General features: G+C 38.1%; 1 pseudogene; it reads right to left on the bottom strand.

The window, feature by feature from the left end:
* Positions 1-14,034: 14,034 nt before the first annotated feature.
* LOC136312080 (ADP-ribosylation factor-like protein 6 pseudogene) lies at positions 14,035-14,556 on the bottom strand (annotated as a pseudogene).
* Positions 14,557-60,948: the final 46,392 nt, after the last annotated feature.

The raw sequence follows: 60,948 nt of genomic DNA, 5'->3' as shown, positions 1-60,948 counted from the left end.
GTGTGTATTATATATATCTATGTACCTATATATAATTACATTCTACAAAAGGATATAATTTTAAGTGCCAAATAAATATACAAAGTATGTAAACTAACATGCAAAATGCTTGGCACTTGGTAAATGATAAATGCCAATGCTTACATTTTCTGTGTGCATGTGTGTGTATATATATATATATTATTGTTAAAATATGTATATAATTTATATTTATGTAAATATGTATCTATATATTTATATACTTTTATACATCTATAAATATAATATATAAAGAAATAAATACATACATGTATATGTATAGTATATTAGGGATCAGCAAACTTTTCTGTAAGGAGCCAGATAGTAAATAGTTTAGTTTGAGAGCCATAACTTCTGTATTACATCTACTCATCTTTTGCACTACAAAAGAAATCATAGACAACACATAAACAAAGAAGCTTTGCTGTGTTCCAATAACACTTTATTTAGCAAAATAGGTGGAGGACACTTAGGAGAGGCCTGCCAGAGGGCTAGGGCATCTCTGCTGCCAACGATGTGTAAGCTGTCCACACACTGGTGGCTTGATGCTGCACTTCGAATGCAGCAATGTTGATGTGTTATGATGCCTATCTTTCACCACCCTGGCTACTGCAATCCCCAGCAGTACAGTGAAATATTCAAGGCTTTCCAGCACATAGGATGGATATATTAACTTTCAGTTTAAGAAAAGCCCTCCTGAGACCCATATAAGGCCACTGCACTTGTTAGAGAGCTCTTTTTTTTTTTTTTTTTTTTTTTTTGACAGAGACAGAGTCAGAGAGAGCAACAGATAGGGACAGACAGAAAAGGAGAGAGATGAGAAGCATCAATTCTTTGTTATGGCACTTTAGTTGATCAATAATTGCTTTCTTATATGTGCTTTGATGGGGTTGGGGGGGCCTATAGCAGAGTGGTGACCCCTTGCTCAAGCAAGCAACCTTGGGCTCAAGCCAGTGACCTTGGGCTTTAAGCCAGCGACCTTTGGGTTCAAGCCAGCAACCATGGAGTCATGTCTGTGATCCCATGCTCAAGCCAGTGACCCCTGCACTCAAGCTGGAAGAGCCTTACCTCAGGGTTTCGAACCTGGATCCTCTGAGTCCCAGTCCGATGCTCTATCCACTGCGCCACTGCCTGGTCAGGCTCTACAGAGCTTTTTGGTTGGCACCTCTCTCATCTTTATGGGCGCCCTCCTGCCGGTGGGCTATATGAGCAAAAGGAGTGGTGGGAAGACAGGGTCATCCCATTCAGGTCATTGGCACACTACTGTTCTGCCATGATTTTACTACTGCCTGCACAGCACCTACCATGCATCCAAAGGCTACCAGGGTTACTCCTGCAATGACATTTCAAACTGATCACTAGCACCCACCACATATCTAAGAAGAGTCTGATGAAACTGAGCCCAGCTTTAAGGCACTGAGCAGGAACTATGGCTAAGGGCCAAGGAATTCTTCAGTTTGCAGATATTTAACAAAACAACGGCCAGGTTCTATGGATCTAACTTAAAGACGTTAACTGAGCTTACAATTAGCTAATTTTGGGACATGCTCCATTTTTGTTTCCTGGCCCTGGCAAAAAGCTCCTGACAAGTTTTTCCACAAAAACCTATAACATGTAAGAACATCAATGTTAATTGTATGGAAAAACTGGAGGTCACTCTGTAGTGGAGAGAGTTGCTGCCATCACCCCTTTTAGACCTGAGCGTTTCATTAAACAGTTCTCATTGTCAGTTTGTTCTTGTGGCAAATGAAAGAATACAGTATGTTGAATTTCTTATTACTGAGTAATTTATTTTGAAAATATCTAAGTATCTTATACCCTATACTCATCTCTTAACTTTATGTTCTAATGGAAGACCTTGTCAAAATCAAATAGCAGTGTGGTGAATCTATATTTTTCACTTGCCTTCTTGTTAACAGCAACCAGGAATTTTTTTAATCCTCAGAGCAAGCTTTCAAAACGTAAACACTTTCTCTTGACCAATTACTGGCTGTCTCTGGTTTGTTTCATGATTAGGTTGACCAGCATATAATTTGGGTTATTCTGTCTTTTACAGGCCAGATTTTCTATATACCCTGCCCTTAAGGTCTGAACTTTTGACAGTTTCCTAAGGAAATTAGTATCAATAAGTGGTTGTTATTTTGAATTTATAACCCTATTGTCAGCACCTTGTGCTATGATGTCATTTTGCTAAGGATTGCAAGACTAAGCTTGGATCCCAAGAGTATTAGACAGCCTTAGTGTGATTCTGTTTCCTAGCGCACAAAAAGTGACTATATGCAAAAGAAATTAAAATGCCAAAGTTCCAATTCTAGACTTAATTTGAATTAACTTTAAACATATTTCAAAAGACATTTTAACGATTATATGACATCTTTGATCTCTCCCCCTACAAAAAAAAAATCACAGGTGGAGATTGGATTTGATCAGAAATTTGTAAACCCTTGTATATATAGTAAATGTAGTCTAGATATTTAAATAAATATATATATACAGCATATGTACAATTTTTTTAAAGTTCAATTTGGTATATTTTTATAGGCCTGTTGAATATCTCTCTGTATGTTTGTGTGAATGAAACTTGTGAATATTCACCCAGATGAAACTTGGAGAAATGTATCTGAGAATTTTACATATAATGAAAATAGTTTTCACAAAAGACAGCTCCTTCCTTATTTCTACATAATTTACAAAATGCAAATGTTTTTATAATCCTCTGAAGATGCAAAGGTTTCCCCCATTGATAATGATAATAAAATGTGAATAATTGTCATAATTTTTTAGCACATACTATATGCTAGATGCTAAATTAAGACTTTGATATACATTACAGAGATGTTAGTGCCTACAATACAAATAGATATTGTCCCAATTTTACAAATAGGAAATGTTAGTTTGACTAATAGGTACTCAAATGAAGAATTGATAAAGGAGTCATTTTATTTTCTCTTTATTCAGTTAAGGGTTGAGCTATAAAATGATTAATTTACTCTTTAGATCCAAATTTGCTCTCTTCTCTCCTCCCCATTACTCCATTTTGCATATGAGAAAATGCAGCCAAGAGAAGTAATGTGATTTGTCCATCATTCTTAGCTAGTGGAAAAGCTGAAACAAATTTACTGCAAGTTGTACATGTAGCAGCAATAGATTGAACTCTTAGTCAAATAAAATATATGAGAATTATTCATTTCATATCAAAACTACGAGGTTCAGTGTCCAGCCTAATTTCAGTTATTCAACGTTACCGTATTTCCCCATGTATAAGACACACCCTTTTCAAAAAATTTGGAGTCTAAAAACTGGGTGCATCTTATACAGTGGTTGTAGATTTTTTAATTTGCATTTCTTGCTTTTTTGTGCTTGTTTTTGCACTCATTGTTGAAGACAGTGGTTTGTCATCAGACACAGATGAGGACAAGCTAATGGATGGGAGTTTTGACAGTTATGAGGAGTTGTACGAACTTTATGATGAATAAAACTTGAGTTCAATAACTTTATGTAATTTTTTTTAAAATTTCAGGCCCCAAAATTAAAGATGCATCTTACACATGGGAACACCTTATACATGGAGAAATACAGTATACTGTATAATACTGTACAAACACATATGGGGAAAACATCAGATTTTAAGACTTCTTTGGGAGACACAGCATACATTGAAAGAATATTCCCCTAAACTCACTTTTAAATTCTTGCTGTATTTATTTCCTTTTGTTCATTCAAATAGCTGATCTCCAAATAATTGCAACCTTGTATAGAATTCATTCAGCTTTTTGGTCTGACCTGAGACACTGATCCCTCTACTCTGGCCTCAGGATCCTTTTGAAGTCATTACTGTGATTTCATAGCAGCCCTAGACCCCACCCACTCTCTGACAGAATATTGACCCCAGACTTACTTAAACCCAGGTCTCTGCTCTTTGTGGCAAGGCAGCACTGGACTGAACAGCATTTCCCAAGAATTAGCATGCATCCCCTTAAAAATCTGTTTTTAGAAAATACCAATATACAAAGAGAAAAATCACTGTGTGGTGGAAGTAATTAGAATATTGAATTTGTTGCCTCTATCTAGTGATTGAGAGTTATTCATTTCCTTAATATTGTTGTGCTATTATTAAATCAAACTATCAAAAGTAGTTTAATTAAAACTAAGAGAGCCCATATGATACAATGAATGAACTAATACATTATTAATTAATGAGAAGTAAATACTCCCATAAGAATTCCAGTGTGTTTAGATATTAATTGTACCACTGCATGAAGAAACACATAAAAATACTAAATAGTCTTTGAACTTTATAATAGTATTTAAAATTATACTTAATAGTTTTTATATGCTTTATGCTTCACATTTATTTTTTCTTTTCTCTAGGAGGAAGAGACATCTGTGTGTTTTTTTAATTTATTTATAAAATTATATTTAAGAGGGTGACATTAATCAATAAGAGTACATAGGTTTCAGGTAAACATTTCTATAGTATTTGAACTGTTGATTATGTTGTGTACCATCACCCTCTTTACTCCCTACTCCTCATAGATTAAATTCAGTTTCTTTTCAAATGTTGAAAAGTTAGATAGTGTAGGATTACCCAATGGAAAGGAAAAGAAGTATGAAAAAAGAAGAAAAGTCAGGGATTACCTCCATATATTTGACCTGAGCAATAAAAAGAATGAAGTCACTAAGATGTGAAGAGTTGAAGGTGGTAAAGGAGAAGGAAAGGAAATAGTTCAGTAGCCATGTTAAGGTGACTGTTTGATAGCTAAGTTGCAAATTACATGCAATATTAAATATCAGTATCTATAATTTGGAGCACAGGAGCTTTTCAGGAATGGTGTGTGTGTGTTTGTGTGTGTGTGTGTGTGTGTGAAGATGAAAGTGTTTTATGCTGAAGGGAATGATGTAGTACAGATGGAAATTTTTCATGAAAATTGTCCTTCTGCTATGTGAATTCATACTAAATACTCACGTTTCAAATTGGTGAAATGAAAGGTTCAAGAAATAATGTCTAGATGGGATATAAAACTGAGATTCATGGACATAGAAAAAAGTGAAGTGATTACCAGGGGGAGGGGGACATCGAGGGAGGGGGATATAAGGGAAGAGGGGTGGGGGAAGGGAATAAAGAATGACAAATGCACAGTGATGGAAAATGAATTGACTTTGGGTAATGGATATACAACATAATCAATAGTTCAAATGCTATAGAAACATTTACTTGAAACCTATGTACTCTTATTGATCAATGTCATCCTGTTAAATTTGATTTTCTAAATAAATTTTTTAAAAGAAATAATATCTAAGATCTAATGGTTCATGTTCTATGAATCAAAAGAATTATGTTCTCCATTGCCCAAGTGGCCTATATGTGGATCATTTAATTTGGAAAAGGAGTTTCTCCTAGACCATAGTGGATGGTACAGTTTTGTGAACAGAACTTTATCCCTTATTTTTAGTACATATCACTGAAGCTTTCCCTTCACTCTTTACTTTATTCACTATTTCTTCCTTGGAATCAACCCCAAAAGGAAATCAATGCTATGTTTCTGCTATATTCATTATACTGCATTAAATCACCTATGAAAGTAACTGGGTATTATTCTCAGTTTACACATCTTTGATTATACTGACATTTTCCCTGAAGTTCTATTTATGACAGACACCATTTTAGCATTTTTATATGCAGAATTATTAGTTCTAGGTTATCATTTTTTATTTCCTCTAAATCCACTCTATTCTTTTTTTTAAGTGAGAGGAGAGGAGATAGTGACACAGACTCCTGCTTGAGTCCAAACTGGGGTCCATCCAGTAACCCCTATGTAGGGCTAATGCTTGAATCAACTGAGCTATCCTCAGCGCCTTGTGCTAACACTCAAACCAGTGGAACCTTGTGCTAACACTGGCTGTGGGAGAGGAAAAGGGAAAGAAGGGGAAGAGCAATGGGGAGAAAAGCAGATGGTCACTTCTCTTGTGCACTCTGACTGGGAATGAACCCAAGATATCCATACTCTGGGCCAACAGTCTACTCACTTTTTGAGTAGTAGCCATACAACACTAGTCTATTCTTAAAGCCCAGAGTAGTTCATTATTGCCATCACTGAACAAGTTAGATAACATAATAATAAAAAATGAAAATGCATTGATTAAAACACTTGAAAAGTGCTCACTTCAGCAGCATATGTACTAAAATATGTGAATATATAAAAACACATAGTTCTTTTTTTTTTTATTAAATAATTTTATTTTTTTAATGGGGTGACATCAATAAATCAGGATACATATATTCAAAGATAACAAGACCAGGGTATCTTGTCGTTCAATTATGATGCATACCCGTCACCCAAAGTCAGATTGTCCTCTGTCACCTTCTATCTTGTTTTCTTTGTGCCCCTCCCCCTCCCCCTTTCCCTCTCCCATTCCCCCCTCCCCCCCGTAACCACCACACTCTTATCAATGTCTCTTAGTTTCACTTTTATGTCCCACCTACGTATGGAATAATGCAGTTCCTGGTTTTTTCTGATTTACTTATTTCGCTTCGTATCATGTTATCTAGATCCCACCATTTTGCTGTAAATGTTCCGATGTCATCATTTCTTATGGCTGAGTAGTATTCCATAGTGTATATGTGCCACATCTTCTTTATCCAGTCATCTATTGACGGGCTTTTTGGTTAAAACACATAGTTCTTAATGCCAGAAATAAAGGTTGTGTATGAGAGAAAACAGGGAGAGAGATTGATCGACACTAATATTAATTAAGACACTGAATAACTGAGATATAATTTTAAAAAAAGGAATTAAATAATTATCCAGGTTTTCTTTGTTAACTATGATTGAAATAACCAAAGAAGTTATAACTAATGACTGAAACTTCATTAGAAAATACTGTATTTAAATCTTAAAATGTGGAAATTATCAAAAAGCCTTTGCAACAAGTTGACAAACAAATTAAATGAATGATGGATGGGCAACTAATATATAAAGGAAACAGACTGTCACCATGTGAATTTCAATGATGAATCATTAAAGTGTGAAAAATAGAAAATATAAGCTTTCTGACATAAAACATATGGAGAATCCAATACCACTTGTAAAGTCTCCTTTCCAAAACTGATGAACTTAAATCTAATTAAGACCTTAATGATAACTCCAGTTTACAATAAATACCAGGGATAGAATAATAATTTAAATGTCAGATCAGATAAGCTCAGAATGTAAATCTTTCACAAGCATCAGATCCAGTTTTTTCAACAAGTTTAATGACAAAAGACATTTTTAAAAGACTAAAGACAAAACAGCCAAATGCAGCAGGTAGACTCATCAAATAGTCATTTGAATAAATCAACTAATTAAAAGAATTGTTTGAGACATCTGTGAAATTTGAATAGGGGTTGGCTATTGGAAATAGTAATAATTTTTTTTAATTTTTTAATTTTTAATTGATATTGTTAAAGAAAAACGAAAGGAGAGAGACACACAGAGAAACATTGACTTGTTGTTCTACTTATTTATACATTTATTGGTTGATTCTTAGAGTCAGAGAGAGGGACAGATAGACAGAAACAGAGAAAGATGAGAAGCATCAATCATTAGTTTTTCATTGCGACAGCTTAGTTGTTCATTGATTGCTTTCTCATATGTGCCTTGACCGCGGGCCTTCAGCAGACCAAGTTACACCTTGCTCGAGCCAGCGACCTTGGGTCCAAGCTGGTGAGCAAGCTCAAACCAGATGAACCCGCAGGTTTCAAACCTGGGTCCTCCGCATCCCAGTCCAACACTCTATCCACTGTGCCACCACCTGGTCAGGGTATTGGTTGATTCTTGCATGTGCCTTTACCAAGGATCAAATCTGCAACACTGGCATATAGGGATGACACTAACAAACTGAACTAACTGGCCAAGGCTTTTGAATTTGTTATTATGATAATAACACTGTGGTTACTACATATTTAGAAATGTATTCTATACCCATTATGGGTACACCTAAAATGAATAGAAAATAATATTTAATGTAACTGTAATTTAATTTTTTTTAATTTTAAAAGAAATATATCATAAATTGTATAGGAGAAATAACATGATGTCTGGGATTTGCTTTAAAAAACTAGCTAGAAAAGAGGAGGTGAAGGGACACAGAAAACGTGTGGCAAATTCTTTTTTTTTTCATTACTTTTTAGACTTTATTTATTTTTAGAGAGAAAGAAGAGGGAAAGAGAAAGAGAGAGAGAGAAGGAGGGTGAAAGCAGGAAGCATCAACTCTCATATATTCCTTGACTAGACAAGCCGGGGGTTTCAAATCCGAGACCTCAGCGTTCTAGGTCAACTCTATCCACTGCGCCACCATAGGTCAGGCGGCAAATCGGCAAAATCTTTCTTTTCTTTTCCTTTTTTTTTTTTTTTTATAGAGAGAGAGTCGGAGAGAGGGATAGATAAGGTCAGACAGGAAGGGAAAGAGGAAAGAGATGAGACACATCGATTTTTCGTTGCAACATTTTAGTTGCTCATTTTTTGCTTTCTCATAAGTTCCTTGTCCCTGGGGCTACAGCAGATCAAGTAACCCTTTGCTCAGTGGAGCCAGCGACCTTGGGCCCAAGCTGGTGAGCTTTGCTCAAACCAAATGAACCGGCGCTTACGCTGGTGACCTACGGGTCTCGAACCGGGGTCCTCCGCGTCCCAGTCCGATGCTCTATCCACTGCGCCACCCCCTGACCAGGCAAATTCTTGATAATTATGGAAACGAGGTGATGAAAATATGAGTTCATTATAGTATTTCCTCTACTTTGTTGCATGAGTGAAGATTTCTCTAACAAAAAAATCATGCTGTACTTCATCTACCTTTTCATCCCATTCTTCCTCCCAGTTTCCATATATCCCATTTGCCCTTTCCATATATCCCAGACATCAGGCACATGTTTTTTGATACTTCATGCCTCCACATGATATTTCTCCTGCCAGTATTCCCTATAACTACCTCAAAAATTTTGATGCATCTCCCAGCTCACCCAGCAGCTTATTATTCCCCAAATATGTCCAGTGGCTCCTACCTCAGGCTTTTCTACTTCTAGCTCCCTTTTACCAGTGTCATTTCTCTAAATAGAACATTACCCTTCTTCACTGGTGGATCTGTTCAAATCTCGTCTCATCAAAAAGTGTTTCTCGGCCCTGGCCGGTTGGCTCAGCGGTAGAGCGTCGGCCTGGTGTGCGGGAGACCTAGGTTCGATTCCCGGCCAGGGCACATAGGAGAAGCGCCCATTTGCTTCTCCATCCCCCCTCCTTCCTCTCTGTCTCTCTTTTCCCCTCCCGCAGCCAAGGCTCCATTGGAGCAAAGATGGCCCGGGCGCTGGGGATGGCTCCTTGGCCTCTGCCCCAGGTGCTGGAGTGGCTCTGGTCTCGGCAGAGCGACACCCCGGAGGGGTACAGCATCGACCCCTGGTGGGCAGAGCATCGCCCCTGGTGGGCATGCCGGGTGGATCCCGGTCGGGCGCATGCGGGAGTCTGACTGTCTCTCCCCATTTCCAGCTTCAGAAGAATACAAAAAAAAAAAAAAAAAGAAAGAAAAAAAAAGTGTTTCTCTGCCCTCCTCCTTCCACGAAACTCTCTATAACCTCCTATTCTGCCTTATTATAACCAACAAACATAAAATATATTTATGTTTGCTGGTGTTGGTCACCCTCCCCTAGAATATCAGCTCCATGATAGTGTGACTGCTCTGTTGACTGGTGGTCAGTCTCAAAATAGTGCCAGGAGCAACAGACTGAACTGGGGTTGGGTTGCATTTTTCAGGGATTTGGCATGGTGTTGGGGCCAACTTGGACTTGGTGAACATGTTAAGGACACTACTCTTTTATGGATTCTTGCTGTATTGGCCAAGAGTTTGCTTAAAGGCTTTAATCACTGTAAAAAAAAATAGAAGACTAAATAAAGAAGATGTGGCACATATACACCACGGTATACTATTCAGCCATAAGAAATGATGACATCGGATCACTTACAACAAAATGGTGGGATCTTGATAACATTATACGGAGTGAAATAAGTAAATCAGAAAAAAACAAGAACTGCAGGATTCCATACATTGGTGGGACATAAAAACAAGACTAAGAGACATGGACAAGAGTGTGGTGGTTACGGGGGGTGGGGGGAGAGAAGGAGGGAGAGGGGGAGGGGGAAGGGGAGGGGCACAAAGAAAACTAGATAGAAGGTGACGGACGACAATCTGACTTTGGGTGATGGGTATGCAACAGAATTGAATGACAAGATAACCTGGACATGTTTTCTTTGAATATATGTACCCTGGTTTATTGATGTCACCTTATTAAAATTAATAAAAATTAAAAAAAAAATAGTGCCGGGAGCATGGGAAGGACACAGTGATTATTGAATTGATGAATTGATAAAATGCCATTCTTCTGTGGAGTTTCCCTAGGTCTCTAAGATGACTTAGATACTTCTCTTTGTGCTCTCTTGGTGCTTGTATTTATCAACTACCGTATTACAGCATTTTGAATTTAATTGTTAATATATTTCTACCTGATCACTGTAAGGTTCTTGGGGGAGGGGTAGTGTTTTATTCATCTTAATGACTCTAACGGTGCCAGGCATATAGTACTGAATAAAAAGAAAAATTTCAGAGATTTGCAATATTTTCTTTAATCATAAACATTCTTTCTCAAGACACCAGAGTTTGTGTGAAAACTGGAGGAGAGATTTTAAGTTTTAAAAACACTACACAAACTAATTACTTTCTAGTACCAAGAAACATTGACTTTACCATTATGTTTTTCCATGGCTGCACCCATGCTACTGTCCTATATTATAATACTTAAGAAATAAGATATGAAAGGATGTATGTGTTTCTAACTGTCAGTAAAATGAGAAGGGAGAAAGTTAAAAATTATTTTGTTTTTAACTTTGAAGTTGAAGATGTGCACACCTCATAAGCCAGTGTTTCTACATATATATCCACCCCTAGAGCAATTACAGCACACATGCGCAAATATAATCATGGTGGCATGGTTCGTAATAGCAAAAACTTGGGAAAATGCAAATTCTATCAACAGGAAAACCAAAAGTAGCAGAATCAGGCAATAAAATAGTCTATATGAGTGAATCTGAATGAACATCTGCTATGCACAGTAGCACAGACTAGTGGTTAACTAGGGGAGATTTGGTCCTCCAGGGGACAATTGGTAATATCTGGAGACATCTGTGATTATCATGACTAGGAACAGCAGTGGTAGAGACCAGGGATGCTGCTAAATATTTTATGATACACAGGACAGTTTCTCATAACAAATAATTATTCTGTCCCAAATGTCAATGGTGTTGAGGTTGATAAACTCTGACATATATGAATGACAAAGCCATTCTGGGCAGAAATACACTGAGAGAAAAAGGTCACAAAAGAAGTATATTTTATGTATTTTACATCACATATTATACCATTTACATAAAGCTTTAGTAAATAGACATAATTAAAAATAAATGTTTTAGAGACTCATATTGATATAAAATTGTGAATAAAAGCAAAGGAATAATAAATAAATACCTGGAACGGAATTTAAAAAGATGAGAATAGGGAGGGCTACACAGGAACATCAAAGATATTGGTGACACTAGTTCTTTGGCTGGAAGATAAGCATACAGGGGCCTGTTTCACTGTTCTTCCATAGAGTTTACTATATAATATGGGTATTCTTTTTTATATTTAATTATTACATAGTTTTTTAGAAGAGAGCAACATCAAGAGGAGGGATTTAGAATAAACAAAAAATGGTTAGAGATAAGAAACATTTCCGAGATCTACTGGTGCAGGCTATATCTACTTGGGGATAAATGTATTTATACTTTAAGTAGAATGATCATTACATACTTTTATATAATATATTTTTCCTTAAAAATGTTTCCTGCTTTTAGCAAGAGTAAAGTACCTACATTTTTTTTGCTATGTCTATATTATAATCTTGTCAAAAAAATCAATAAACTGAAATTGTTCTAATAACTAATATAAAGAAAATATATGTCAAATGTGTGATACAATCCACAAAATTTTATCTGCAAGAATCTCTACAGCACAAATTTCTAGTTGCTACTATAAATAATTTGAAGAAAATAAATTAATGAAAGAAAAAAAATGAGATGAAGATAAAAGAAAGAGATTTATTGATTAAGAAAGACTTAAGAAGCAGTTTAACTAAGGCATATCAACATTATTGGTTTAAAAAATATTTTAAAAAGAGAGAAGAGGAAAACTTAATATTCATTGAGAAACTATTACTTTGAGAAAATATTTTCAATTGTTTTAATAATGATATTTTTAATGAATGCTTACTTTTATGATAAAATTTTTGTCTGTAATTTTTTTAATTATTTAGAATAAAACAAAATGGTCATAAGTTGATTAACTGATAATGTGTCTAGCATATGGGTTTGCGTATGCATAACTATAAGTATCTCTGCACACCCCTCTCTCAATCAAAGAAAAGTGAAAGGGTTAGCTAATCTGATCTTGTGAAAGAATTTAAAGAAATTGGTATCAGCTTTACCCAGGTAAAAAATGAAAGTTAATTTGATGAAGTATCTGGAGTTTTTGTATATTAAACAAACTTTGTCTTCTTTTTCACTCTCCAAGTAATTGAAGTAAAAAAACTTTTCTTCCCTGCTGAAATATAACATATGGAATGGGAGGGGAGGGGAGGGGAGGGGAGGGGAGGGGAGGGGAGGGGAGAGGAGGGGAGGGGAGGGGAGGGGAGGGGAGGGGAGGGGAGGGGAGGGGAGGGGAGGGGAGGGGAGGGGAGGGGAGGGGATGAACTGCAATGGGATGGAGTGCAATCGATGGAATGCAAAGTAGCAATGGATGGAATGCACATGTAATACAATAAGGTATACTTCTATTTAGGATAAAAATCCTGTCAAATCTTACAGCTTTCAAAGCAATCTACATATAACTTAATCTAAATGTTCAGACCATGCTTGAAATAAAACTTAGCTGATACCTCAGGAATTAGGAAGGGGGACAAGATAAAAAGAGGTCTATTAAAGTTTAGCCTTATGTTTTCTTTATAATATATCTGTTTGTATACTTATAGAGGAAGTTATATAGAGAATGTGTTTTTTGTTACTGTGAATAAAAATAAATCTTTTTTTAAAGTAACCCTATTCTTTTTGAGGAACATTTCTTTATAGACAATCCTACTTTAAAGTTTCCCCCAAGTTTGGCCACTCTCCACACTACTGATCAGGGGAATGACAGAGTACCTGAATCATGTGGACACCTGATAATGGGATAATGAATTAGTGCCTTTCCCTTCAGAAGCATCATTAACTTTATGACAAGCTATGATGGCCCAAGTCATACTGAGACCTTCCAGAGACATTAGATCAACTTTGTGAGCTTGAAAATAAACAGTTTCCTTGAAGTGTTCTGTGAATTGTAAATGATTTAAAGAAAAAGACTCTTACATTTTAAAGGGTATATGATGAATTAATATTAGTTTTTTAACCCAGTAATTATTCTCCCTTCTTTTTTTTACATTTATGTTTTATTGATGGTGATATACATTAAAATCTAATATACATTAATTACCCATGGTCCCTTATAAATATTTAAAGTCTTTTTTACAAGCATAATCAGACTACAGTCATACTAGGAACTATATCTTTAGAAGACAATTTTAAAAATAAAATACATTAAAGATATCATAATTCATGATGCAATATTGAGATGGATTTTAACTCTGACTTTAAACATTCTTATTACAGTCGAGTGTAACCTTCTAACAAGAAGTTGATAATTTTGGAGAACCCTTCTGAGGATTTAGGTTTTGTATAATTAATAGCCACATTAGCATATCTGAAGTCCTATGTTCTTATAAAGCTCATTGAGCATCCACAAATGCAGGCAGATTATGAAGCGTTCTTAGACACACAAACATCTTCAAAAAATTTAATATGTTCAGTTTGCCTTAAGATATGTATATTCCTTTAACTGACAATTGTTGCAGTTCCAAATATTATCTTTTCATGACTTCCTAGCCTGGATCTGATCTTTAAGCCAGTCTACACCTTCTCGCAACCCTTCTCCTTTTGTGGCATCAGCAACATGGCTTATCTTTGATCTTCTCTATTGAGACAATTTTACAGATGTGATTGAACCTCTAAGATCCCTTTTGTTTGCAAAGAATAGGATTGGTGAGTTCAGTAGGGCTTAACATTTAGCTGATTCAGAAGAGTATCAAGTTCTTCTTTAGCTACTACCATTTTTAATCTATCACTACTATCAATGATAAAAATAATAATTTGTCTATTCTTAAAAGAATGTTCCCAGAGACTTCTGCACCTTCCTTTACCTGAGATGTCACACACTGTAAACAAGCTGGGTGGTATGAATTTCTCTATGCTGAAATTTCCTATCGATTGTGTATTTGAAGTCTTAAGTTTATTAATGATTGTGGGGGGAGGGTTTTGTCACCATTGCATGGTCCTCCTTCTCCTTCAGACCAACAGACCTTGACACTCTGTCTAGCAAACCCATAATGTGATTCATATACATAGTTACAAACAAGCTGGTCTTTGAAGTCAGTTCTGCAGGCCCAGGAGCTGCTGAGGAACAGGAAGGGTGAGGGCATCCTCGCTTGTTTCTGTCTCTGATATAGGAACCTGATACTGGCATCTCCCAGTCTTTCTTCTCTATGCCTCCATAGAAAAGACTCTGGTCCTGAGCAAAGCTGCCTCTACAACTTGGGTGAACTGGGAGCCTTCATCTCAGCCAGAACATTAGTCCCTGGACAAGCCTGAAGGTGCATGGCCTTCCCCTGGCAAACAGAGGTTCTTCAGTTGGGTCCAGAGCCAGGCTTCCTCTGAGGTGAAAGAGAGTCAGCTGCAATTCTCTTGGACATTGGATTGAAGAGGTCTTGGGAATGCCACACGGAGGAGTATTAAAAAAGGTGTAAGCCCCTCCTTTCTTCTGACAAAAGCAGCACAATTTTTGCTTGGCAAACCTGCCCCCCACTTTTTATTTATTGATTTTAGAGAGAGAAAGGGAGAGAGAAACATTAAATTGCTATTCCACCCATTTACGCATTTATTGGTTCATTCCTATATGTGCTCTGACCAGGATTGAACCAACAACCTTGGCTTATCAGGAAGAAGCTCTTAAACAATTGAGTTAACCAGCCAGGTCCCCTTTTATATGAGGTGCCAAAAAGGTCCAGTATTTACTGATGATTCCAACCTTTTTAGAGCTTTAGCCATGTCCCAACAAACCAGGTCAGAACCCAGAGATAAACCACCCCTTTTTAATACAGACTCTATTTTAAGTTATTTACTGATTTGAGAGAGAGAAATAGGAACTTATTTTTCCACTTATTTATGCATTCATTGGTTGATTCTTGTATGTGCCCTAAACAGATTTCAGCTGCAACCTTGGGGTATCAGTCCCTGCTCTAACCAATGACGTATCAGTCCAGGGCCAAAATATCACTTCCTTTTTTCTTTAAATAATTTTTGAATTTTTAAATTACATTTCTTATCATTTGGTTATGTTTATTTTTTATTTTACTTTTAATTACAGTTTACATTCAATTAATTTTTTTCCTTTTTAATATTATTTAGAAAATTAAATTTAATGGAGTTACATTGATCAATAAGAGTACATAGGTTTCAGGTAAATATTTCTATAGAATTTGCACTGTTGATTCTGTTGCATGCCCATCACCCAAAGTCAAATCATTTTCTGTCACTGTATATTTGCCCTCTGTACTTCCCTCTCCTACCATAATGGCTGTACCAGTTTACATTCCTACCAGCAGTTAGATAGGCTATTATCAACAAGACAGGTAATAACAAGTATTGAAAAGACTGTGGAGAAAAAGATACCCTCATTCACTGCTGTTGGGAATGTAAACTGGTAAAATCATTATGGAAGAGAGTATGGTGGTTTTTCAAAAAATTAAGAATAAAATTACCATATGACCCAGCAATCCCTTTACTGGGTATCTACTCCCAAAACTCAAAAATATTGGTACATAAAGACACATGCACCCCCATGTTCATTGCAGTATAATATATAGTGGCAAGACATGGAAACAACCAAAGTATTCTTCAATAGAGGATTGGATAAAGAAGATGTGGTACATATATACAGTGGAATACTACTCAGCCATAAGAAATGATGACATAGTGCCATTTATGACAACATGGATAGACCTTGAGAACATTACACTGAGTGAAATAAGTAAGTCAGAAAAAAGCTAAAAAACATATGATGTTACATATAAGTGGGATATAAAACTGAGACTCATGGACATAGATAAAAATGAAATGGTTACAAGAGGAAGGGAGACGTGGAGGAAGGGTGGAGAGAAGGGAGTAAAGAGAGACAAATATACAGTGACAGAAAATGATTTGACTTTGCCTGATGGGTATACAATATAACCAACAGTTCAAATACTATAGAAACATTTACCTGAAACCTATGTACTTTTATTGATCAATGTACTCTGTTAAATTTAATTTTCTAATAAAATTTTAAATAAATAAAATTTATATTCCCCAAAAACTTACTACTAATAGCCTACCATTAACAGGAAGCTTTACCAATAATATAAACAGTCAATTAGTCAATTGACACATATTTTGTACATTGTAGGTATTATATATGGTATTCTTATACTAAAAGTACGCTAGATAAAAAGAAAATGTTATTTTAAAAATCATAAAGAGGAGAAAATATATTTACAGTATTTACTGAAAAAAATCATGCATTTAAGTGGACCTGTGCAATTCAAACCTATGTTGTTCAAGTGTTAACTGTAGTTGCATATCCTCTTTGCCTTAATTAACTTATCCTTATGGTGGTACTAGTGAATCCCCTCTTCTTGATAAGAATTATATAGAACTACTTGACAGGTGGTGGCACAGTGGATAAAGCATTGACCTGGGGACCCATGTTCAAAACCCCAAGGTCGCTGGCTTGAGCACAGGCTCACCAGATTGACCATGGGTCATCAGCTTGAATGTGGTCATCAACATGATCTTATGGTCACTGGCTTGAAGGCCAAGGTCACTGGCTTGAGCAAGGGGTCACTGGCTTGGCTAAAGTCCTCTGGTCAAGGCACATATGAGAAGCAATCAATGAACAACTAAAGTTCCACAACTATGAGTTGACGTGTCTCATCTCTCTCCCTTCTTTTCTCTCTCAAAAAAAATTTTCTTTAATTTAATTTAAAAAAATAATTGTATAGGACCAAGGAGATAAGCTTGGAAAAGGATATGACTTTGAAGATAGCAGCACTAAATCATTTACAAAATGCTGAAGTTAAAAAGAGTAGAAAAAAAAAACAAAATTCTAATTATACAAGAGGTCAGTATCTCTCTTGCAAACATGAATATTAAAGAACTCCCATAGGGATTAGCAAGTCCTGGACTGTTAAGCACTGTCTTGAAACACCAAGAGGCATTTTGCAGAGGGAACACCAAGTGGCAACTCTTAAAAAAGCACAAGAGATCATTTTTTTTTTTTAATGGGCAGTGTAATAAGTGATTTGATAAAGGTTTCTTGTGCCTTATTAATTTTGATGATAAAAGTCACATTTGATTATCCAGGTTAAGTGTCCACTGTGAAGAGTAGCTTAGGTAGAGAGAACTGTCTTTTCTTGCTACTTATCACTTTAACTTACTTAGAATCTCATCCATATTTAAGGATCTATCCCCAGGGTACAAATTAACTGCTTTACAAAGGCATCCCTAAAATACTTTTAATACTCAAAAGAAGCTCCCAAAAATCAATTTTATAATTTTAAATAAATTTTAATCCATTTTCTAAACATTTGACTTTGCATTTCTATCAAGAGGCTTCTGCACGGTTTCCCCCAAATAATTCCAGCAATGGACCTACCTTAGACAGCAGGGAAAACAGAAATAACTAGAGCTCCCCTCCCCAATCCAATATTTGAGGCTAACTTAAGTAAATGATTATTGGCACAACAAAACAGTTTAGTGTTTTATGCTCAACCACTAAAACAACACAATAATAATAATAACTACAATTCATTGAACAGTTTGTTTATACCAGGCACAAAATTAAGTAAAATGCAAGAATAATTAAGAGCTGTATTACATAGGCATTATTATTCCAATGTTCAGATGAATATATTGAGACTCAAGAGAATTTAAAACATATGGCAAAGTCAAGTCATTAAAACTAGCAGAGATGAGATTTATAATACAGTCAAATCCTGACTCTAAAGTTTGTATATTTCTATACTCTTCTCAAATTTTTACATTACACATTTATACAATTTTCTTATTTGGAAGGGAAACATTTTTATTTTCAGGTTTTCTTACCTTTAAAATGATATTGGTACTATCTTCTTTGATTGAATTACATTATTGTTGTAGGATAAAATTAAAGTAGATATGTCAACCTGCTTTGAAAATTAAGTTTCTTGAAGGTCCTATGAAGCTCAATTCAATTTCCCTCAAGAAACTGATAATACTAGTCACCCCCAGGAGGGAACCAGCCTGATGTTAAAAAAGGGCAGGAGAGAGAATTTTCATTACATGCTTTTTTTACTCTTTTGAACCATGTAACTACATGAACTAATCAAATAAATAAAATTTAATTTAAAATAATCTTAAATGATCCATGTTGTGGCATAGTTCAAAAAATCAATATAAATTCATATTTAGATTAATATAGATATAGATGGTAACATATAGAAATATTTATAGCTATGTATATATATATGCATGATACTACACACAATTTTTTTGAGAGGGGGGGATTGAGAAGCATCAACTCATAGTTACTTTCACTTTTTAGTTGCACATTGATTGCTTCTCATATGTGCCTTGACTGGGGTGAGCCAGTGTCCTCTTGGTCAAGGCAGTGACAATGGGCTTTTTATGCCAGTGACCTTTGGGCCCAAGCTGGTAAGTATTGGAATCACGTGAACAATTCCTCCGCTCAAGCTAGTGACCCCATTCTGATGAGCCTGTACTCGGAGCCAACCACATCAGGGCCTTGAACTGGTGCTCTCGGCATTCCAGATCAACACATTATCCACTGTGCCACCACTGCTCAAGCTACACACATATATTTTTTTGCTCTCTTAACTCAAAGGGAAGACCTAAAAAAAGTAAAGATACTCCTATGGTGACAAGTACACCTAGTGCCCAAATATATTCCAGGTATATATTTGTTTCTAATACTAGTTTCTGACAAAAGGAACCAAGGCTACTTGTTGAAATGGCTGTCTCTAAGACCAAAACAAGGTATGTAGAATAAGAGCCTGAAGCATTTTGTAGCATCAGAAAGAAAGAAGTACTCAAAAAACAAAAAGCCACATTGATCGAGGTATATCAAATGACACACGTGCCGCTGAAAGAACTCCCAATGGCCAAATCTGGAACAATTTCAGCAAGAAAATAAAGAAGTATTGGAATATAACCAAGATATCAAATAAATATCTGAGTCCATACTAACATCAATGCTATACAAATTAAGAAAGAAAGAGAGACAAATCTCTAGAGCAGAAGAATTCCAAATAATTGATGTAGCTACTCGGCTCTCAAAAAGAGAAATTATACCTCCCTATTGCTTAGGTGAGGAGTGCAAATAGTGGCTCCACACCAAAGAAGATAGTATAGAAAGAGGGAATAAAAAGTAACTTTATAGTGAAAAATCCTGACAAACTCTAACTCAGCCAAGGTCAACATCAATAGTCATAAACCATGTTGATAGTGTATATATCTTTGATATGATGAGATGAAAATGGCACCTTAACTCTGTGGTCTTTCTGTCAATAATTCATAACCATACATAAAAAATATTGATCAAAATAAATGGTAAATATAAAACACATTTTTACTTTTTTTTAAATTGAGAATAGGGGAGGCGGAGAGACAGACCACCACATGTGCCAACTGGGATCCACCCAGCAAGCCCCCTACGGGGTGATGCTCTGTCCATCTCCAGTGTTGCTTCATTGCTCAGCAACCGAGCTATCTTTAGCACCTGAAGCTGAGGCCAGGGAGCCATCCTCATTGCTCCAGGCCAACTCACTGGGGCCAATCTAGCCATGGATACTGGAGGGGAGTGGAGAGAAAGAGCATTTTTCATCTTCTCAAAGTTTCCATTAACTATGTTTTTCTGGGAGTGAAAGATAATTTCAAACTTACAAAAAAGATGCAGGCAAAGATAGAGAGAGATAAAGAGGGGAGAAGTGGAGAAACAGATGTTCATTTCCCCTGTGTGCCCTGATAGGGAATCAAACCCTGGGACAACCACACGCTGGGCAGATGTTCTACTACTGAGCTAACCGACCAGGACCTACATTATTTTTTAAATACTGTAAAAGGTGCCTGGCCTGTGCTGGCACAGTGGATTAGCAACGACCTGGAACACTGAGGTCACTGATTCAAAACCTTGTGCTTTCCTGGTCAAAACATATATAACAAGAAGCAGCTATGTGTTGAAATTTCTTACTCCCCACCCCTTCTCTTCTCTTTCTGTAAGGTCAATAAATAAAATCTTTTTTTTAAATGATGTAAAAGATGATTGACAATTTAAAGCAAAAATGATAAGACAAATTGGAGGATTTATGTCATATTTAAAAGTAAAATATATGGAAGCAATAGCAAAAATAACAAAAAATATACTGTTTTATAGCATATGCTAAGTATATATTTTATGTGAAGTAGTATAATATTATTTGAAGTTCACACTGTGTCAAGTTAAGACATAAACTATAAACCATTAAAACAAAACACTAAAAAAACTATAGTCAATATATCGATCAAAATATAAACAAGATTTCTGTAGGCCTAACCTACTTATTCATACATTCAACACATATGTATTGGATAGCTACCCTGTGCGAAGCAATGTACCAGTTTCTAGGAGCATACACTTGAACAAAATGGGCAAGATCTGGAGCTTGTTTGAGTTAGGAAGTCCAGGATAACCAGCTGGACTGAGATCCTTGATAAAACCAAACACAAGGAAAAGAGAAGGAGCAGTAACAATCATTCTACTTCAGTCTCTAGTTAATATCATTATTGCTTAAAACCTTTAAATACATCCAGTCCTGTTCTGAAAAATACTTGTGCAATATTTCATCTGGAAGAGATATATCATAATATAATTCCATATCACTTAAATTACAATAACTAATAGTCTCACTTACAAAAAGAAATAGCATCATTAACAAAATATTCCTTGTGTGGACTAAAATCTGTGTTCCCCCAAATTCACACATTAAAACTGTAATGCCAATATAATGGCATTTGGAGGTAAAGCCTTTGGGAGGTGATTAGAGTTAGATTACATCATGATGGAGGGACCCTCATAAGATTATTGGCTTTGTAAGTTGAGGAAGAGGGAGAGGAAAGTCCATATGAGCACAGGGCAAAATAGCAGCCATCTACAAATCAGGAAGAGAGTTCTCACCATTCCCCAGCATGCTGGCACCCTGGTCTTGGAATTCCAGCACCTACAACTGTGAAAAAATAAATACCTGCTATGTGAACAACCGTGTCAGTGCTGTTTTGTTATGGCAGCCTGAGCTGACTAACACATATTTTCCCCTTCTTTCCCTTTCTACTTTGGGATCCAATCTAGGATCAAGAGTTATATTTAGCCTGACCAGGCGGTGGCGCAGTGGATAGAGCGTTGGACTGGGATGCGGAAGACCCAGGGTCTCACCCCGAGGTCACCAGCTTGAACCCAAGGTCGCTGGCTCCAGCAAGGGGTTACCTGGTCTGCTGAAGGCCCGCGGTCAAGGCACATGTGAGAAAGCAATCAATGAACAACTAAGGTGTTGCAACGTGCAATGAAAAACTAATGATTGATGCTTCTCATCTCTCTCTGTTCCTGTCTGTCTGTCCCTGTCTATCCCTCTCTCTGACTCACTTTCTGTCTGTAAAAAAAAATAAAATAAATTTAAAAAAAAATTATATAAAAAAAAGAGTTGTATTTAATTATCATGTCTCTTGGAATAATCCCCCTATATCACCATTTTGAGCAAATAAATGAACTAGAAAGGAAATTGCTACAAGGGAAGTTTTACCAAAAAAAGAAGTTTTTTTCTTTCAATTACAAAATAATAACAGAAACAATAATAAAGGCTAACTTCTGTTAAAAAGCACTTATTAGGTGCCAGCCAGTATGTTAAGGGTTTTAGAGAGTTTATACAATTTAATCCTTCCAATAATACATGAAATGGGTTCTACTATTTTATTCCCCTCATTTGCTAATGGCTTAGAGAAGTTAATTTATCTTCTCAAAGTCATAAGAGTATTTAAGTGGTAGAGCTAGGGAGAATTCTCTAGAACAGTGTCTCATAAATGTACATACAAGTCACTGAAAGATCTTGTTAACATGCAGCTAATGGCTCAGTATGTCTGGAGAAAGACTAAGATTCTGCATTTCTAATAAGCTCCTAGGTGATGCCGATGCTGTTTTCCACTAGAGACTTTAAATAACAGTCTTCTAGAAATATATAACAGCTAAGTGTGCCTGGCATATAGTGCTCACCAGATATTTCCTGAATTATTTAACAAAGGGAGAGGAGAGACAAAGAAAGAAAAAGATATATTAAAAATCTGTTGTTGACCACATTCTTAATCAGTCTTAATTATTGTGCCTTTCCTCCAAAGGTTGTCATGAAGTCAAATATTTCATGGGACATCTGGAAGATTTTCAGGCACAAAATGATGCACAATGACAGAGATCACAATGCTAGAAAGCTGAAAGCCACCCATCAGCATGTAGGGAACACTCTACCTATGGGTGCATCTACTTAGTTGTAGCATCATTTCAGCAAGACTATTTCTTCCCCCATTCTTCTTTCCACTGACCAGGCTGGTGAGAAAGTTATTAGTTAATAAAATATCTCATCCACTAAATGTCATATGAAGCTATAGGGAATGCAAAAGATCTTGTTAGGGGGCCCTGGCCGGTTGGCTCAGCGGTAGAGCGTCGGCCTAGCGTGCGGAGGACCCAGGTTCGATTCCCGGCCAGGGCACACAGGAGAAGCGCCCATTTGCCTCTCCACCCCTCCGCCACGCCTTCCTCTCTGTCTCTCTTCCCCTCCCGCAGCCAAGGCTCCATTGGAGCAAAGATGGCCCGGGCGCTGGGGATGGCTCTGTGGCCTCTGCCTCAGGCGCTAGAGTGGCTCTGGTCGCAACATGGCGACACCCAGGATGGGCAGAGCAGCCCCCCATGGTGGGCGTGCCGGGTGGATCCCGGTCCAGCGCATGCGGGAGCCTGTCTGACTGTCTCTCCCTGTTTCCAGCTTCAGAAAAATGCAAAAAAAAAAAAAAAAGGATCTTGTTAGGAAGAGAAGATTCACTGGGGACAAAGTTGAAGGCCAATGCTGGCTGGCATTTCTACTTAGGGTATATGGGTAGAAAACCTTTACACCAAAGTCACTGATATACAACTGCACATAAGTGTAAAGAGTATAAATTAAGTAAAACTACAGGTTAGTGTATAACAACTTCCAGCAAGAGATCCATTTTGAGACTCTTATATACTCCTGGTAATCGTTATAGCCTTTTAGGAAACCCTTATGTACTATTGGTGGGAATATAAACTGGTACAGCCACTGTGGACAATAGCATTAAGGTTTCTCAAAAAATTTAAAATAGAATTATTATATGACCCAACAATTCCTCTTTGTGATGTTTATCTTAAAAATATGGAAACACTAATATGAAGATATATGGTTCCTATGTTTATTGGAGCGTTATTCACAAAATCCAAGATATAGAAGCAACCTAAGTGCCCAGCGAGAGTTGGCTAAAGAAGCTGTGGTACATATATACAATGAAATACTACTCCCCCATAAAGATTTTTAAAAAAAATGAAATCTTACCATTTGCAACAACATGGATAGACCTGGAGGGTATTACGCTAAGTGAAATAAGTCTGACCAAGAAAATATATGATTTTGGGGAAAAGGGGTAAAAAAGGTGAAGGAATTGAAAAGTACAAGTTGTTATTACCAAGCAGTCATGAGATAGTGACTATAGTCAATAATATTGTAGTAACAAAAAAGATTGTAAAATCTATGTATATTATCCAGTAGGTACTAGACTTATTTAGAGAATCATTGCATAAATTATATAAATGTCTAACCACTGTGATGTACAACTAAAACTAATATATTGAATATCAACAGTAATTTTAAATTTTTTACATTTTTTCTAGATAAAGTTATAGCCTTATAAAAAAAAACTACTTGAGGTATAACTGACATGCATAAATTATACATCACATATTTAAAGTGCACAATTTTATAAGTTTTAACAAATGTGCACATCCATGAAATCATCATCACAATCAAGATAATGAAAAAATCCATCACTCACCCACCAAAAATTTTCTTATGACCATTTGTAATCCCGCCTACTCTCATTTCAAGTCAACCAACCACTAATCTACTTTTTCTTTTTTTACAAAATTCATCTCATTTGCTTTTTTTTTTATTTTAATGGGGTGACATTGATAAATCAAGGTACATATGATCAGAGAAAACATTTTTAGGTTATTTTGACATTTGGTTATGCTGCATTCCCATCACCCAAAGTTCAATTGTCTTCCGTCACCTTCTAACTGGTTTCCTTTGTGCCCCTCCCCTCCCTCAACCCCTTCCCTCTCCTCCTCCCCCACCTCGTAACCCCCACACTCTTGTCCATGTCTCTGAGTCTCATTTTCATGTCCCGCCTATGTATGGAATCATATAGGTCTTAGTTTTTTCTGATTTACTTCTTTCGCTCAGTATAATGTTTTCAAGGTCCATCCATGTTGTTTTTTTTTTGTTTGTTTTTTATTTATTTATTTATTTATTTTTTTAATTTTATTTTATAATTTTATTTTTTTAATGGGGTGACATCAATAAATCAGGATACATATATTCAAAGATAACAAGTCCAGGTTATCTTGTCGTTCAATTATGTTGCATACCCACCACCCAAAGTCAGATTGTCCTCTGTCACCTTCTATCTTGTTTTCTTTGTGCCCCTCCCACCCCCTATCCCTCTCCCATTCCCACCTCCCCCCCGTAACCACCACACTCTTATCAATGTCTCTTAGTTTCACTATTATGTCCCACCTACGTATGGAATAATACAGTTCCTGTTTTTTTCTGATTTACTTATTTCGCTTCGTATCATGTTATCAAGATCCCACCATTTTGCTGTAAATGTTCCGATGTCATCATTTCTTATGGCTGAGTAGTATTCCATAGTGTATATGTGCCACATCTTCTTTATCCAGTCATCTATTGATGGGCTTTTTGGTTGTTTCCATGTCCTGGCCACTGTGAACAATGCTGCAATAAACATGGGGCTGCATGTGTCTTTACGTATCAATGTTTCTGAGTTTTGGGGATATATACCCAGTAGAGGGATTGCTGGGTCATAAGGTAGTTCTATTTTCAGTTTTTTGAGGAACCACCATACTTTCTTCCATAATGGTTGTACTACTTTACATTCCCACCAACAGTGTATGAGGGTTCCTTTTTCTCCACAGCCTCTCCAACATTTGCTATTACCTGACTTGCTAATAACAGCTAATCGAACAGGTGTGAGGTGGTATCTCATTGCCGTTTTGATTTGCATTTCTCTAATAGCTAAAGAAGATGAGCATCTTTTCATATATCTGTTGGCCATTTGTATTTCTTCCTGGGAGAAGTGTCTATTCATATCCTCTTCCCATTTTTTTATTGGATTGTTTGTTTGTTTGTTGTTGAGTTTTATGAGTTCTTTGTATATTTTGGATATTAGGCCCTTATCTGAGCTGTTGTTTGAAAATATCATTTCCCATTTAGTTGGCTTTCTGTTTATTTTGTTATCAGTTTCCCTTGCTGAGCAAAAACTTCTTAGTCTGATGTAGTCCCATTCATTAATTTTTGCCTTCACTTCTCTTGCCATTGGAGTCAAATTCATAAAATGCTCTTTAAAACCCAGGTCCATGAGTTGAGTACCTATGTCTTCTTCTATGTACTTAATTGTTTCAGGTCTTATGTTTAGATCTTTGATCCATTTTGAGTTAATTTTTGTACAGGGGGAGAGACTGTAGTCCAGTTTCATTCTTTTGCATGTGGCTTTCCAGTTTTCCCAGCACCATTTATTGAAGAGGCTTTCTTTTCTCCATTGTGTGTTGTTGGCCCCTTTATCAAAAATTATTTGACTATATATATGTGGTTTTATTTCTGGACTTTCTATTCTGTTCCATTGGTCTGAGTGTCTATTTTTCTGCCAATACCATGCTGTTTTGATTGTCGTGGCCCTATAATAGAGTTTGAAGTCAGGTATTGTTATGCCCCCAGCTTCATTCTTTTTCTTTAGGATTGCTTTGGCTATTCGGGGTTTTTTATAGTTCCATATAAATCTGATGATTTTTTGCTCTATTTCTTTAAAAAATGTCATTGGAATTTTGATGGGAATTGCATTAAATTTGTATATTGCTTTGGGTAATATAGCCATCTTGATTATATTTATTCTTCCTAGCCAAGAACAAGGTATATTCTTCCATCTCATTATATCTTTTTCGATTTCCCTTAACAATGGTTTATAGTTTTCATTATATAAGTCCTTTACATTCTTTGTTATGTTTATTCCTAAGTATTTTATTTTTTTTGTTGCAATCGTGAAGGGGATTATTCTTTTGAGTTCCTTCTCAGTTGTTTCATTGTTGGCATATAGAAAGGCTATTGACTTCTGTATGTTAATTTTGTATCCTGCGACCTTACTGTATTGGCTTATTGTTTCTAGTAGTCATTTTGTGGATTCTTTGGGGTTTTCGATGTATAGGATCATATCATCTGCAAAAAGTGATACCTTTACTTCTTCTTTTCCGATATGGATGCCTTTTATTTCTTTGTCTTGTCTGATTGCTCTGGCTAGAACCTCTAGTACCACATTAAATAAGAGTGGAGAGAGTGGACAACCCTGTCTTGTTCCTGATTTAAGGGGGAAAGCCTTCAGTTTAGTGCCATTTAATATGATGTTAGCCGATGGTTTATCATATATGGCCTTTATCATGTTGAGATATTTTCCTTCTACACCCATTTTGTTGAGAGTCTTAAACATAAAATTGTGTTGTATTTTATCGAAAGCCTTTTCTGCGTCTATTGATAAGATCATGTGGTTTTTGTTCTTTGTTTTGTTGATATGGTGTATTACATTAACCGTTTTATGTATGTTGAACCATCCTTGAGATTCTGGGATGAATCCTACTTGATCATGATGTATTATTTTTTTAATATGTTGTTGTATTCGATTTGCTAGTATTTTGTTTAGTATTTTAGCATCTGTATTCATTAGAGATATTGGTCTGTAGTTTTCTTTTTTTGTGCCATCCTTGCCTGGTTTTGGTATGAGGGTTATGTTGGCCTCATAAAATGTGTTTGGAAGTATTGCTTCTTCTTCAATTTTTTGGAAGACTTTGAGTAGAATAGGAACCAAGTCTTCTTTGAATGTTTGATAAAATTCGCTGGTATAGCCGTCAGGGCCTGGACTTTTATTTTTGGGGAGGTTTTTAATGGTTTTTTCTATTTCTTCTCTACTGATAGGTCTGTTTAGGCTTTCTGCTTCTTCTTGACTCAGTCTAGGAAGGTTGTATTTTTCTAGAAATTTATCCATTTCTTCTAGGTTGTTGAATTTAGTGGCATAAAGTTTTTCATAGTATTCTACAATAATTCTTTGTATATCTACGGTGTCCGTGGTGATTTCTCCTCTTTCATTTTGGATTTTGTTTATATGAGTTCTTTCTCTTTTTTCCTTGGTAAGTCTTGCCAAGGGTTTGTCAATTTTGTTGATCTTTTCAAAGAACCAGCTCCTTGTTCTATTAATTTTTTCTATAGTTTTTCTGTTCTCTAATTCATTTATTTCTGCTCTGATTTTTATTATCTCCTTTCTTCGGCTGGTTTTGGGTTGTCTTTGTTCTTCTTTTTCTAGTTCCTTAAGGTGGGAAGTTAAGTGGTTCACTTGGGCTCTCTCTTGTTTGTTCATATATGCCTGAAGCGATATGAACTTCCCTCTTATCACTGCTTTTGCTGCATCCCATAGATTCTGATATGTCGTATTGTCATTTTCATTAGTCTGTATATATCTTTTGATCTCTGCACTTATTTCTTCTTTGACCCATTCATTTTTTAAAAGTATGTTGTTTAGTTTCCACATTTTTGTGGGATTTTTTTCCTCTTTTTTGCAGTTGAATTCTAGTTTCAAGACTTTATGATCAGAAAATATGCTTGGTACAACTTCAATTTTTCTGAATTTGCTGATATTGTTTTTGTGGCCCAACATATGGTCAATTCTTGAGAATGATCCATGTACACTGGAGAAAAATGTATACTCAGTCACTTTGGGATGAAATGTCCTGTAGATGTCTATCATATCCAGGTGCTCTAGTGTTTTGTTTAAGGCCACTATGTCTTTGTTGATTCTCTGTTTGGATGACCGATCTAGAGCCGTCAGCGGTGTATTGAGGTCTCCAAGTATGATTGTATTTTTGTCAGTTTTTGTTTTAAGATCAATAAGTAGCTGTCTTATATATTTTGGTGCTCCTTGGTTTGGTGCATATATATTAAGAATTGTTATGTCTTCTTGATTCAGTGTCCCCTTAGCCATTATGAAATGGCCATTTTTGTCTCTAAGTACTTTTCCTGTCTTGTAGTCAGCATTATCCGATATGAGTATTGCTACACCTGCTTTTTTTTGGATGTTATTTGCTTGGAGTATTGTTTTCCAGCCTTTCACTTTGAATTTGTTTTTATCCTTGTTACTTAGATGAGTTTCCTGTAGGCAGCATATAGTTGGATTTTCTTTTTTAATCCATTCTGCTACTCTGTGCCTTTTTATTGGTGAGTTTAATCCATTTACATTTAGTGTAATTATTGATACTTGTGAGTTCCCTATTGCCATTTTATATCTTGCTTTCTGTTAGTTTTGTGTCTTGTTTGATCCTTCTCTTTCGTTTTTCTATCTTTTGTTTTTATTTGGTTGTATTCCATACATCTTTCCTCTGTTGCTATCTTTTTTATCTCATGTGATTCTGTGGTGGTTTTTTCAATGGTGGTTACCTTTGAGTAATGAAAAGGGTCCCTACCCTGTTCATTGTAGCGAACTATTTTGTGAGTACTTTTGCACTCCATCGTCCTTTGCTACTGTTAATCTCCGTCTTCTCCCCCTCTTTCTTTTTGTTGTTGTCACAGTTTAAATTTGGTTTTATTGTGTTCTTCTTGGAGCTTTTACTTGTGGCTCTGTTTTTTTTTGTTCTTTGTATCTGATTGGAGAACCCCCTTTAGTGATTCCTGGAGTGGTGGTTTTCTGATGATAAATTCCCTCATCTTTTCTGTATCTGTGAATGTTTTTATTTCTCCTTCGTATTTGAAGGATAGCTTTGATGGGTATAGTATTCGTGGCTGAAAGTTCCTCTCTTTCAGGACTTTAAATATTGGGGTCCACTCTCTTCTAGCTTGTAGAGTTTCTGCTGAGAAATCTGATGATAATCTAATGGGCCTTCCTTTATATGTTGTATTCTTCTTTTCCCTGGCTGCCTTGAGAATTTTTTCTTTGCTGTTGGTTTGTGTCAATTTCATTATGATATGCCTTGGAGTAGGTTTGTTGGGGTTAAGAAAACTTGGAGTTCTGTTTGCTTCTTGAACTTGAGGCTTTAGTTCTTTCCACAGGCTTGGGAAGTTCTCATCAATTATTTGTTTAAGTATGTTCTCCATTCCATTTTCTCTCTCTTCTCCCTCTGATATACCTATTATTCTTATGTTATTCTTTTTGATGGAGTCAGATAATTCTTGTAGGGCTATCTCATTTTTTTTAATTTTTGAGTCTCTTTCTTCTTCTCTCTGTTGTGCCTCAAGTTGCTTGTCTTCTATTTCACTAATCCTCTCTTCTATCTGACCTGTTCTATTAGCTAAGCTTGTTACTTCGTTTTTCAGCTCGTGAATTGAGTTTTTCATCTCTGTTTGATTTGTTTTTATAGTTTCAATTTCCTTGGACATATATTCTTTGTGCTCATGGAGTTGTTTTCTGATCTCCCTATATTGCCTTTCTGTGTTTTCTTGTATATCTCGGAGGATTTTTAGGATTTCTATCTTGAATTCTCTGTCATTTAGCTCCAAGGTTTCCAATATATTAAATTTTTTCTCCATAGATTTTTCCTCATCTAGCTGTGTTACCTCTCTTTCTTTTGTATCCATGATATTCGATTTTCTCTTCCTTAATGGCATCTGAGGGTGGTTTTGTTGATAGTATTAATGAGATTTAATAAAGAATAAAAAGTTAAAAAAAATAAAAAAATAACAAATCAAAAAGAGTTGTTTTTTTAAAAAAAATTAATAATGAAATAAAGAAAAATAAAATAAAATAAAATTTTTTTTTTTATTTTTAAAAAGGAAATTATTCCCCCCCTCTTTTTTTCCCCTCCTCTCCTCTCCCCTCTTTCTTGAGAAAATCTTGTGGTGGACTGTGAGTTATAACAAACAATGCCTGTGATGGAGGGCCTGAATTGGGGAAAAGTAATAAAGGGGCAAAAAAGAGAGAAAGAAAAAAAAAAAAAGAAAAAAGAAAAAAAAAGAGCGTATGGACCCACAAAAAGCAAATAAGGAAAAAATTTGGGTCAAGAATAAAATGATTTGCTTTTAGGTGTTGGTTTTCTAAGAGTTATGATGAGAGGAATAAGAGGAAAATGGAAAAATGGGGGGACAAATTAAAAACTTACTATTGTATTTAGTGGAACAAGAACTAGATAATATGGAGAGCCAGGGATGGGAGCACTGCTAGTGCGTTAAAAAGGTGAAGTAAAAACCCCCCAAAATGCCACAAACATAGGTTTGAGTCCCAGATAAGATAATTTGTTTGTTATTGAGGTTTGAATGAGAGGAGATGTAAAGGAGAAAGGAAGAAACTAATATAGAGGGAGAAAAGAAAGAGAGAGAGAGAAAAAAAGAGGGAACCACTAAAAGAAGAAAAAAGAAAGGAGAGAGAGAGAGAGAGTTAAGGGTTTTGGAGTGCAACCCTCATAGAGAGAAAGGAAGAGAAGAGAAATGATAATGGGAGATGTAACACTTATGGGTAGTGTAGTTCAGGGAGAGGAGAGAGTAAGACCGGTAGAGAGTTAATCGGCCAAATTGGAGGAGGAAAAAAAAAGTATCAAGAATGAAGATAAGAGAAACAAACGAACAAATATAATAAAATGGGATAGGTTATAAAGTCTGCAGATTATTCTTGATTTTGAGAGGTTATCTTCTTGCTTTTTCTTTTCTCTCCCTCTTCCTGGTCGGTGACTCTGTACCCCGGGTTCTGCCCCTTTGGCACGCTCAGGTAGAGGTGTGCAGTTGATAAGTCTCTATGGCAATGTCATGTATTGTGCTTTATTCTCGTTGGGAGTCGAGGCTCATTAGCATTTATAGGCTCCGACAGTGAGAGAGTCCGTGTTCCTGGAGCCTTTCTCCTAGTCTTTCCTTCCTCAATTAGTAGCCTGATAGTCCAGGTATGGGGTTGCTGCTGCCTCTGCCTGGATAGTAAGAGGCTCAAATTGCTGGCAACTCCCCACTCTATTTCCACTCAGCACAGGGCTCTGGGTAAGGCTCAGTCAGTCAGAGCTGCTAGCATAATCAGGCGGGCTTTCCGCCCACTCGAAGACCTCTGGCTCTGCCACTCTATCCGGTAACACAAGCAGGCGCCCACTTCCGGGGCGCTTGGAGGAAACTCTCACTCACTGTCTGCAACCAGGATATCCGGCCAGCAGTCTCACGCTCTGAGTGAAACTCCCAACCGCAGGGAAAAGTTGCAGCGTTGGAATTGAGTCTCGCTCCGTCCCCGTGTGCGGCTTTTGCAAGGCGCTGGAGCGGCCCGAGACTCCGCCCTGGCCCACACAAAGGCCCCTGACTCTGCCCCTCTGCGCGACAACACGGGCGCGCACTGCCGAGGCACTCGGAGGAATCGCCCACTCCTTATCTGCGCGCGCAAACCAGGATATGAGGCCGGCTGCGGTTCCCTCTGAGTGAAACAGCCTCCAGCACGGAAAATCTCCACCGTTGGGATTAGTTCTCACTCCCTCCCGTGCGTGGCTTTCCCAGGGCGCTGGGGCTGCCCAGAGACTCTGCCCTCAGCCCACAGAAAGGCCTCTCACCTTGCCTCTCCGTGGGGCAACACGGGCACCCACTTCCGCGGCTTAGGAAGAAATCTCTCTTCCACTAACTGCGCACCGACCAGGAGACCGGGTAAAATGGCCGCTCCGCTTGTCTTTCTTTGTTTGGGTTTGGCGCGAGTGTTAGCTTGTATTGCCCGGGTTGCCACAGGATCAGATTTTCCTCGGCTTGGATCTCTGAGCCACAGCCTGGTTCGGCCGTTTTTGCTGCGGCGGCCTGGATCTATTCACCCCCTTTGCCCGCCTCAGTTTCTATATTCACAGTTACCAGAAAAAGCCGCCCTGTTTAGGTTAGTGAGGAAGGCGGAGCATTTCTTACTCCCTATTTCCTTCGGGGTTTGGTTATATATTTAGCCAATTTTTCACTCAATCATACCTTTGGGTGTATTGCGAAGAATCTGGAAGCTCCAAGTATAGGTTTTTCTGTTTCTGGTTGAAGATCTTGTTGAGTTTTGGGGGAGATTTATCGGTATCGCTTCCTACTCCGCCATTACTCTGACGTCATCCTTCCCATGTTGTTGTAAAGGACCCGATGTCATCATTTCTTATGGCTGAGTAGTATTCCATAGTATATATATACCAAAGCTTTTTAATCCACTCATCCTCTGTTGGACACTTGGGCTGTTTCCAGATCTTTGCTATTGTGAACAATGCTGCCATAAACATGGGGGTGCATTTCTTCTTTTCAAACAGTGCTATAGTGTTCTTGGGGTATATTCCTAAAAGTGGTATAGCTGGGTCAAAAGGAAATTTGATTTTTAATTTCTTGAGGAATCTCCATACTGTTTTCCACAGTGGCTGCACCAGTCTGCATTCCCACCAGCAGTGCAGGAGGGTTCCCTTTTCTCCACATGCTCGCCAGCACTTATTCTGTGTTGTTTTGTTGATGAGCGCCATTCTGACTGGTGTGAGGTGATATCTCATTGTGGTTTTAATTTGCATTTCTCTAATGATTAGTGATGTTGAGCATTTTTTCATATGCCTTTTGGCCATCTGTATGTCCTCTTTGGAGAAGTGTTTATTCATTTCTTTTGCCCATTTTTTGTTAGGATTGTTTGTCTTCCTGGTATTGAGTTTTACAAGTTCTTTATAAGTTTTGGTTCTAATCTACTTTTTATCACAATAAATGAATTTGGGTTTTGTGTGTACTCTTATTATTATCTAGTTTCTTTAATTTGGTATAATTATTTTGAGATCCATTCATATTGTGGTATGACTAAATAGTTCATCACTTGAATTGCTGAGTAGTGTCCCATAATATGTTTTTAAACTTCAGTATTTGTTTATCTATTCATCTGTTGATGGGCATGTAAATTGTTTCCATTTTTTGGCTACTATAAATGCAGCTATTATAATGACATCATCAACTTCATCTTTAGACTTTCACTTCGGATATTTTTTTAAATATATCTTCCACATCTTTATTTTACTTTTTTTTTCCAAGTGAGAAGAAGGGAGACTAAGACAGACTCCCGCATGCACCCCAAACAGAATTTTCCAAGCAACCCCCTCTAGGGTTGATGCTCTGCCCTTCTGGGGCCATGCTTGCAACAGAGCTATTTTCTTAGAACTTGAGGTGGAGCCTCCACAGAGTCATTTTCAGCACCTGGGACTGATGCACTCGAACCAATTGAACTATGGCTGCAGGAGTAAAAAAGAGAGGAAGAGAGAGAAGTGGGGGGTGTGAAGAAGCAGATACTTGCTTCTCCTGTGTGCCCTAACTGGAAATCAAACCTGGGATATATCCACATGCAGGCCAATACTCTACCACTGAGCCAACTGGCTTTATTTTACTTTATAAACATATGAACTGTAATAACTGTTTTTAATCTCCTTCTGATTCTAACACATATGTTAGTTCTTCATCTGAATCAATTAATATTAATATTTTTTCCTACCTTTTATTTATTTTATTTTTTTTTTTTTTTGCATGCTTGGTAAAATTGTGAATTTCACCTTGAAGGATGCTGGATAGGTTTTTCTATAAATATTCTTCAGTTGTTTTAAGGGATGCATTTAAGTGACAAGAACGGTTGAATCTTTTTTGGCCTTGCTTTTAAGATTTATTAGGAATGACCACAGCTGGGTTTAGCAGAGTTACTTACTCCCCACTACTGAGGCAAGATGCTTCTGAGTGTTTTGTGCGGTGCTCCAGGAGTTACGAGTTTTCCCAGTCTGGTTGGTGGGACAGGCACTGTTCATGGCCCAGTAAGTGTGATGTTCTATTCCTGCCAATCATTTCAGGTGGTTCTTCTGCAGCTTTAGGTCATTTCCTTACATGCAGGGGCTGAAGAGCATTCTCCTGAAAACTTGAGGAAAACTGTCTGCAGATCCCAGACTTCTCCCTAGTGCAGCGCCTTCACTTCTAGAACTGTACAAAGCATTCTAGCTGCCTGAGTCTCCCCAGACTCTTGGCTCTGTCACCTCAGTGCAGAGTCTGCCAGGTTCTTCCTGGGTTCCCCTTCCTGTGACATAGCCTAGAACTCCCTCAGGTCACTAAGCAGGGCCCATAAAATGTTTCTCATTTTTTCAGGATTGCTGTCCTTCAGTGCTTAATGTCCAATGTCTTAAAAATTATTTTTATATATTTTGTCTACTTTTCTGCTTCATTTATTTGCATTTATTTTAACTCATTTTAACAAAAGTAAAAATCTATATTTATATCTTACACTTGTGTTGTGGTTTAGGTTTCTGAGCTCAGAGACACGAGCCCCAGAACAGCTCCCCCTTTCCTCGATGGTCTGAGTTTAGCTCTATAGGACCCTATCTCTAAGATTTTAATGGTTTCCTTATCCTCAGAAGTGTGTTATATAATAAATTGTGCCCTTTCAATTTGTATGTTGAAGTCCTAACCCCCACAACCTCAGAATGTGACTATACAGTGAGTCCGTAAAGTCATGGTGCACTTTTGACCGGTCACAGGAAAGCTACAAAAGACAATAGAAATGTGAAATCTCCACCAAATAAAAGGAAAACCCTCCCAGTTTCTGTAGGATGATGTGGCAGCATGTGCGCATGTGCAGATGATGACATAACACCGTATATACAGCAGAGCAGCCCATGGCCATGCCAGTCGAGATGTGGACAGTACAGAGGAAAAGTTCAGTGTGTTCTGTGGCTCGCTAAATTCAAATCCGTGACCAAAGTGCAACGTGAATAACGGCGTGTTTATAATGAAGTGCCACCACATAGAAATAACATTACTTGGTGGGAAAAGCAGTTGAAGGAAACCGGCAGTTTGGTGGAGAAACCCCGTTCTGGTAGGCCATCAGTCAGTGACGAGTCTGTAGAGGCTATACGGGATAGCTACCTAAGGAGCCCTAAAAAATCTGTGTGTGAGCCCACATCAAACTGCACTGAATAGATATAAAACTGGGAGAGTTTTCCTTTTATTTGGTGCAGATTTCACATTTCTATCGTCTTTTGTTGCTTTCCTGTGACCGGTCAAAAGTGCACCATGACTTTACGAACACACTGTTTTTAAAGCTAGGATCTTAAAAGAAGTGATTAAGTTAAAATGAAGCCATTAGGGTGAGCCCTAATCCAATTTGACTGGTGTCCTTAAAAGAAGAAATTTGGATTTAGACAAGTACAAAAGGAAAACCATACAAAACAGGGGAAAGGCGGCCATCTGTAAGCCAAAGAAAAAGGTTTGTTGACTTTTCTCAGACTTCTAGCCTCCAGAATTATTAAGGAAAAAAATATCTGTTATTTAAACAACCTAGTCTGTGGTCTTTTGCCGTGATAGCCCTAGCAAACTAATACAGAGTGATATAACTGCTTCTCTAATTGCTACATTGATATTATCTTAGAGAAATTTTTTCTTCACCCTCTTACCTAATTATCTAGTACTAATGTTATTTCTAGCTAACAATGCTCTGTGTTAAATTATCTCTTTCAATAACTGGCATGGTTACTGTCCCTTACTGCACCCTCAGTAATACATGTTTAGAGCAGCCAGCCTTGGCTACCACCAGTTAACTGCCCCACAAAAAAAAAAAAAAAAAAACAACGCAGTTGATTCCAGATATTCTTTTTCACTAACGGAAACAGCCAGGGTATCCTGGTAAAGTCAGGTTGGTACAAATTTCTGGCTCTAAAGTAATGAAATAACTGATTAGTTTAAAAGTTTGTAAGAAAGGAGGTAGTACTTCAATAATAGAGAAAATTTTGATACATAAATGAGCCCTATATACAATTATATCCCAAAATTTTTTAAATTTAAAAATATATTACTAAAACTGACTGCAAATAAAATTAAAAATGTAAAGAAACAAATTATCACAAGGGAATTAGAAAGGAATTGAAAACTTTCATCATGATCCCCCCCCCCAAACTGCTCCACTTAAAAGACAACAACCCACTTGTTTTCATTAGTGAATTTTATCAAACTTTCATAGAATTCCTATCCTATTTAAACTGTTCCAGGACTCAGCAAACATGGAACACTTACCAAATCATTGTATAAAGGAATTAAAATTTGTACTCAAAATCTAGCAATGATGCCCTAGTCTCCTCTCAACAAAAAGGAAATAGGCCCTGGCCGGTTGGCTCAGCGGTAGCGCGTCGGCCTGGCGTGCGGGGGAACCGGGTTCGATTCCTGGCCAGGGCGCATAGGAGAAGCGCCCATTTGCTTCTCCACCCCCTCTCCTTCCTCTCTGTCTCTCTCTTCCCCTCCCGCAGCCGAGGCTCCATTGGAGCAGAGATGGCCCAGGCGCTGGGGATGGCTCCTTGGCCTCTGCCCCAGGCGCTAGAGTGGCTCTGGTCGAGGCAGAGCAAAGCTCTGGAGGGGCAGAGCATCGCCCCCTGGTGGGCAGAGCGTCCCCCTTGGTGGGCGTACCGGGTGGATCCCGGTCGGGTGCATGCGGGAGTGTGTCTGACTGTCTCTCCCTGTTTCCAGCTTCAGAAAAATACAAAAAAAAAAAAAAAAAAGGAAATAAAGATGACTTCTAAAGGTCAATAATTTTCATGCACACCTTAAAGAAGAGTGAGGTCAAATAGTTTGAGGGGAAAATATATCAGCTTTGGAATGACTTTTGGATTCTCAGCAAAGGAGCTACCTCTGTTCATCTGTTAAGTCCCTCTGCCTTTGAGACAGAACTGAACTCATTTCTAAAAACTTGGCACCTGTCCTACTATGTATTCTTACTGATCAATTTCATACTATGAATTTCTAAATTAAAAAGATGGTGATAAGAGTAAGTAGATGTTCACTGCCACCTTCAAAGACCAAACTGGAAATATAACTAAATTTAAGAACAATCATCCTGAAAAAATCAACTTAAGACTAAATTAAGAGGGATCTATAACTTAGGAGTCACAGAAGAAGCCACATTGAGACTGGCAGAAAGGGTGGAGATACGAAAAGGGCTGCCCCTTGTGACGTGGATAATATTACGTTAAGTGAAATAAGCCAGGCAGAAAAAGAAAAATATCATATGACCTCACTCATTTGAAGAATCCAATGAACAATGAGAACTGAGAAATGGAATTGAGACAGAGGTGTGATCAAAGGGACCAGAGGAAAAGAGGACAGAGGGAAAGGGGATGATAGGATGGGATAAACCTGAAGGGAAGGGGGGAGGCCGCTATGGGGAGGGGGGCAAGGGGGATGTTGAGGGGAATACGGGGGAGGGGGAATGTATTTGGGGCAACACTAGAATCTATGTAAACATAATAAATTAAAATCAATTTAAAAAAAAAGGACTGCCCCCACTCTCAGGAGCAAGGGACCACTGAGGGTACAAAGGAACATCTCAGCTGCAGGGAGGTTACCCTAAGATCTGAGGGTCCTACACCCCAGGCTGAGCACCTCAGCCTAGAGTATCAGAGACTAGAAGAGGTTCCCACAACATTTTTTTTACAGTGGCTTTTCACACATAAATAGATTGTTTAAACAAGAGGATGGCATCCTGGCTGGGTAGCACAATTGCTTAGCCTTAGAGTATAGCCCTGATATGCCAAGGTTGCAGGTTCCATGCCTGGTCAGGACACATACAAAAATCAACTAATGAATGCATAGATAGGTGAAACAACAAATTGATGCTTCTCCTAGCTCTCTTCCTCTCTCTTTAAAAATAAAAAACAAAGAAAATACACAAACAAACAAAAACCCCAGGGGCCTGACCTGTGGTAGCTCTGTGGATAAAGCCACAGATAAAGTGTCGACCTGAAACACTGAGGTTGCTGGTTCAAGCCCTGGGCTTACTTGGTCAAGGCACATATGGGAGTTGATGCTTCCTGCTCCTCCCCTTTTCTCTCTCTCTCTCTCTTCTCTGTAAAATAAATAAATAAAATCTTAAAAAAAAAAAAACAGGAAGATGATCCTAAGAACCCTAAACTAAACTTTTTTTATGCGTTTGAATTTTTTTTCTAAATTTTTCTTTTTTATTTATTTAATTATTTTAATGTTTATTTTATTGATTTTAGGGAGAGAGAAAGAGAGAGAGACAGAGACAGGAACATCAATCTGCTCCTGTGTGTGCCCTGATTGGGGATTGAGCCAGCAACCTCTGTGCTTCAGGATGACTAAGCAATGAGCTATCTGGCCAGGGCTAATTTTTATTTTTAATGTATTGTGTTGACATGGTTTCAAGTGTCCCACTCAATATAACACCCTCTACACAATGTATTGTGCCCCCCGTGTTCCATGAAAAGTCTATTTTCACCCACATTCACACACTTTGCTTTCTCTCTCCACCTCCCTCCATCCCCCTGCCACTAGGAATTGGTACCCTGTTGTCTGTGTCTATGTGTATCTATGCATAATTTGGCTAACCCCTCATTTTCTTTCATCCCATCCTCACTTCCTATTCCCTCTGACAGTTGTCTATCTGTTCCCTGTGACCCTGTCTCTGCTTCTATTTTGTTCCTTGGTTTATTGTGTTCATTAGATTCCACTTATATATGAGATCATATGATATTTGTCTTTCTCTGTTACCTCCTGGCTCATCCATGCTGTCACAAAAGGTTAAGATTTTCTTCTTTTTCACAGCTGCATAGTATTCCATGGTGTATATGTACCACAGCTTTTTTATCCACTTGTCCACTGACAGACTCTTGGGCTGTTTCCAGATCTTGGCTATTGTAAACAATGCTGCAATAAATGTAAAAGTGCATATCTTCTTTTGAATTAGTTTTGAATTTCTTAGGATGTATTCCTAGAGGTGGGATAGTTGGGTCAAAAGGCATTTCATTTTTAATTTTTTGAGAAAATGCCATACTGTTTTCTACAGTGGCTGCCCAAGTCTGCATTCATACCAGCAGTGCAGAAGGGTTCCCTTTTCTCCACACCCTCATCAGCACTTATTGTGTGTTGATTTTTTAATGAAAGCCATTCTGGTGGGTGTGAGGTGGTATCTCATTGTGGTTTTAATTTGCATTTCTCTAATGATTAGTGATGTTGAGCATTTTTTCATATGCCTATCGGCCATCTGTATGTCTTCTTTGGAGAAAGTGTCTATTCAGGCCTTTTGCCCATTTTTTAATTGGATTGTTTACCTTCCTGGTGTTGAGTTTTAGAAGTGTTTTAATGAGTTGATGTCATACTTTCCTAATTTTAAAAAAATGTAATTGCATTGTGGTGAGAAAGGTAGTGGGAAGAATAAGATGTTAATGTCTATGCCATATTTCTTTTTAAAAAAAGAGTGGTAATGATAACAATTTTAGAAAGATTCTTTTGTGTGTGTGTGACAGAGACTGAGAGAGTCAGAGAGATAGACAGACAGGAAGGGAGAGAGATAAGAAGCATCAATTCTTTGTTGTGGCACCTTAGTTGTTCATTGATTGCTTTCTCAAGGAGGGGGCTACAGCAGAGCAAGTGACCCCTTGCTCAAGCTGATGACCTCGGGGTCTCGAACCTGGGTCCTCCACATCCCAGTCCGATGCTCTATACACTGCGCCACCACCTGGTCAGGCTTAGAAAGATTCTTGGTACACTTAGAAACTACAGGAAGAAGAAACAAGAAGTAATTGAAACATGTACAAGCATATTTAAAGTACCTTTTCTCATAATAGTCCACACACAGAAACAACATACTGTCCATCTACATTAAAATTTAAAAATAAATATTATTTGCCTGACCTGTGGTGGCGCAGTGGATAAAGTGTTGACCTGGAACGCTGAGGTTGCCGGTTCAAAACCCTGGGCTTGCACAGTCAGGGCACATGTGGGAGTTGAGGCTTCCTGCTCCTACCCCTTCTGTCTCTCTCTCTCTCAATCTCTCTCTCCTCTAAAATGAATAAATAAATAAAAATAATTTAAAAATAAATAAATAAATATTATTTAACTTTGGATAATGGTATCCACTGGGAACAGATCTCATGTAATCTCGTGGGTTGCTAAAAATACTCGATAATTATATCTGGGTTGTACTTAAAGTAAGTGTTTGTAAATATAAAAATTGATGGAAACCTAAGGTAGTATACTGTGTTGTATATATGATATGATTCAATAAATAAAAAGGAAAACAAAAAATAAAAGAAAAATAGTTGTGTATATATTAAATAAAGCATGATTTCTGGACTCTTTTGCATTCCTTAGTAAACTCTGGAGCCTGGTAGTTTGCAGCCAACAGGGTGGTAGCAAGACTATCAATGGCCACATTCAGGTCTTACTTTTAGGTGGACTCAGAGGACCAGCTGCAGCCCAAACACTCCATGGCTAAATCCAGAGCCAACTTCACCACACCCAACTGCTGTGGTGATCAAGAGGAGATTATATTGGTAATAGTCCAGAACAAGAATCAGTAACTACTTCAGGCATTGTTCCAGATACAAATTCTTACCCCCCCCAAAAAAAGGCTCTGAAGGATCCTATAGAGTCACTATATTATACTGTAGATAGAGCAAGCTCAACCACCTCCCAATTTTCTCTACTCTGCTCTTCTAATGACCCCCTCAGTTCATGTTCAAACCAAAGATGGAAACTTCAGCTAAAACATAAGGAAGGCACACCCTTTTATTGCTTCCATTTTGTGGTACCTACATTCCATATAGAGAAGTTCACATCCCCTTATGACTGAAACAGAATAATCTACACATGATACAATCTTCCCAATCCTCATTCCTACTTTATCCCATGCTTTTCTAGTTTTTGTTTTGTTTTGTTTTTGTATTTTTCTGAAGCTGGAAACGGGGAGAGACAGTCAGACAGACTCCCGCATGCGCCCGACCAGGATCCACCCGGCACGCCCACCAAGGGCGACGCTCTGCCCACCAGGGGGCGATGCTCTGCCCCTCCGGGGCATTGCTCTGCTGAGACCAGAGCCACTCTAGCGCCTGGGGCAGAGGCCAAGGAGCCATCCCCAGCACCCGGGCCATCTTTGCTCCAATGGAGCCTTGGCTGCGGGAGGGGAAGAGAGAGACAGAGAGGAAGGAGGGGGGGTGGAGAAGCAAATGGGCGCTTCTCCTATGTACCCTGCCGGAAATCGAACCCGGATCCCCCGCACGCCAGGCCGACGCTCTACCGCTGAGCCAACCGGCCAGGGCCGCTTTTCTAGTTTTTAAAAGGTGAATTTTCAGTCCTGGCCAGGTGACTCAGTAGATAAAACTTCATCCCCATACAACAAGTTTGCGGATCCAACCCTTGATCAGGGCATATATGAGAAACAATCAATAAATACACAACTAAATGGAGCAAAAAGTTGATGCTTCTCTCTCTCTCTCTCTCCCTCTCCCCCTTTTTCCTCTACCCTTTCCTTTCTTTCTCTCATATCAATGGGAAAAAATTTTAAGATGCATTTTCTTCTGTTTCACAGCTTGCTTGCTTTTTTGGAATTTTTTCTAGAATTATTCCTTCAGAACTGTGTTGAAAGAAGAAAGGGGAATGTGGACATGATAGAGATCCTAGAATAGTTACAGAAGATCACAAAAGTATTGTCCAAGGAAAAACTTTAATGAAGTAAACTGTTGACTCATTAATTTGAAGTTTATGGCTCTGCTATTCTCAGAAAGTATAATAAAAAAATAAAAATAAAAATATATATATATATATGTTAGTCATCTGCAAGAAAAATTACATCAGTAAATCCTGGAAATGGGGATTAAAAACAAACCCAATCATTCTGCTTTGTTTATTAATGTAATATCCAACTAAGTAATAACTTCAAGAGGACAGTGTGGAAAGAATTTTGACATCCTAACCAGGATACGATCTTTTGGGAAAGATACAAACTTTCCTCTACCATCAAGATTCTTCTGGCTGAGCTAATAATCAAACAGACACAAGACAAATTAGCAAGAGAAAATAACCAAATTTAATTCAGACATATGATATATGTGTGAGAACCTATCTACATAAGAATCAGATACCCTACATACAGGAGAGGTTGAGAGATAGAAAGGGAGGTTGAGGTTTGTAAGAAATTCTGAGTTAGTAGAGTTAACACACCTTGGGGGATTTAAAGGGTCATAAATCCTTTATGACTGGGATGATAAAAGAAGAAGTTTAGTAAATGAAAGTCTGCCCTGACATATAGAAGGGTCAAAAAGAGATTCTCAGTGATCATTATGGGCAAGGCCACTAATTCAAGTTCTTCTAGATAATTGAACAGGAGGAATAGAAGTTTCTCTTGAGCCTGAGGATAAAATTGCCTTTAGCTCAAAAAAAAAAATCTACATAATACAGAAGCATATCTAAGGATGGCTCATTCTGAACACCCCACCAGTCTTTTAAGCTTTCAAAAACAGAGTATCTAAGATCAAGCATGAGAACTAAGAATGAGTTGTGCCCCGAGTGTAAGAACATTTATTACCCGTTTTTTAATAATCACTGCCTCAACATCAGTTACTTTTCCGTTACTTCCTCTCTCTTAAGATTTGCTTTCTATACTCAGTTCCTCAACAATTCTTCATTTCTGTTGACTCTGGGTCCTCAACGGCCTGCCTTGCTTTTTTTACGTAAAGGGAAGGCCTTAACAGAAAATATTTTAATCCTTGTCTGGGCCTTTCCTGCCACCGAAATAGACAGACCATTCAGTAAAGATGAACCGCAGTGTTTTACTAGCTGGTTAGCTTTAGGGAAGCTCTTAAATCTCTGTAAGCCACAATTAATCCATCTAAAAAGATGAGGATAAGATTAAGATTCATATTAAGATTTAGATTTAGAATTATTGTCACTGGAAAGGGACCAGGACCAAAGCAGGTTTGCTCCCCACATGGTCTAGAATGTGTGGGTTCTTGACTTCATGTAGAAAAGATTTCACAACATGAGTCCAGGTGATTTTGAGAGTACATTTATTAGAGCTGGGAACAGTGAAACAAAGGAAGGGCTTCAGATAGACAAGGCAAGCTCAGAGCACCAGGATTGAGCCTAGGCAGAGATGCCTTGGCCCTTTAGAAAGAAAGTCACAGAGGCAGAAGTAAGCCAGTTGGGCTGTGTGAACTGAGGAAACAAGTTACAGAGACAAAAGGAAGGCCCATGGAGTCAGGTTCAGGGGGTTAGCCCAGAACAAGCTGCCACTGCTCACTGCTCCCCAGGTTGCAAGTCTCATAGGAACCTTTAAAGCTTAGTAGAAAAAAAACAAACAGATACACATCTGAGAAAAGGAGAGATGTGATCATGCTCAAGAGAGAGAGCAAGTGCACTAGGTTCTTTGTCTTAAGGGTTTTTATCTGTTCTCTAAAGATGGAGGGAAGTCTCAGGGGAGGCTCTCAATAGAATATTCATCAGCTTTCCTGGTATGTTCTTTAATATAGTGGTTTTCAATGGCCCGTTTGCAGACAGGTGCCAGTCGGCCAGAAATTTTGTGCCATTCCATGAAAAAGTTAACCACCCTGTTATTGTATGAAGATTATAGGCCCCATGATTAGACTCTAAAATCTTCATACAACTTCAGGGTGGTTAACTCTCTCACAGATCAGCACAAAATTTCTGGCAGACCAACAGTTGAAAACCACTACTTTAATATAATGATTCATTAAAATGTGTACCTGGGGGATGGGGGGCTAGGGTCGTTCTCTGGTCAGTTTCACCTTAAAGAATGTAACCAGGCCTGACCTGTGGTGGCGCAGTGGAAAAAGTGTCGACCTGGAAATGCTGAGGTAGCTGGTTTGAAACCCTGGGCTTGCCTGGTCAAGGCACATATAGGAGTTGATGCTTCCTGCTCCTCCTCCACCTTCTCTCTCTCCCCCTCTCTCTCTCCTTTCTAAAATGAATTAAAAAAAATAATATTAAATTAAAAAAAGAATGTAACCAAAGAGGGACTGGGACCAAATCTGGTCTGCAGCCAGCACCTACTGGAATGTGTAGGCTGTTTGCTTCTAAGAGTCCTTTGTTAGGGAACATAAGATCTTGCAATTTATTAGCTGGCTGTAAATTTCTCAGCCAAGTTTGTTTAGCTTTCTACCTCAGTGTCCCCATTACATTTGCCAAGAAATTTTTCTAGCTTCTTAGTATCCTGATTCATTATAAGCTTTTATATTAATTCATTTAATCATCACAAAAACCCAGTAAAGTTGGTATTACCAGTCCCATTTTACACATGAGACAACAGAGGCATCAAGAGGATCAGTGACCCGTTCCATTATACACCTACAAGATGGCAGACATGTGACTGGAATGGGCGTATGTCCCCTGAGTACAAACTTTTATCCTTCTGCTTTACTGCATTACTTATTTGTTCAATTAATATTAGCTATTATTTTTATGACTTGGGAATTAAGGATTATGATTATACAACTGAAATGGCAGGCTAAACATGGGCCTAATGTTTACAGAAAAAAAGTAGTAGAAACTACTGATCATCACAGGATTAATTATTTCAGTGATACATTGATTTAATAAATATTTGAAGGCGAGGCACTGTTCTAGGGTATGACTATATAGCTGTGGCTGAAATAAACGTTATGATTTTATCTCTGTCCCTTTTCACATGAAGTTCTTTTTATCAGGAATGTGTACATACACACACAGACACACACACACAACCATACACGTACATAATCACATACACATCATAGTCTAGTTAATTCTCACCTTTTCCACTCAGTGGAATAAAAGGCAACTACCACTCAGTCTATCCTAAATTCCTCCCTTTTGCACACTTCTCAGATTCCTCGATTAAATTCAGAGACAATAAATAAATAAATAAATAAATAACACAGAAGAGAAAGTAAAAAAAATAATAATAATTTACTTGGGAAGGTGTCAAAAGAAAGAAACCAAAAACAAAATTTAGAAACGGAAACAGTATTAAAAGCGAAAACAATGACACCAAGAGGCAATTGAATAATACTTTTGTAGTACATGAAGAACTTTTTACAAGAATACTAATAATAGGCTCTACTTTTGAGGGAGTTTTAACGGAGGAAATCAGTTTCAGTGTAAGTGGTAGAGACAGTCAGTTTGCTTTTAATGGTCACTCAGCATAGGCAGGACATTATCACTACTACCAAGAAACTTACAATTTAGTAGGAAAGATGGCTGCACATAAAAAGATGACTAATAATTTAATGGGACAGATTACAAGAGCAATTAATTCAGAAAAAGGAGAGGTCTCTATAAACTCATGAGCTGAGATAAAGAAAAAACGCTTCACTGAAGAGGAAACATTTCACTGATCAAATGGTAGAATCCTATTGTAAATGAAAAAAAAGGGCTATATAATAAACCTGACAAGCTGAGGGCCAGAGAGGAGGCACCTGACAGGACTGACAGGTTCAGTGACTAAAAGTAACCACATAGGATGTCTAATCATAGTCTGACCTGTGATAGTACAGTGGATAAAGTGTTGACCTGGAACACTGAGGTCACTGGTTCAAAAACCTGGGCTTGCCTGATAGAAGCACATATGGGAGTTGATGCTTCCTGCTTCTCTCCCCTTCTCTCTCTCTCTCTCTTATCTAATGAGTAAATAAAAATCTTTTTAAAAAAATGTTTAATCACAAATTCCTAACTGGGCAGGTCATAGTGGGTACTCATATCCAAAAACTACATCCTCGCCTGACCGGGCAATGGTGCAGTGGATAGAGCGTTGGACTGGGAAGCGGAAGACCCAGGTTTGAGACCCCAGGGTCGCCAGCTTGAGTGCAAGCTCATCTGGTTTGAGCAAAAAGCTCACCAGCTTGGACCCAAGGTTGCTGGACCGAAAAAGGGGTTGCTCGGTCTGCTAAAGACCCACAGTCAAGGCACATATGGGAAGGCAATCAATGAACAACTAAGGTGTCGCAATGAAAAACTGATGATTGATGCTTCTCATCTCTCTCCGTTCCTGTCTATCTATCCCTCTTTCTGTCGCTGAAAAAAAAAAAAAAACCTACATCATCCTTCACAAAGGTCAATCTTTACCTTAAGTGAGCCCTGACCATTGTTCTTATGCATCTAAAATAACATACCTCTGAAATGTCAGAATATTTTTCTTTTCTAGACCCCTCAAATTCACAACCAGAGCACAAAATCACCAGAGCACATGGCCACGGAACTCTTCACTGTTTTCTTGTCCCCCACACACCATCTCTATGTGCTGTAAATGTTCATTGTTAACTACTGTATCTTGTACCCACAAATAAAAAAGAAGTATGTGTTTGTCCATTTTGCTTTTTATACATTTCTAGAGATGCCTCCACTTCACTTTATCCAGTCTCCTTAATTTACCATCACAAAATTTCATGTAACACTCTCCTTATATCTTCTCCTTTGATTCTAATGTATAAAATAAGCCGCAAAACATGCATTCTCCAGAGTATTTTCTTCATCTGTTGAGATTTTGCTTCTGGGCCTGTCCTCAATATTGTACTCAAGCTCTTATAAGATTTTTCTACAGGGTAGATATTTTTCATCAACACTACTGATGAAATAGAGAAAGGACTCAGGCAAACAGAAGTAGAGAATGACATAAAACATGATTGGAATGGCATTTTCAGCAGTTCCTTGCTAAAGCCAATTTCTCTACTTCCCCACCAGAACCAGTGTGAGTTGTGGCCAATCTCCCCTCTCCAATGGTCTCTGCCCCTCTTTCCACTGGATAGTTCCATCACCATTCAGTTTGTGTTTCTTTTATCTAAAAAACAAAACTACTTCTGCTCTATCTACTGTCACATTTTTCTCCTTTTTTCTTCTTTTTTTTAGGGGAAAACCCCTTGAAATCAATGTCTATACTCCCTGTCTTCTGTTCATCTCCTCGCATCCTCTCTAGATCCCCCTACAGGCAGGACAGTGCACACCACATCGCTATCAGGCCTCCAGTGCTGTTCACATGGCTAAATTCAGTGGCCAATTCCCAGTCCTCATCTTATTTACTTAACTCATTTGATGCCTCTCTCTATGATTTGGCTTTCGGGACACCAAGCTTTACTCCCATGGTGATGTCACTCAGTCTCAAGGCTTTAAATACCATCTATGCCTGACCTGTGGTGGCACAGTGGATAAAGCGTCGACCTGGAATACTGAGGTTGCCGGTTCAAAACCCTGGGCTTGCCTGGTCAAGGCACATATGGGAGTTGATGCTTCCTGCTCCTCCCCTTGTTCTCTCTACCTCTTTCTTCTCTCTCGCTCTCTCTAATAAAAATGGATAAATAAAATATTTAAATACCATCTATAGGCTAATGACTTCCACGTTAATATCTCTGTCTTAATTCCACACTTGTGTATCCAACTGCCTATCTGGTGCCCCTATATAGATGTTCACAGGAATCTCAAATTTAACATACTCAAAATGTCCTCAACCTCTTCCCCCAATTCTACTCCTTGTACAGTATTCCTATTGTTATCCTTTATAAGTGCCAACTCATCTTCAGTTACTCAGGCCAGAAATCTTAGAGTAAGCATTGAATTCATGTTTTTTTCATCCTATATCCAGTTCATTAAATTATGGTAATGTGCCCTTCAAAATATATCCAGAAATTGGATTACCAATACCTCTCTTACTTACAACTACCTGAGTTTAAGTCACTGTAACTCTCACCTGGATTATTACAAACCTCTGTCTAGAACCCTTCAGTCTACTCTTAACACAATAGCACAGGACATCCACATAAAATGCCAGTCAGACCAGGCCACATCTCCACACAAAGGCCTCCAATGCCTCCAGTGTCCTCCCATCTCACTCACAGGGAAGGGCCCAGGCTCTTTCTCTGATCTCTGCCACTCACATGAGCCGCTCTGCCTGTTTACCTCTCTGACGTAGTCTAACGCACTTGGATTTGGTCACCAGGTGCCAACTTTTCTGGACTCTTCTCATTCCTAGAAAACACCAGGCACATTTCTGCTTATGGGGCTTTGTCCTTGTTTGGTCCTCTGCTTAAAATGTGTTTCTCTCGGATACCCACATGGGTAGGTTCTTCACTTTCTTCAGGGTTTTGCGCTTATGGCACTTCCTTAGAACGGGTTTCCTTGGCACTTGATCTAAAATTTTGAACTCTTTCCAAAACTTCCTATATCCTCCTTCCCTTTTTTTAGCTTTCCCTTTTGGATTTATAAGTTATCATATAATAATATTTACTTATTTAATCTCAAAGAGATATCTGCACCCTCATGCTTATTACAGCATTATTCACAGTAGCCAAGACATGTAAACAACCTAAGTGTGCCAAGAGACAGATGAATGGGTGGTATACAATGGTATATATATAATTTCACCATAAAATGCTACACACCCACATATACGGATGCACAATTAATATTATCCCACCATAAAAAAGAAGGATATTCAAAAAAAAAAAGAAGGATATTCTGCCATTTGGGACTGAATTTGAGGACATTTTAGTGAGTGAGTAACGTCAGACAGGAAAAGACAAATAAAGTATAATCTCACTTATATGTGAATCTAAAAAGAACCAAACTCATAGAATCACAGAGTAGAATGGTGATTCTGCCAGGGGTTAGGGGTGAAGGAAATGGAAAGATGTTGGTCAAATGGCAAAAACTTCCAGATACAACATGAATAAGTTCTGGGGACCTAATTAATATACAGCATCATGACTATAGTTAACAATACTGCATTGTATACTTGAAAGTTGCTTAGATTTTAAAAGTCCTCACCACACACCAAAGAATACAATTATGTTTGATGATAAACATGTTAACTAACCCTATTGTGTAATCATTTAACAATACATACCTGCACCGAGTAATCAAATTGTATACTTTAAATTTATACAATGTCATTTGTCAATTTTATTTCAATAAAGCAAGAAAAAATAAAAAGAAAGCATTTATTTGTTTATCTTATTATCTCCCCATTAGAATCTAAGCTCCTCAATGACAAGGCTTAATGCTGTGTCCCCAAAAGTACATAATGAACAATGGACAATAAGTATTTTATAAATGAGTGAATGTTGTCAAATATTCACTGTAAGTTTTACATATTCAGTAAAACTTCTATTCAAGCAGAAGTTGTTTGCTTTTTGTTTATTTGTTGTTGGGTTTTTTTGTATTTTTCTAAAGTGAGAAGCAGAAGGCAGACAGACAGACTGCTGGATGCACCTGACCAGGATCCACCCGGCATGCCCACCGGAGCCTTGGCTGCAGGAGGGGGAGTGAGATAGAGAGAAAGGAGAGGGGGAGGGGTAGGAAAGCAGATGGGTGCTTCTTCTGTGTACCCTGGCTGGGAATCGAACCCGGGACTTCCACACGCCAGCCGATGCTCTACCACTGAGCCAACCGGTCAGGGCCAAGCAGAAGTTGTTTTATATAGCCTATAACCACTTGAAATTGAAATGTCTTGACATTTTTTTTCATGCTGTATCTTCCACTATAAAGACAACCAGCAATGCTTTACTAGACCACAAAAAGAGTAAGCTAGAGATAACTTTATTAATACACTCTCATTATTCCCTATCAAAAGTGATGAAATTTGGTGCCATGCATAAAAAAGTCAATATTGTTTTAGTGGCTTATGGTGATGTAGCATATATGCATATTAAACTAACTGAATGTAAAATTTGAAGAATTTTTTAAATCTCTTCAAAGAATAGCCCATAGAATAATCCACATACTCCCAAGAATAATGATACTATATTACATTCAGTATAAGGTGCCACCAATAGTATAATCCACCATTATATTACCCACTACTAAGAAAAATAGAAAGAAAAAAATATTGCCTATTAAGCCAAGACAAATTGTTTTGCAATCAATAAGATTTTTTATTTTAAGCCTATGGAAAGAATATTTTAAGATTTAGTTAGACAAATTTTTATTATATATCATTTTTTGCGCTTATATAAATAGAAAAATGTAAGTGAAATAAGTTGAAATATTTCTAATGTTTCACATTCAGCAGCTGACGTCTGAATCACCTTTGAACTCAATCTCCTGGATGCCTGTGTTTTTCCAGCTATTTTGCCATCATAGCAAAAGAATACTCCACCATGATCTCTGGAGGCTTTTCTGATCTTACCATAAAGTGTCAAAGTGTGGTTTTCAAACCACAAATAGGACTGACAGAGTCTTTCTGATATGTTACTGAGATGGTGTGTTGATTGACACTGTTAAGTTGCAATTTTACAGTCATGCCACCAAGGAATAACCAACTAGGACTTTCATGTCCCAGCAATGGTAACTGGGTCATGTCTGCCTCTCCCCAATTTGACAATTACTGTAAGACGCCCTAGATTGTAAGTCACACTCAAATTTCAAAAATGTGAAAATATGTGACCTAATATTTACAACATATGGTAACAAACTTCACTTTGCTTTTGTTAAGGATCAGTAGGAAAATCACCATGTTTAGTTTTGATACAGACACGCTGTGACAGTCCTTGCTAAGTGCTGTGACACACAGAATCTATATCCTACTACTCAAAAGCATGAAAATTTAATTGTAGGCAATAGACCTTCAAACCAGCGTGGAGGAGGCTGCTGTCAGAGGCTAAAGGAGAAAGCTGAGGTCAGTAGAAACAGGAGCCCTGTTCACACTGGACCACATGCAGAGAAAATGTCACAGATTTGGTTAAAAAGGATTTCATGGGTCAGTTTGGTTTTGCTTGATCACTTGAAAATATGAGATGCTGTGAATTTCCAAATTTGTTTTCTGCTGGACTAACTTACTAACTCATAAGAATAAATGGCTAAGAGAGAGAAACTTAGGAATTCACAGTTTAATATCCTTTTATTAAAAAAAAAGAAAAAATCACATTAGATATTATTATTTAACATTTATTGAGTTCCTTAGGTCTTATAATAGGTTATGAAATACAGTATTAAACGTAATCCTATAATCCTCAGAAAAACATGTTAGCTCTTTCAACCATAGCATGAAAAGAAGGGGTTGCCTATATTAAATGTCAATTCACACTTTGAGAAAACCCATTAAAAAATGGGTGAATATTATACTCAAATCCCTGAGAATCCTTTCGTACAAAACGAGGATTAGAAACATGGCTATAGAGCCTGTTTCAGACCTGTGCATGACTAAACCTACTCTTAATTTGAGATTGCAAGTGTCTTCCCCTTAGGAAGACAATATTGTAATGTTTTTTCCCTCCAGCATAACAGCAATGCTAAAATAATAAAGCAAAACATTATACTTAAATCAGTTTATCCAGCAAATAAGTAAGTGCCTTTTTACATTCCAGTGGAAGGGAAGACACTCTGTTAAGTGTCGGCTTTTTGCTAGGCTTTCACCATAGATCAGTGGTTCTCAACCTTTCTAATGCCGTGACCCTGCAATACAGTTCCTCATGTTGCGGTGACCACAGACCAAAAAATAATTTTGGTGGCTACTTCATAACTGTAATTTTGCTACAGTTATGATTCAGAATGTAAATACTTGATATGCATTATATATTCTCATTGCTACAAATCAAACATAATTTAAACATAGTGATTAATCACAAAAGCAATATTTAATTATATATTGAGAAATATTTATTACTAATGGACCTCCATACCTAGTGTATTGGGGCTACCATTGCATAAATAGCTGCTTAACTAATGGATTTGTTTTTTCCAGATTAGTGGCAAGTTTTCTATATAGAACAGTGTGAACTACATCATAGGATACACTGCAGTTTCTGCACAGCATGGTATCTTTCAGGGCTCTTTCACACTATAAAGCAGCGGTTTCTGCGGTGGAATCCGCATCTCATTTACATCAATGGGAGACCCGTGGATTCCGCAGAAGAGAGATCCCCGTTCGGCAGAAATGCAGTTCCAACACATTTCTTCCTCTCCTATTGAAGTCAATGGGAGGCCGCAGCAGATTCTGCTCAAATATAGAGCATGTTGCTTAATTTTTTCCATGCTAGAACTTTTCCTAGAGCAGCAAAATTCCAAAGGTGGAATCCGCCACCCCAATAGACTTCTAAAGGAGGCAGATCTTTTACACTGCAGAATCCACACAGCAGATTCCTCAGTGTGAGGCCTCTTTCAGTCTGTTGGAGGTGGCGGATTCCACCTTTGGAATTTTGCTGCTCTAGGAAAAGTTCTAGCATGGAAAAAATTAAGCAACATGCTCTATATTTGAGCAGAATCTGCTGCGGCCTCCCATTGACTTCAATAGGAGAGGAAGAAATGTGTCGGGAACTGTCATTTCTCTGCCTCTTATTGAAATCAAAAGGAGGCTGCGGTGGATGGTGTGGTAACCCGAGATTCTCGGGAGCTCTCTTCTACAAAATCCGCCGCACTCCCAATGAAATCAATAGGAGGCGGATTCAATGCCGGAAACCGCTGATTTCAGCAGTTTCCTCATTCAGAATATGGAAAAATAGTGGGAGATATGGGAGATAATTATACATTGGGGAACAGTGTGAACTACATCTTACAGTGTTCTCTTATAGTATAAGACCGATGTAGTTCACACTGTGTAAATGTATGGTGCTTTGTGTACTGTGTAATGATTACACACAAAGCACCTTACACTTACACAGTATTGTGTGTATGGTGTGTGTACTGTTTTTACATTATTAACCTTTTTTACACCAGCAGGCTCTCAGCCTCTTGCCTCTCCGCCTCCTAGGCTTCTGTCCTCCAGCACTTGCTGCACCTGCCCACTGATGACGTCAGCAAGTGCCGGACACACGTAATGCGCTGCTATGGGCTGTGGAGTGTGCCCCCCCACCCCACCCCTGCTTCCCCCGCCCCTTAGGCCCCGGACGGATGATGCAATCACGTCTGCGCATGACCGCAGGCATTCAGTTTGGAATACACGCCCGTTCAAGCTGAATAGCGCTGCTGCAGACGGTAGCGCAGCTTCTCAGCGGCTAAAGCCATCGGAAATATGTATTTTCTGATGGCTTTAGGCGACTCCTGTGTTTTGGTCATTCGACCCCCGCCGGGGTCATGACCCACAGGTTGAGAACCGCTGCCATAGATCATCTCATTTGACTCACCGTATATTTGTGAGGTGGGTGACTTTGGAAACCACGGCTTGAAAAACCCAAGTAACATGCCTGAGAATATGCTAAAGGAAACGTGAGTGCAGTTGGAACCCGATCTGCTTAACCTTCTCATTTTATGCTCTTTACACCCTCACACCCGCAAAAGGATTCTTAGACTACCTAGAGTGATGGTTCCTGCCTCCAGACAACACTAGGTTTCTCAAAAAGGAATAGCTAAGAAAGAAGCCAATCCACACTGAGACACAGGCAAATTGGATTTCTGTCTGCCTGGTAATAAGCCTAACAATCTATTTACTGAATAGTTTCTAGAAAGCTCTCTGGCTGACTACAGGTTACTTTTCTGACACTCCTTATTAGATCCTTTCCCAGGATCCAGTCAAGACTCTGCACCTTCCCTCTTTGCTCTACCACGTTCCTCTTTGCCTCTTCCTTCTTTCTCCTCTGATAATAGACAATTAACCATTTGAGTCAGGGGTCGGGAACCTATGGCTTGCGAGCCAGATGTGACTCTTTTGATGGCTGCATCTGGCTTGCAGACAAATCTTTAATAAAAAATATAATAATGTTAAAAATATAAAATATTCTCATGTATTATAATCCATTCATTTCCTACCTCTCATGTTCATGGTTGTGGATGGCTGGAGCCAATCACAGCTGTCCTCCGGGACAACACCAAATATTTATTGGATAATGAGTAACGTACATGGGTCATTGTGAGGTTAGGAAGTAAATTTTCCTCCTTTTAATCAAGTAGTCAGCTAGCTAATTGCAGAAACCCTTTGACAAAGAAGATAACTAAAAGATAAAAAGATGAGGAGTATTGTACTTTTCAGCAGGAATGGACAGAGGAATTCACCTTTGTGGAGAGAGCAGGTTCTGCAGTATGTCTAATATGCAATGATAAAATTGCATCAATGAAACGGTCAAATATAAAGTGGCACTTCGACATACGCCATACTACATTTACATCGAATGTAGGGGGACCGTAGGAAGAAAGCATGTCAAGAGCTACTGTGCAGAGTGCAAGCTAGTCAGCAGCAACTCTGTGTTTGGACCCAACAAGGTGACTGGAATTCGGCTAGCTTTGCTGGTGCTTTAGCAATTGTGAGAAATGGAAAGCTATTCACAGATGGGGAGTATGCCAAAACATTCATGCTTGATGTTGCCAATGAACTTTTGGATGACTTTTTGGATAAAGACAAGATAATCAAATTAATAAAAGACATGCTTCTGTCAGCAAGAACTGTTCACGATTGTACCATCATGATGGTAAATCAAATTGAGGCAACACAAGTGAAGGACATAAATGCAGCACCATTCTTTTCTCTCGCTGTGGATGAGTCAACAGATGTAAGCCATTTATCCCAGTTCAGCGTGATTGCAAGGTATGCGGTCAGTGACACTATGTGAGAAAAGTCTTGCTATTTTGCCTATGAAAGAGACAACAAGAGGGGAGGATTTATTCAAGTCTTTCACTGAGTTCGCTAAAAAGAAAAATCTACCTATGGATAAACTTATTTCGGTGTGTACTGATGGTGCTCCATGCATGGTGGGGAAAAACAAAAGATTCGTAGAGCTTCTTCATGAACATGAAAAGAGACCCATCCTAAGTTTTCACTGCATCCTACATCAGGAGCCACTTTGTACTCAGATGTGTGGCGAGCAGCTTGGTGAGGTGATGTTGCTGGTCATTCGGGTGGTCAAATTTATTGTTGCTGGAGCTTTAAATGATCGCCAGTTTAAAACACTGCTGGATGAAGTTGGTAATTATCCTGGTCTGCTTCTGCACAGCAATGTGCGCTGGTTGTCAAGAGAGAAGGGGATTAGCCGTTTCGCAGCTTGTCTGAGCGAAATCCGGACTTTTCTTGAAATGAAAAACGTCGAGCATCCTGAGTTAGCTAACACTGAGTGGCTCCTGAAGTTCTACTATCTCATGGACATTACTGAACATCTGAACCAGCTCAATGTGAAAATGCAAGGCGTTGGAAATACAGTCTTATCCCTTCAACAAGCAGTGTTTGCATTTGAAAACAAGCTGGAACTCTTCATCGCCACATTGAAATAGGTCATTTACTACACTTTGAAAAACTGGGAGAGTTTAAAGATGCATGCACAGCAAGTGACCCTGCTCAACATCTTGATCTCCAGCAGCTAGCAGGCTTCACATCTAATCTCCTGCAGTCATTCAAAGCACGCTTTGGAGAATTTCGTAAGCGCACTCTCTTTTTTTTTTAAATTTATTTATTAAATTTAATGCAGTGACATTGATAAATCAGGGTACATATGTTGAGAGAAACATCTCTAGATTATTTTGACATTTGATTGTGCTGTATACCCCTCCCCCAAAGTTAAATTGTCTTCTGTCACCTTCTATCTGGTTTTCTTTGTGCCCCTCCCCTCCCCAACCCCACTCTCCTTCTTCATCCCATCCCCCCTCCCCCCACCCCCCACCCCTATTGCCATCACATTCTTGTTCATGTCTCTGAGTCTCATTTTAAGCGCACTCTCTTTTTAAGTTCATCACCCATCCACACAAGTGTGCAGTGGACAGCGCCGACCTGAGTTACATCCACAGTGTCTCATGAGAGATTTTGAGCTACAAGCTGCTGACCTGAAGGCCTCAGACATGTGGGTGAATAAGTTCAAGTCACTGAGTGAAGATTTGGAAAGACTTGCATGACAGCAAGCAGAGTTGGCGAGCAAACACAAGTGGGGAGAAATGAAAAAACTTCAACCCGCAGACCAGCTGATTGTCAAAACTTGGAACGCATTTTCCATCACATACCACACACTGCACTGTGTGAGTATTACTGTACTGACCATGTTTGGCTCTACGTATGCATGTGAGCAGTCTTTCTCACATCTAAAGAACGTTAAGACCAACCTACAATCACGTTTAACGGATGGAAGTCTCAGCGCCTGGATGAAGCTTAACCTCACCACGTATCAACCAGACTACAAAGCCATCAGCAAAGCCATGCAGCACCAGAAGTCGCATTAATGGTAAGAAGTACTTTATTCATCATTGGTTAGCAACAGCATAACAACGTTATTAAAAAGAATTCAGAGACTTATTGTACTTTAAAAGTGTTGGTCTTACATAAAATGCACACATTTACTTGTATTTAGTGTTAAACATTTGTATGGCTCTCACAGAATTACATTTTAAAATATGTGGTGTTCATGGCTTTCTCTCAGCCAAAAAGGTTCCCGACCCCTGCTTTGAGTAATGAGTTTTTTTCATTCTCCTTGACCCCCAGAAGTGAGTTGTGGTTTTTTTTAAATAAAATTAGTTACAATTATAGTTTTATTGACTTAAAATCATGTTTGGTTGATAATCAATTTATGGAAACAAGAAGAACATACATTTGCCTTTTCTTAATGTTGACTCACACATTTTTAAAATAAAAGTTTTTCTACAATCATACTCTGGCTGGTCAGGAGGCACGAGGACGTACATGAACGTTCATACTACTCACAGGGTTGAAATGGAAAACCGAAAGAGAGGATGTGCTCCTTTCCCCTAGTTTTATGTACAGGAGTCCTGAGGCTTTACAACTGGGTTGTAATCCTGAAAAGATTAAGCAGTTTTTTTGCAGCTTTGCCATAATCATGTGGAGTCCCACAAATCCCACCAGAATCCAGTGTGTTTTAACTACAATACACAGTTAAACCCTGTGGCAGCTCATGCCTCCGTCGAACAGGCCCCTAATTCTTTTCCAGATGTGATTTTTTTTTTGTCTCTTTCTTTAAAGACCTTCGCATTCCATGTATTGAAGCAGCAAGAGGAAATCTCTTCGGCTTTTCTTCCTCCCTCCCTGCTACTCTATTTATAGCCCTAAATATTGCTAGGTGTCAGGAACAAAATTAAGGAGGGACCATTAGAGTCTCGCCAAGCTGTTGTTGTGACTTAGGGTGGCTCTAATATTTTACATTAGCAAGTGCGGCGCAGTTGCATTTATTTAAATATTCTGAATATTATTTTATCACTTTTTATTGAATTTATTGGGGTGACACTGGCTAATAAACTTATATAGGTTTCAAGTGTATAATTCTATAATACATCATCTATATATTGTGTGTTCACCATCCCAAATCAAGTCTCCTTCCATCACCACTGATCCCCTCGTCTGCCTCCCCCTGACCCTTTTGTCCCTCTGGTAGTCACCATACTGTCGTCTGTGTCTATGAGGGTGTTTTTTTTTTCTTAATCCCTTCCCCTTTTTGACCCAACCGCTTAGCTCCTCTACTCTTGTTCTGACTGGACTTTTTAAAGATTGACTTTTTTTGAAGCCCCAAACAAAGCTTTCTGTACTGTGCACATTTAAGCTTCTAACAGCAAAAAGAATTGAACCTGGGGGAGTCATGATTCAAGCTGAAACCCTTCGCTGGAAAGTGCCTGTGCTGGTGAAGTGAATTTGACAGTCATGTGGTGATAAAGCAGATAAGGAAGGAGCTATGCTTTAACACCAAGGAAATGGAGCAATGCTTCAGAGGCTAATCCCCATGCCTCCATGAGCAGACACTCACGTTCATCAACAGGTTCAACTCATTTATCTACAAAATGGAAATGATTTTAATTAAGAGATGACTTCCGGGAGGTAAAAAAAAAAAAAAAAGACGGCTTTCTCTATTTCTATTGCTTAATTAGCTTTATCAGGGATGGAAGCTGGAAACTCATAGCCTACTGAATCTCATAACCGTGACAGGAAATATCTCTGGGTGGGTGCGTGGAGGGGTGGGGATCTCAGAACGAAAAGCAATTTCACTGTATTTCTTACAATAACCCATTATGAACAAGCTTAAATTTTGACCAGTGGGTTATTTAGGGATGAGGCATATAACCAGATGCTGCCTGCCATCTCCTCCCAGTCCAGCTGGTCAGTAGAAATGACAAGGAAATCTTAGTGAAAAACAAAAGACCAAACCACAAAACATAACTACAAGTTTCCTAAAGTATAAAGGGTCATTAAGGCCTAATTATAATGGAAACAACTGATATTTGGAACTTGAACTCACTAGATCTGCTTTGAAAGTGTGGGGGAAGAACAAACTTTTCTCTAGCCTCAAGGTACTTCTGGCTGGGCTAATAATCAAGTAGACATGAGACAGATTATCAAGAAAAGAAACAACCAAATTTAAAACCTTTCCTGCACAAATGAGAGAGTCAGATACCCCCGCCCCATGGCAAAGAGGTTCAGAGCTAGAAAGAGAGATTGAGGTACACACGACATTCTGAGCTAGGGATGAGGTAAGGTGTCTTGGAAGCTTCAAAAGGTCATTGCAGGTTAAGAGAAGATGTTTAGTAATTAAAATTTTGTCCTGCCATGTGGGTGGGTAGAAAAGTTATTTCTGAAAACCTCTTATGGGCAAGTCCTCAAAATCAAATTTTTCTAGGCAGTCAAGGGGGAGGGGTGTATCACTCTTGAGCCTGTGGCTAACGTTGCATTTAGCTCAAAGTAATATGCACACCACAGAAGCACATCTTGGAGTGACTCGTTCTGGACCCCTACAAAAGCCAGCCCAGCATCTGTAAGACCAAAGATGTGGGTGGAGAGTGAAAAGGAAACTAAATTTCTTTTCCACTGTTTGCATTGATCAATTCTATGTGTTTTCTCCTCAAACTTTTGGGAGCCAAATATTTTTTTTAAATTTTGTTTCTTTTAATTTATTGATTTTAGCCAGAGAGGAAGGGAGAGAAAGACAAAAATATCAATCTGTTCCTGTATGTGCCCTGACTGGGGATCGAACTGGCAACCTCAGTGGTTCAGGCCGGTGCTCTTCTTACCAGTGGAGCTATCCAGCCAGGGCGGAGCCAAATATTTTTATATCAACTTAAAAGATGATGGAAATGAGGTGTACAGAGGCTCTAAATTTGGTCACACACAAACGCAAGGCTAACCAACCCCAAAGCCAGATGGTACTAATCATTAGATGCAGGTGGACGGCATACCCAAGTCTGTCTGTCTTCAAAGCTCCTGCTCTTTCTACTCTGCATGTTGAATTTTGCTTTTTTGCTTTTTTAAGAACTATTTGAATATGAGAAAAAAAATCAGCCTGTATTAATAATGCTTTTGAGTATGTTTAATTATACTTAAATGTTTTAGTTTTAAAAGTTATAGAACTAATAAGAACAAGGAAGACATGACTAGGCACCCAGACTGCAAGCCAACCAGAGTCTTTCCGATTAGAAGAAACTCAAGATCATTTGTGACCCTCTACAAAAGTTATCAGTTTCACAGATTATCCGTTTCTCTTACAGCATTCCCAGAGTCAAATGTTACCAGTTATTTCTGCATGATACCTCCAGTTCCCACCACCAAACTAGGGACTTCATTATAATATCAAATACAACATCTCTGCCATAGTCCAGCCACTATTCCCCACTCCTCCATAGTCCAAGACCCTCTGCACCTGCCTAGTTCTGAGTAGGAGAGGACTAGACTCAGTTCCCAAATCTCACTGTGAGGAGGATTAGCATAAACATTAACCTTTTGAGTAGTGAGTTTTTCATGCTCGCTGACTCCTAAGAGTGAGGAGTTATGTTTTGTTATTTTTTTTAATGAAGTTAGTTACAGTTACAGTTTTATTGACTTAAAATCATGTTTATTTGATAACCAATCTATGGAAACAAGAAGAACATACATTTGTCTTTTGTTAATGTTGCCTTACACATTTTTAAAATAAAATTTTTTGTTATCTGGGTGATCAGGAGGCACAAGGACAGACATGTTTGTACTACTCAAAGGGTTAATCTCTCTAGAATCTAATGACATTTAAATTGTTCCAGCTAGCCTGCAGCATTTACTCTCCATTCCTTCTCAGTGCTGGGGCTGAGGGAGTGGTGGGTATGTGGGGAGGACTATTAGCAAGGTTTGCTTCACATTTAAAACTGGAAAATGTCTGAACATTTTTCTTGAACAAAAAATAAATTACTTTGTTTTTATAGTCCCAGGCTTTTTATATTTGAATATTCTTGTCTTTTTTACAACTAAAATCCGTGTATACTTTTATTAAATTGCAGACTTAGGCTAGGTGACATTTTTCAAGAGCTTAGAGAATAGTAGGTTTATTTGAAACTATCTTACATTGATTTTTCTGTCATCTTCAGGATTAATTGATTGGCTTCAAATAAGATTTTTATACTACCAGCATCAGTGAGATTTTCAAAACCTCAGTAGAGAACTTAAAGAAATGGAAAATACATAGGAAGTATCATACCAAATAAATATTTGCCTTTTCTTTTGTTTTGTCTACTTTGCAAGTTATTCCAAAAAGATTTCTAAATAGTATGAATGAAATACATGGTTTTGGAAATAAACTAGGATCAATCACATGAGAAAAGCAAAAGTTATTCTTTCAGAGCTTGTGATAAGGGAGTCTAAAAGTGAGAAACTTGGCTTCGGTAATAGTAGCTTTTTAGTGGTAATTAATAGGAGATACAGAAGGCTTAGCAAATAGTTAATCTGCTTGCTA

This window comes from Saccopteryx bilineata, chromosome 8 (assembly GCF_036850765.1).
Source record: "Saccopteryx bilineata isolate mSacBil1 chromosome 8, mSacBil1_pri_phased_curated, whole genome shotgun sequence".
Taxonomy (NCBI): Eukaryota; Metazoa; Chordata; class Mammalia; order Chiroptera; family Emballonuridae; genus Saccopteryx; species Saccopteryx bilineata.
This window is presented reverse-complemented; position numbering and strand designations above follow the sequence as displayed.